The sequence below is a fragment of the Kogia breviceps genome, chromosome 18 (genome assembly GCF_026419965.1).
Source record: "Kogia breviceps isolate mKogBre1 chromosome 18, mKogBre1 haplotype 1, whole genome shotgun sequence".
NCBI classification, from domain to species: domain Eukaryota; kingdom Metazoa; phylum Chordata; class Mammalia; order Artiodactyla; family Physeteridae; genus Kogia; species Kogia breviceps.
The window spans coordinates 42,081,390-42,153,478 of NC_081327.1; the positions used below are offsets into that span (position 1 = coordinate 42,081,390).

The 72,089-nt window shown below is 38.0% G+C and overlaps 1 pseudogene; it reads right to left on the minus strand.

The window, feature by feature from the left end:
• Positions 1-29,523: 29,523 nt before the first annotated feature.
• Positions 29,524-49,254, minus strand: LOC131744387 (large ribosomal subunit protein eL20-like; annotated as a pseudogene).
• Positions 49,255-72,089: the final 22,835 nt, after the last annotated feature.

Consider the following 72,089-nt stretch of genomic DNA (forward strand, 5'->3'; position numbering starts at 1 on the left):
TTAGTTATCCATTTTATACATATTAGTGTATATATGTCAATCCCAATCTCCCAGTTCATCACACTACCACCCCACCCCCCACCACCACTTTCCCCCCTTGGTGTCCATACGTTTGTTCTCTACATCTGTGTCTCAATTTCTGCCCTGCAAAGCGGTTCATCTGTAACACTTTTCTAGGTTCCACATATATGCATTAATATACGATATTTGTTTTTCTCTTTCTGACTTACTTCACTCTGTATGACAGTCTCTAGATCCGTCCACGTCTCTACAAATGACCAAATTTCATTCCTTTTTATGGCTGAGTGATATTCCATTGTATATTTGTACCACATCTTCTTTACCCATTCGTCTGTTGATGGGCATTTAGGTTGATTCCATGACCTGGCTATTGTAAATAGTGCTGCAGTGAACATTGGGGTGCATGTGTCATTTTGAATTATGGTTTTCTCTGGGTATATGCCCAGGAGTGAGATTGCTGGGTCATATGGTAGTTCTATTTTTAGTTTTTAAAGGAAACTCCATACTGTTTTCCATATGGCTGTATCAGTTTACATTCCTACCAACAGTGCAAGAGGATTCCCTTTTCTCCACACCCTCTCCAGCATTTGTTGCTTGTAGACTTTCTGATGATGCCCATTCTAACTGGTGTGAGGTGATACCTCATTGTTGTTTTGATTTGTATTTCTCTAATAATTAGTGATGTTGAGCAGCTTTTCATGTGCTTCTTGGCCATCTGTATGTCTTCTTTGGAGAAATGTGTATTTAGGTGTTCTGCCCATTTTTGGATTGGGTTGTTTGTTTTTTAATATTGAGCTGCATGAGCTGTTTATATATTTGGAGATTAATCCTTTGTCCGTTGATTCATTTGCAAATATTTTCTCCCATTCTGAGGGTTGTCTTTTCGTCTCGTTTATGGTTTCCTTCACTGTGCAAAAGCTTTACGTTTCATTAGGTCTCATTTGTTTATTTTTGTTTTTATTTCCATTACTCTAGGAGGTGGATCAAAAGAGATCTTGCTGCGATTAATGTCAAAGAGTGTTCTTCCTATGTTTTCCTCTAAGAGTTTTATAGTGTCCCGTCTTACATTTAAGTCTCTAATCCATTTTGAGTTTATTTTTGTGTGTGGTGTTAGGGAGTGTTCTAATTTCATTCTTTTACATGTAGCTGTCCAGTTTTCCGAGCACCAGTTACTGAAGAGGCTGTTTTTTCTCCATTGTATATCCTTGCCTCCTTTGTCATAGTTTAGTAGACGATAGGTGCATGGGTTTATCTCTGGGCTTTCTATCTTGTTCCATTGATCTATGTTTCTATTTTTGTGCCAGTACCATATTGTCTTGATTACTGTGGTTTTGTAGTATAGTCTGAAATCAGGGAATCTGATTCCTCCAGCTACGTTTTTTTCCCTGAAGACTGCTTTGACTGTTCGGGGTCTTTTCTGTCTCCATACAAATTTTAAGACTTTTTGTTCTAGTTCTGTAAAAAATGCCATTGGTTATTTGATAGGGATTGCATTGAATCTGTAGGTTGCTTTGGGTAGTATAGTCATTTTCACAGTATTTTTTCTTCCAATTCAAGAACATGGTATATCTCTCCATCTGTTTGTATCCTCTTTAATTTCTTTCATCAGTGTCTTTTAGTTTTCTGCATACAGTTCTTTTGTCTCCCTAGGGAGGTTTATTCCTAGGTATTTTATTCTTTTTGTTGCAGTGGTAAACGGGAGTGTTTCCTTAATTTCTCTTGCAGATTTTTCATCATTAGTGTATATGAATGCAAGAGATTTCTGTGCATTAATTTTGTATCCTGCAGCTGTACCAAATTCACTGATTAGCTGTAGTAGTTTTGTGGTGGCATCTTTAGGATTCTCTGTGTGTAGTATCATGTCATCTGCAAACAGTGACAGTTTTACTTCTTCTTTTCCGATTTGGATTCCTTTTATTTCTTTATCTTCTCTGATTGCTGTGGCTAAAACTTCCAAAACTATGTTGAATAATAGTGGTGAGAGTGGACGTCCTTGTCTTTTCCTCATCTTAGAGAAAATGCTTTCAGTTTTTCACCATTGAGAATGATGTTTGCTGTGCGTTTGTCATATATGGCCTTTATTATGTTGAGGTAGGTTCCCTCTATGCCCACTTTCTGGAGAGTGTTCATTATAAATGGGTGTTGAATTTTGTCAAAAGCTTTTTCTGCATGTATTGAGATGATCATATGGTTTTTATTCTTTAATTTGTTAATATTGTGTATCATATTGATTTGCATATACTGAAGAATCCTTGCATACCTGGGATAAATCCCATTTGATCATTGTGTATGGTCCTTTTCATGTGTTGTCAGATTCTGTTTGCTAGTGTTTTGTTGAAGATTTTTGCATCTGTATTCATCAGTGATATTGGTCTGTAATTTTCTTTTTCTGTAGTATCTTTGTCTGGTTTTGGTATCAGCATGATGGTGGCCTCATAGAATGAGTTTGGGAGTGTTCCTTCTTCTGCAATGTTTTGGAAGAGTTTGAGAAGGATGGGTGTTAGCTCTTCTCTAAATGTTTGATAGAATTCATCTGTGAAGCCATCTGTTTGTTGGAAGATTTTTAATCACACTTTCAATTTCATTACTTGTGATTAGTCTGTTCATATTTTCTATTTCTTCCTGGTTCAGCTTGGAAGCTTATACTTTCTTTCTTTCTTTTTTTTTTTTTATGGTACGTGGGCCTCTCCCACTGTTGTGGCCTCTTCCATTGCGGAGCACAGGGTCCGGACGCACAGGCTCAGTGGCCGTGGCTCACGGGCCCAGCCACTCTGCGGCATGTGGGATCTTCCCGGACTGGGGCACGAACCCATGTCCCCTGCACTGGCAGGCGGACTCTCAACCACTGCACCACCAGGGAAGCCGAAGCTTATGCTTTCTACGAATTTGTCCATTTCTTCCAGGTTGTCCATATTATTGGCATAGAGTTGCTTGTACTAGTCTCTTAGGATGCTTTGTATTTCTGTGGTGTCTGTTGTAACTTCTTTTTCATTTCTAATTTTATTGATTTGAGTTCTCTCCCTCTTTTTCTTGATGAGTTTGGCTAATGGTTTATCAATTTTGTTTACCTTCTCAAAGAACCAGCCTTTAGTTTTATTCATCTCTGCTATTGTTTTCTTTGTTTCTATTTTATTTATTTCTGCTCTGATCTTTGATTTCTTTCCTTCTGCTAACTTTGGGTTTTATTTGTTCTTCTTTCTCTAGTCCTTTAGGTGTAAGGTTAGATTGTTTATTTGAGATTTTGTTTCTTGAGGTAGGCTTGTATAGCTATAAACTTTCCTCTTAGAACTGCTTTTGCTGCATCCCATATGTTTTGGATCATCATGTTTTCATTGTCATTTGTCTCTAGGTATTTTTTGATTTCCTCTTTGGTTTCTTCAGTGATCTCTTGGTTATTTAGTAACATATTGTTTAGCCTCCATGTATTTGTGTTTTTTATGTTTTTTTCCTTGTAATTTATTTCTAATCTCATAGCATTGTGGTCAGAAAAGATGCTTGATATGATTTCAGTTTTTGAAAATTTACTGAGGCTTGATCTGACCCAAGATGTGATGTATCCTAGAGAATGTTCCATGTGCACTTGAGAAGAAAGTGTAATCTGCTGTTTTTGGATGGAATGTCCTATAAATATCAATTAAATCTATCTAGTCTTTTGTGTCATTTAAAGCTTGTGTTTCCTTATTAATTTTCTGTTTGGATGATCTGTCTATTGGTGTAAGTGAGGCGTTAAAGTCCCCCACTATTATTGTGTTACTGTTTATTTCCTCTTTTATAGCTGTTAGCTTAAAAACAGCGTAGTTGCCTTATATATTGAGCTGTTCCTATGTTGGGTGCATATATATTTATAATTATTATATCTTCTTCTTGTATTGATCCCTTGATCATTATGTAGTGTCCTTTGTCTCTTGTAACAGTCTTTATTTTAAATTCTATTTTATCTGATATGAATATTGCTATTCCAGCTTTCTTTTGATTTCTATTTGCATGGAATATCTTTTTCCATCACCTCACTTTCAGCCTGTGTGTCTTCCTAGGTCTGAAGTGGGTCTCTTGTAGACAGCATATATATGGGTTTTGTAATTGTATCCATTCAGCCAGTCTACGTCCTTTGTTTGGAGCATTTAATCCATTCACGTTTAAGGTAATTATCAATATGTAGGTTCCTATTACCATTTTCTGAATTGTTTTGTGTTTGTTTTTATAGGTCCTTTTCTTCTCTTGTGTTTCCTGCCTAGAGAAGTTCCTTTAGCATTTGTTGTAGAGCTGGTTTGGTGGTGCTGAATTCTTTTAGCTTTTGCTTGTCTGTAATGCTTTTGATTTCTCCATTGAATCTGAATGATATTCTTGCTGGATAGAGTAATCTTGGTTATACGTTCTTCCCTTACATTGCTTTAATTATGTCATGCCACTCCCTTCTGGCTTGTAGAGTTTCTGCTGAGAAATCAGCTGTTAACCTTATCGGAGTTCCCTTGTATGTTCTTTTTCCCTTGCTGCTTTGCATAATTTTTCATGGTTTTTAATTTTTGCCAATTTGTTTACTATGTGTCTCAGCCTGTATCTCCTTGGGTTTATCCTGTATGGGACTGTCTGCGCTTCTGGGACTCTCTGCGCTTCCTGGACTTGGGTGGCTATTTCCTTTCCCATGTTAGGGAAGGGTTTTTTTTTTTTTTTTTTTTTTCGGTACGTGTGCCTCTCACTGCTGTGGGCTCTCCTGTTGCGGAGCACAGGCTCCGGACGCGCAGGCTCAGCGGCCATTGCTCACGGGTCCAGCCGCTCCACGGCATGTGGGATCCTCCCGGACCGGGGCACGAACCTGTGTCCCCTGCATCGGCAGGCGGACTCTCAACCACTGCGCCACCAGGGAAGCCCTGTTAGGGAAGTTTTTGACTATAATGTCTTCACATATTTTCTCGGGTCCTTTCTCTCTCTATTCTCCTTCTGTGACCCCTGTAAATCAAATTTTGTTGTGTTCAGTGTTATCCCAGAGGTCTCTTAGGCTGTCTTCATTTCTTTTCATTCTTTTTTTTCTTTATTTGTTCCACAGCAGTGAATTCCACCATTCTGTCTTCCTGGTCATTTATCCATTGTTCTGCCTCAGTTATTCTGCTATTGATTCCTTCTAGTGTATTTTTCATTTCAGTTATTGTATTGTTCATCTGTTTTTTAATTTTTCTAGGTCACTGTTAAACACTTCTTGTATCATCTCGATCTTTGCTTCCATTGTTTTTTCAACATCTTGACTCATCTTCACTATCATTATTCTGAATTCTTTTTCTGGAAGGTTGCCTACCTCCACTTCATTTAGTTGTTTTTCTGGTTTTCTTTTTTTTGTTTTTCCGGTACGCGGGACTCTCACTGTTGTGGCCTCTCCCGTTGCGGAGCACAGGCCCCGGATGCACAGGCTCAGTGGCCATGGCTCATGGGCTCAGCCGCTCTGCAGCATGTGGGACTTTCCTGGACTGGGGCACAAAGCCGTATCCCCTGCATCGGCAGGCAGACTCTCAACCACTGCACCACCAGGGAAGCCCTGGGGTTTTGTCTTGTTCTTTCATCTGGTACATAAGCTCTGCCTGTCATCTTGTCTATCTTTCTGTGAATGTGGTTTTTGTTCCACAGACTGCAGGATTGTAGTTCTTCTTGTTTCTGCTGTCTGCTCTCTGGTGGATTAGGCTATCTAAGAGGCCTTTGCAAGTTTCCTGATGGGAGGGACTGGTGGTGGGTAGAGCTGGGTGTTGCTCTGGTGGGCAGAGCTCAGTAAAACTTTAATCTGCTTGTCTGCTGATAGGTGGGACTGAGTTCCCTCTCTGTCGGTTGTTTGGCCTGAGGCGACCCAACCCTGGAACCTAGCCAGGGTCTTTGGTGGGGCTAATGGAGGACTCTGAGAGGGCTCACTCCAAGGAGTGCTTCCCAGAACTTATGCTGCCAGTGTCCTTGTCCTCACAGTGAGACACAGCCACCCACACCTGTGTAGAAGACCATCCAACACTAGCAGGTAGGTCTGGTTCAGTCTCCTATGAGGTCACTGCTCCTTTCCCTGAGTCCTGATGTGCACACTACTTTGTGTGTGCCCTCCAAGAGTGGAGTCTGTTTCCCCAAATTCTGTCAAAGTCCTGTAATCAAATCCCACTAGGCTTCAAAGTTTGATTCTCTAGCAGTTCCTCCTCCCATTGCCAGACTCCCAGGTTGGGAAGCCTGACGTGGGGCTCAGAACCTTCACTCCTCTGGGTGGATCTCTGTGGTATAACTGTTCTCCAGTTTGTGAGCCACCCACCCAGCAGTTATGGAATTTGATTTTATGGTGATTGCGCTCCTTCTGCTGTCTCAATGTGGCTTCTCCTTTGTCTTTGGATGTGGGGTATCTTATTTGGTGAGTTCCAGTGTTTTCCTGTCGATGATTGTTCAGCACTTAGTTGTGATTCTGGTGCTCTTGCAAGAGGGAGTGAGAGCACATCCTTCTACTCCACCTTCTTGAACCAATCTCTCCCAAAGCAATCTTGAGAAAGAAAAATAGAGCTGGAGGAATCAGTCTCCCTTACTTAAGACTATACTACAAATCTGCAGTAATCAAGACAGTATGGTACTGGCACAAAAACAGAAATATAGATCAATGGAATGGGATAGAAAGTCCAGAGATAAACCCATGCACATATGGTCACCTTATGTTTGATAAAGGAGGCAAGAACATACAATGGGGAAAAGACAGCCTCTTGAATAAGTGGTGCTGGGAAAGCTGGACAGCTACATGTAAAAGTATGAAATTAGAACACTTCCTAACACCATACTCAAAAAAACCCTCAAAATAGATTAAAGACATAAGGCCAGACACTGTAAAACTCTTAGAGGAAAACATAGGCAGAACACTCTATGACATAAGTCACAGCAAGATCCTTTTTGACCCACCTCCTAGAGTAATGGAAATAAAAACAAAGTATACAAATGGGACCTAATGAAACTTAAAAGCTTTTGCACAGCATACGAAACCATAAGCAAGGTGAAAAGTAAGAATGAGCGAAAATATTTGCAATGAAGCTACTGACAAAGGATTTATTTCCAAAGTATAGAAACAGCTCATGCAGCTCAATATCAAAAATACAAACAACCCAATTAAAAAATGAGCAGAACACCTAAATTGACATTTCTCCAAAGAAGATATATAGATTGCCAACAAACCCATGAAAGGATACTCAACATCACTAATCATTAGAGAAATGCAAATCAAAACTACAATATGGTATCACCTCACATCAGTCAGAATGGCCATAATCAAAAAAATCTACAAACAATAAATGCTGGAGAGGGTGTGGAGAAAAGGGAACCGGGAACCCTCTTGCCCTCTTGGTGAGAACGTAAATTGATACAGCCACTATTGAGAACAGTATGGAGGTTCTTTAAAAAACTAAAAATTGAACTACCATATGACCCAGCAATCCCACTACTGAGCATATACCCTGAGAAAACCTTAATTCAAAGAGAGACATGTAGCACAGTGTTCATTACAACACTATTTACAATAGCCTAGGACATGGAATCAACCTAAGTGTCCATCGACAGATGAATGGATAAAGAAGATGTGGCACATATATACAATGGAATATTACTCATCCATAAAAAGAAACAAAATTGAGTTATTTGTAGTGAGGTGGATGGACCTGGAGTCTGTTGTACAGAGTGAAGTAAGTCAGAAAGAGAAAAACAAATACCCTATGCTAACACGTATATATGGAATGTAAAAAAAAAAAAAAAAAAAAGTTCTGATGAACCTAGGGACAGGACAGGAATAAAGATGCACACGTAGAGAATGGATTTGAGGACACAAAGAGGGGGAAGGGTAAACTGGGACGAAGTGAGAGAGTAGCATTTACATGTATACTCTAACAAATGTAAAATAGCTAGTGGGAAGCAGCTGCATAGCACAGGGAGATCAGCTTGGTGCTTTGTGACCACCTAGAGGGTTGGGATAGGGAGGGTGGGAGGGAGACACAAGAGAGAGGGGATATCGGGATATATGTATACATGTAGCTGATTCAGTTTGTTGTACAGCAGAAACTAACACAACATTGTAAAGCAATTATACTTCAATAAAGCTGTTTAAAAAAAAGAATAAATAGAAAACGGAAATAATAGAAAACCATTAAAGAAATTTAATTCATAGAAAAAAAAATGCCCGCCAAGAAAACTCTATTTCCAGGAAAATCTACAAACATTCAAGGAATAGTCCAACATATTCTATTCCAGAGCATAGAAAAAACATTAGCATATCTTTGAGACCAAAACTTGACATAGATAATACAAGAAATAATCATAGACCAATATTATAATGAAAATACATGCAAAAATTCTGTACAAAATATTAGCAAATCAAAACCTGTGATGTACATAAAGGGCAAAGAATCATGACCAAGTGGTGTTTGTCCCAGGAATACTAGGTTGGCTTAACATTAGACTATTAATGTTATTTACTACATTAGTAGGTTAGAAGAGAAAAACGATCACCTCAATAGATGTATACAAACCATTTGAAATTCACTGTACAGTTAGGAAATACACTTTGCAAAGTGAGACTAGAAGGGAAATGCGTTAAATTGGTCAAGGGTTTCTAAAAAATAAAAATAAAAAATAAAGTAACTAGCATACTTACTGGTGAAACTTTGAAGCCTTGTATATGAGATTAGCAAAAGACAAGGATGTCCCTGTAACTACTTTTATTCAGTAGTTTATAGAAAGTTTTGATGAGGGACATGAAGAAGAATAAGTAAAAAGTATTAGAACTGGATGGAAGGAAAGAAAACTGTCACTATTTACAGATGATATGATTGCATAGAAAATACAAAGAAATCTGCAGATAATTTGTTAGAATTAATAAGTGAGTTTAGAAAAGTAGTTGAATATTAAAAATTACAAAAATTAATTGCATTTCTACATGAAAGTAACAAACATTCAGAAAATGAATAAACATGATGCTTATAATAGTACAAAATGTGAAACACTGAGGAATAAATATAACAAAAAAGATGCAAGAGCTTTATGGAAAAATTATAAAATTTTATTGACGGATATTAAAGAGGACCTGATCAAATGGAGAAAGAAGCCAGGCTTATGGATCAGAGGATTCAATATTGTAAACATGTCGATTCTCTGCTAATTGATTTAGATTCAATGCAAGTCTGTTTAGTATCCACACAAGATTTATTTTTCTTTTGTGAAATTTGATAAGGTAATGCATGGGACCAAGAATAGCCACAGTACTCTTAAAGACAAAGAACAAAGTTCAGGAAGTTGGCTTGCAAGATCAAGATGTATAAAGCTGTAGTATTTGAGATGTTTTGGTGGTGTTATAGGGACAGAGCTATAGGAGAGCATAAAGGAGCTCAGATAGAGATCCACACACATAATGATGTTTGATACATGACAGATAAGATAAACTTAGATTAAAGGAGGGAAGGATGGAGTCGATGGTCAGTGGTGAAGGGACATCTGGCTTTGTACATGGGAAAAAAAAAATCTACCCCTATCTCACATTATACACAGAAAGCACTATCAGATTTAGCACCTAATGAGTCTTTAAGTTACAGTTTTTTAAACAAGAAAGCTTTTAGAAACTAACATAGATTATTTTCATGACCTGATGTTGGGAGGGATTTTGTAAACATGATAGAAAAGCTTTAAGCATAAAGGAAAAGAGATGAGTTTGTATATTAAAAATGAGAATTTATCAAAAATTGACATTAAAATTGAGAATTCTTCAAAAGCTAGCATGAAGGGAGCAAAATAACAGTAAACAAAAAATTCTGTAAAGATGTAGAAGATATTTGTAACACAGAATCTAACATAGGACTAGTATGCAGAGAATACAGAGAGCCCTCTGTGGCTGGAGCTGAGACTTCATGAGCTCTGTTTCCTAGACTTCTCACCAGGGGGCTTCTGGCTAGTTTCTGCAAATGAAGGCCTGGTGGGAGGCTCAGGAGGATGAGATGAAGTATTTCCTTCCCGTTTTTTTTGTTCCTGTCACTATGGCTTCAGCCACAGCATACAGTTGACTCCAACTTCCAGCTTTTAGCACATCCAGCCATTTCTGCTCTTCAACTATGTGAGGGTGTCCCTGTACTGAGCCCTGTTCTTTAGAGAGCCCCACCCTGAGCTGCTTCTGACTGCATTCTTGCCTATGGAGCAAGGAGTCTGCAGGGACAAAGGGGTGTCACTACATGGAGTCTGTTGCCTGCCTGCTCCTGACATTCCCTGTGCAAAACAGAGTCTCTTCTTCCAAGGGTGGGCCATGCCTCCAGCGGGTACATTTTGGCTTAGGGGTGGCTATTTGTGCATAATTGTGTGCATATGCAGGTGAGTGGAACTTGTATGTGTGGGCTTGCGAGATCACATGTATGTCCTGAGGCCCCTTATAGAACAGGATGGTGCTGGATGAGAGGGGTTGGCTTATGGGCCAGGGCTCTGAGTCTAGAGTATGGCCAGGTGCTGCCACATTCTAGCCAGAAGTTTTGAAATGTTGAGAACTTTAAAACTATGCTTCTCAAACTGGTGAAAAGCCAGTTTTTCTTTCTTAATTTTAAACTTCAAATTTATCACAAATCAATACTTTTGTTAACTACAATAAATATAAATTGTAAGAAAAATCAAATTTAAAAAGTATAAAACCAGCATAACATTACTGTCAAATTGCTATAAAAATTTCTAAACACTCTCAGTTTCTATATTTACTTGGCATGGACCAATAACAAGTAATTTGCAAACTTGCATTGCGGGCCATACTTGGAGTACCATTCACCTAAATTCACTCCTGGCCTTCTAGGACATTACAAAGCTACATCTGTTAAAATGTGATGATAGCACATAATTTAACTGTTTAAATGTAGACATGTATGTGGGCCTGCATCTGTACTCTCAACCCCAATCCTGTAAGTAGGAGGGGTGAGCCTGCTTCCAGCATTGACCTTCCTTCACCCCATGGAGGTACCAGTGGGTATGCACCACGGCTCTCCGTGACAGATGTAATGCCAAATCCTCACTCACCTTTGGGGTGTTTGTGCACTAACTGGGTCCAGGTATGGACCGATCACCTCAGAGTTCCAGAGTCTCATCTCTTGTCTCCTCTTCCTTAGGGGCATGAGCTGCTTCCTGATGTTATTAATATCTTAGTTACCTCAGGATTTCTCCCTACCACCTTTTTTGTTCCTTCAGCCTTCCAACACCTGTGTGGCCATCCCCTGAATTAAATCCCCTTCATTTAAAATATCTTGTGTGGTTTTGGTTTTCCTGACTGGACCTTGACTTATACAACTTAGCAATCAACAACAAAAAGACAAGCTAATAGAAATCTGGGCAAAAGTCTGAAATAGGCACTTCATAATGAAGCAAAGACCAATAAATGTAGGGAGAAATGCTTAATCTCATTCATAATCAGAGGAATACAAAGCAAGAGCACAATGAGATTACATACATACTCACTGGGTTGGCAAATATGAACAACCTGACAAGTCTTGAGGTGGGGTCTGGGGTAAAGTGAGCTCTACATATTGGTGGGTCCAGACTGGCACAGCCATTTTGGCAGACAGGCACTCCTAGGGGAGTTGAGATTTGCATACTCAATAGTCCTGTAAGTCCTTTCTCAGGTGTCCACCCTTGAGAAGCTCCTGCATTATATGCACCAGGATTCATGTATATAAAGGTGCATCATAGCATTGCTTATAAGAGCCAAGCAAAAGAACAAAACTGGAAATAACCCAAATGTCCACCACCAACAGATGGGAGAATTGAGCTTTATATGTACAGTGGAAATGTGAAAAGAACTCTAGCTCTGTACCATCAATATGAATGGTCTCAGAAGCATAATGTTCATTCATTCATTTAACAAAATTTATTGAGTCCCTACTATGTGCCAGGCACTGTTCTACATATTGGGCAGACCTGATGGAGCTTACGTTCTAGTGGGGAGAACACATAGAACAAACAAAAAACATATTAAATAAATGCAATGTCAAAGTGATGAGTGTTAAGGAAAATAAAATGAAAGCATGCAAAAGGAATGAGGAATTTCTGGGAGTGGGGTAGAGTGCGTGTATGCTTGCAATTTTTTTTTTTTTTTTTTTTCGGTACGCGGGCCTCTCACTGCCGTGGCCTCACCCGCCACGGAGCACAGGCTCCGGACACGCAGGCCCAGCAGCCATGGCCCACAGGCCCAGCCGCTCCGCGGCATGCAAGATCCTGCTGGACTGGGGCATGAAGCTGTATCCCCTGCATCGGCAGGCGGACTCCCAACCACTGCGCCACCAGGGAAGCCCTGTGTTTGCAATTTAAATAGGGAGGTCAGATGGACTTCCCTGAGAATGTGATATTAGCGAAGACTTGAAGGTGGTAAGGTATGGGCCACAGGGGGTGCGGTTGGAGGAACCCCTCTGGCTGAGGGAACAGCCAATGCATAGGCACAGGTAGGGGCATTCCTGGAGAGGAGGTGGAGGGGAGTGAAAGTAGATCAGAGGGTAACTGTGTACTCAGATTGTGGAGAGCCTCTCTGGCATTATTGCTTTTACTGAGTTGAGCGACCACTGTAAGGCTCTGAGCATAGTCAGTGCCCCACCTTGACTTATATTTTAATAAGATTGCTTTGGCCGCCACATTGGAAATAGACTTGGAGAATAGACCATATTGAGCAAAAGAAGCTCATCACTGAAAGAATGCATATGGAGTGTCTTTATTTATTAAAGACCCAAAGTAGCCACGCTGAGCTATATCCTGTTTGGGTATACATGTTCAGGTAGTAAAACTATAAAGTGAAGAGCAAAACAAGAGTTAGGGTACAGGTTACCTCTGGGAGAGAGCTGATGATGTGATGGGGGAGGGGCTCTAAGTGACCATGTTCTCTTTCTTTATCTGGGTGGGATTTTTAGTGGCAGTCACTGTACTAACACTAACTTCTAAGCATTTGTTTTAGACATGTATTCCATACACACAAGTAACAATAAAAAGCAAAAACAGAAAAAGAATCTTTCTCTTAGTTATAAGCTAAACTATTTTACCCTTCAATGATACAATGGGTTGGTGTTTTTGTAGATTAAGACAACAATTTAAGTTGTGCTTGAATACTTTCTGGGAAGCAAAAAGAATGTCAGTGCATTATTTGGGTGTGAGTTGTCCCTGACATGTAGATATCAACTTTTGGCTATTAAAATAACACAATAAAATGGAGAATTGGATGTCAGCCAATATGTTTATAGGCTAGACACCTCCAATTTAGATAAACATGCTCATCAGTCAGGAGTATTTTTTGAGCTGCTACATGTGCAAGGACATTTGGGAGTACAAAGGAATATTTAATCTAGTTAGCAAGATGAGATCAATATAACAATTAATTACCCAAGACATTGTATTATTACTTGCTAAATAATGTGGTACCACATAAAAAGTGCTGACAGTATCATCTGAGAATCCCAAACATAGAGCACATATACAGTCCATGTCTTTATTTTAGAATGAAAAACCTGAGTACAGAATTTTATTGTCAGTTTTTATTAGCACATTAACAAAAGAATATGCAAAATAATTTGCTATTGTGTGTCTATATGAATACCAGTTATCTTTGATGTTTAATCATTTCACACACACTTCAGCCAATACTCACTTTTCTTTTCATGATTTTTCATCTGCCTAGAATATTCCCGTCTTCCTCTTTACTTATTAGATAGGTGCAAATCATCCTAGGAAAATGGACCATTCTTGCTGCATTTGTGTTTCATGTATTCTTTAGTGTGAATGAGGTTATTAAATATTTTAGCTTAAAACACCCTCTGCTGGGCTGTATACAGTATAAGTAATCAAGAGATAATAAATACTATAACTTCAGGAATTTTAAATTTCTTGTTATTTCAGTAAGATCTTGAAAACAAAATAAATTGGTAATTGGGAATTACCTTAACTGAGCAAATTAAAAGAAGTATTTAAAGTCACTTCTGGGGAAGATTTTATGTTTAGTAGTGTTTTTATGTTTGCTATGTTTGAAGATACTGATGAAATATATTAACATAGCTTACTATCTTTATTACGAATTATTATGTTATATATTATGAAGTTAATATATCTGTTGATTCACACACACATATCATCAAGTGTTGATAGTTTTTCTTTCCAGAGCTCCAAAGGAAGATTATTTTGAAGTTTTGTAGCCAAATGGACTCTCACTTTAGGTGTCCACAGCTGATAACCAATTTTGTTCTTGGATCTTACGTTGAGTGCTTGACATAAATACATGTTGAGAAACAAAACAGTTGTCTTTGTGCTGTGCCTTTATGTATGGCTGCAATCTAAAATATATGTTATATTTCAAGTAAACTGTTGAAAAGTCTGACTTTACTATAATGGTGATTCAATTCTTTTTTATATATGAATTTGCCTTAAAGTATTTTATCCTTGGAAACATTTGCATATACTCTCAGGGGTTTAGTAGTCCCATTTGCTTTTCTTTGCTAAATTCTATCCTTTACCCTTTCCTAAATCTGGTCACTCATCCTCCCAAGCTGTGTTAATATTGAGAATTATGCAGGAGGAAAGGTGGAAATGAGCGAAGTATGGCCTCAGAGGTATGTGTTTATCTTTTGCTTTATTTGACATTGTTTTGGCCTTAAGCAAAAAGAGGACATTTGCTTTTGTGATTTACTTGCTTATATAAAGGAAAAAGAACCACCTGCCTTTTTTTTTTTTTAAAAGAAAGACATCTTTAATAATTCTGTTTTAGGATTTCTTCAAGGTATGACATATACCCTAGATTAAAGGCATTCGTATAGTCAGCAGGAATCTAGCCTCAGTTCATATTAATGCCTGTAAGAGTTGATTCTGTGCCAACACTGTTTCTAGGGATGAAGTTAACAGCAAGGTGCAACAGCTCACAGATGTCAGAATAATAACTCACTATCTGAATGTCAAGGGTTGGTTGGAACCATATATGCTTGGGGATTTTAAATGTCCCGAAGGGTTTGTAGAAACTTGGGGCAGTCTAAATTTGACTTTATTCCCCCATCCCCAGGTTGTTTTCATTGGGAAATTTGAGCTACAAGTTCTATTCTGTGTTTAAGTGGATATTCCTTGCAGTATAGCGAATCGGAAGTAGGTATGTGGGAATACAGTTGAAGAAGACTGCAGCCTGCCCTGAGATAAAGATGTTTAGATAGACTGAAATAGAGTGAGAATGGAGGGTTCTTTGGCACACTTCCAAAGGCTCCCCTTCTAGTTTTAAACTCTTTGAGGTATTTGAAAGGAAAGCAGTATTAAAATTTACATATTAAATAAGCACTTCCCATTCTGTAATGATTCCTGAATTTTTGATTTATATTAATTAGGCCTGGTTAATATTTTTTCCCATCCATAGACTGAGAGTTCCTTAATGATCTCCTGGAGGTCAAGGATAGTGTCAGTCTTACTGTGTGTCCTTAGGGTGCTCAGTAATATTTGCAGAATGGAAGACCAAATGAGAGTGCCCATTTGGCTTAAGATAACGCTTGCTTTTCCATTTCAATGTAACTACTACCGAAATAATTATCCCCTTCTTCCTCCATTGTTTCCAAAAAAGCATCCATTTAGTGATTGTGTTAGATTTTCACAAATAATATCCATCCTGTTGGCCACATTGTATTATTAGTCTCAACTGGGAAGAGTTTCACGTTTGAAGAGGTGGGATTCTATGCAAGACATTTGCCTGTTTCTTCTTAAACCCATTCCCTGCCCTTCCCTTGCTCTTCTCTTTATTATTAGGCCAGCACCTGCAGTCTGTTTCTTAGGTTCCCTTGCTAAGTGGTTTCCAGTTAGGTTTGGCCAACAGCAAGAGAAGGATGGGCAGGAAGAAGGCAGAAGCCAGGGCATGTCTTCCGGGCACTTCTTGCCGTCTCCTTCTGCTTCAGGTTGAGTGCCTGACAGTGGCTGCGCCTCTCCTCTGGTTCCAGCTCCCACCTCATAGTCCCTTCTGCAGCGGCCTCACTTTCTTCTGGGGGCTCTGGTAAAGCACCTCAGCCCTTTGTCCCTCTTGCTCAGAGGTTGACAGTGGCTCCTTTCTCTCTTTACTTCCCTTGTTTCCTCTCTTCCTTCTTTCCTTTTTTTTTTTATTCTTCTGATGGAAATATAATTCAGATACCATAGAATTCACCTTTTCAAAGTATACAATTCTTTGGTGTTTATTATTATTTACTTATTTGTTATTTATTATTCACAGACTTGTACAAATATCACCAATATCTAATTGTAGAACATTTCTAAAACATGTTCATTGTCCCAGAAAGAACCCTTGTACCCATTAGCAGTCACTTCAGTTCTCTTCTCCTCACAGCCCCTGGCAAACACGAATTTACTTTTTTTCTCTGTGGGTTTGCCTCTTCTGCCTATTTCATGTACATGAAATCATACAACACATGGCCTTTTGTGACTGGCTTCTTTCAATTAGCATAATGTCTTCAAGGTTCATCCACGTTGCAGTATATATCAGTACTTCAATTCTGTGGCTGAATGATATTCCTATTGTATGGTTATACCACATTTCACTTACCTATCCATTCATCAGCTGATGAACATTTGCTTGTTTGCATTTTTTGGGCTATTATGAATAACGCTGCTATGAAGTTTCATTTGTAAGTTTTTGTGTGAATTTATGTTTTCAATTCTCAGAATGAAATTCTCAGTTCTCTTAAGCAAAAAGAGATAGACCTAGGAGTAGAATGACTGGATCATAAGGTAACTATACATTGAACATCTTGAGGAACTAGATAGTAACTTCTTTCTGTTGCACATCTCTGCATTATTGTCCTCTTTGGCCATTTGGCTTTTCCAGCCCCTTTATGACTAGTTTCCTGTATAAAATATTCTCTATTAAAATAGAGAACTCTGGCATAAACTCTGTTTCCAGGACTGAACCCTGACTGAATGGTTTCATGGAAGTCAAGGCTATTTCCTCTCCCAAGTTTCTTCTCTTTTGCATAACTGAGAAACCACAGTTATGCCAATAAGAAGAAGCCACAAAGTTGTCAGCATTGTCAGGGAACAGGGTGTCTGGTTAGTTAGATTTTGCAACTTTATCTAGTAATTTGCTGCCATCTCTAACCTGGTGACTGTTCTTTTGAACCTACCTTGTTTCCCCAACAGTCACGAACTTTGAGTATAAGTAGTTCATTTGGAGAGAGATTCCAGGGCCCTCCAAGAAAGAGAGTAGGGAAGTGAGAGGGGAGGGAAGAAGCCCATAAAAGATGCCTTGATGACTGTTGAGGGCAGCTGGGGCTCAGTCCTTCTGAGGACCTTGGGGAAACTATACAGTGCATGTCTCAGAATTGTCTCACCTGAGGGGTATGGAAACTGAGGTATCTCTCCACTGTTTTTTATTTGTCATTGCTTGATGGCTGCTCCCCAGGGAATTAATTCCCTGAGCACTTCAGGCGTAGTCCTGTGGCCAGAGAAAGCCTGAAGGTAGGGTCCCGGGTGCTTGCAGGAAGAGCTGGTGTAGTGTGTTTAGACATATGCTCATGAATGTTGGCAGGGGTTGGGGGATCTGTAAACTCCTCTAGGGTAGAGACCTTGCATTTGTATCTTTAAATTTTACTCGTGAATAATAAGAATTAGTTGATATTATGCATGTGTGAAGGCAACTGCCCAGGGAAGGAAACTTCCTGAATTATATATTGGAACTGTCATCTTATGTTTATACATTGGAACTCTTCTTTCAGGTATTGGTTGATCTAGAAAGTATGTTTTTAGAAAGAACCACAGATTCTCGATTTGCAACCAGACCGTCAGTTACACTGTCAACACACCTTGAAAGAAGCCTCATAGAAATACCAAGTTAAAATTTCCTTGATGCTTTTAGCTGTAGAGAATAAAATCCATAAGGGAAAATAAAATCTTCCATCCAAGGTTTTCATAGACAGAAAGCAGAAGTCGGTGAGTCATGGACTTCGTGACTTCAGAAGTCCATGAGAAATGACAGTATTAAAAAAAGATTGATTAAAAATCAGGAAGCTTTGAGGAGTTTTTTAAAACAATGGACCAATAGACAGAACCTGTTTAGATCAAGTTTAAAAAGGCAGTGATAAAAATGTAAATTTGTAATTGCCTCTGGATCTCTTAACCAGCTGAATAAATTTAGATGTAATCAGTTCTCCTCCCTCAGATTAAAGCTGTGTTTTCATTAGGTTGAAAGCAAAGTGATAGGAAAGTGGAGAGTTTTTAACATTATTGAGAAATTACATGTAAATGGGTTAAAGCCACTGGCATTTGGGAAGCTGCTTTCCTATTCTTGAATCTAGCCTAGGGCAGGGCTGTGCCACATCTAAACCATTTTAAAGAGTTTGCAGTCTCCCCTGGTCATCCAAAGGGGTCATAGAGATCACTGTTAAATAAGTTAATTACAGAAACTTCACTATCCATGCCTTGATCCCTGCAGCCTGGAGCAGGAAATGCCGTTTAATCATCTCTGGCATGGTTTGTCTCCCTATTGGGGAAGCCACAGCAATTTATACTTTGCATGTAGCGTCCTCCACTTTCTGTTTCATGCCTTTAACTCCTTTCTCCATAATCCCTCTTGTTTTCTTAAGGGCAATGTAAGCTTCAGCAAACCCTATCACCTGTTGGAATCTAAGATTACCCAGCTGTAGAGTGCAGATAATAATAGTAGCTACTTCAGAGTTGTAAGAGTTAACTGAGAAAACACATATTGATAGCTTCACGCACTGGCTTCACGTAGTAGTACTGAGTAATTGGTAGCAGTTATGATTACACCTAGGCCCCACTCATGTGCCTATTTTCTTCTTGAGTGACCCTCCATTATCTGCTGCTTCAACCTTCCACCCATCCTCTTTTACATCCTTGGGATCTTTTTCCAGAAATATATTTCTCTTTCTCTCTTGCTTTTAGTCCTCCCCCCTTCCCCTACCCTGTTTTTCTGGTTCTTTCCTTTATGCTCTGACCCTAAATTCAAAATAAAACTAACAAACAACCCCGTTCCCACCAAGTCGGCTCCAACTTAAGTTACTGTTCTCTTTTTTCCCATTTTTTCGGCTAAATTTCTTGGAACAGTTGTCTGTACCTGCCACATTCACTTTGCTTCCTAGTTACTCTGCACCCCCTGTGCCCTGGCTTTGACATTTTCTCCCAAACGTGACTCTTCTCAAGGTCATGAATAAGCCCCTGCTGGCGACATCCTGAGGGTTCTTTGAATTCTTTATCCTCCTTCACTTCTTAGCCATATTTCACACTGTGCTCACACCCTCCTTAAAAATGTCTGTGCTTTCAGCCTCTGTGGCCTTGCTCTCCAGGTTCCCTTCCTTTCTGACCACTCCCCTTCATTTGTCCGGGTCCTCCCCAATTTCTTAAAGTCTGGTGTTTGCAAGTTTTCTGTCCCTGGGACTCTTCTTGCTCTTCCTGAGATTGCTGTCTGAGTGCATCCATGTCCAAGGCTTTGGTTGTCATTGTCTCAGGCTAAGGGCTTGTTCTGAGCTCCATCTACTTACTAGTCATTTCTAACAGGCTGGGAACTGCCTCCCAAAGTGAACCAATTACCTTCTGACACACACCTCTTCCTTTCTTCCTTCTTATGCTTAATGGTATTAGCACCCACCCAACTGCTCGAACTGGAAACCTACCTCATTTGGACTCTTCAGCCACTCACACCAGGGTCTATTTCACCATTTTACTTTCTGGCTTTCAGATCCACTGCTGCCTCTTTGCTCTCCCTGCCACTTCTCTCGTTTAAGACTTTGTGGCCTCCCAGATGGATTGTTATGATAGCAATTTAGGTCATCTCTAGACCTGAAGACTCCCATTCCCCTTCACATTTCTTTTTTTTTTTAAATACGTTTCAGTATGATTTTTAAAATTAATTATTTATTTATTTTTGGCTGTGTTGGGTCTTCGTTGCTGCATGCAGGCTTTCTCTAGTTGTGGCGAGCGGGGGCTACTCTTTGTTGCAGTGCGTGGGCTTCTCATTGCAGTGGCTTCTCTTGTTGCAGAGCACAGGCTCTAGGCATGCAGGCTTCAGTAGTTGTGGCACATGGGCTCAGTAGTTGTGGCTCACGGGCTCTAGAGCACAGGCTCAGTAGTTGTGGTGCATGGGCCTAGTTGCTCCACGGCATGTGGGATCCTTCCGGACCAGGGATCGAACCTGTGTCCCCTGCATTGGCAGACAGATTGTTATCCACTGCATCACCAGGGAAGCCCTGCCTTCACATTTCGTAAAGGTGGATTGTATCAGGCCACTTCCCTACTTAAAAACCTTTGGTAGGTCTTCATTGAATACAGCAGTGTTTCCCTCTTTGTGCCTTGCTTGGTAGTTGAAGAGAATTAAGCATTACTGGAATGCACCTGGCTGGGAGGCAGAGTTGCCCAGAGCTGAGTTAGGAGTGGAGGCATGGAGGATAAGAAGAGATCGGGAAGAGAGGAGGAGAGCCTTTTATCAGGTTCATTGGTGATGGTCCCAACTTAGACACATTTTACTTCTTCCATGCTCGGGCCCCCACACTTCTCCTCTGCTCCCCCTACCAACTTCCACTGGCCACTCATTCTGTGATGGGTTTCCCTGAAGCCCAGTTACATGGATTTCCCAGGCAGAAACACCGTGGCCTTGTGCCTCAGGCTGGTGCTGGAATCTAAGGACCAGGTGTCCTAGGAAAGGTGAGAAAGGGCTGTAGCCCCAATTCCAGTTCATGTCCCCATGAGGTCACAGGGTACCGGTGCTGGAAGCTGACCTGCCTGGGTTGGAGCCATGACTCTTCTTCCCCAATGGACAGTGTAAGTTTCAGCAAATCTCATTGCTTCTCTGAACTTCAGTCTCCTCAGCTATAGAGTGCTATAATATACTGTAATATACTATAATAATAGTAGCTACTTTGAAGAAGTTGTGATAGTTAAATGAGGAAAAGCATATTGATAGCTTCATGCAGTGGCTGTACATAGCAGTGGTGAATAAATGGTAGCCGTTATGATTACACCCAGGGCCCTTTTAGGCCCATCCATCTGCTCAACAATACTGAAAGTCTTGTCTGAAAGACCTGGTAAAGAAACCTCCTAAAGAACCCACGTGAAGAACTTGTCAACAATATTTGGGACATGATGAGAAGATACTCGAAAGAGTTGCTAGAAGATCCTTGTAAGAATTTTCTCAAATTGTGAGGCAGGGGTGAATGTTATGGAGAATCTTTTTTCCATTTTCCGTTATTGTCGAATAACATAAAACATTTTGAAGTAGAACAGGTTCTAGTGCTTTGGTCAAATGGCTTCTGGTGACAAGAGATTGTTGAGCAGAAGTGATGATTATCATTTTGGTTAGGAACGGATTCTCAGTTCTCAATTATATCAGTCAAGAGGGTTAAATTTCTTTGGCTCTCTTCAGTTATGTGTACAATAAATCAGGATTTTCGGCCTGTGAGGGGAGAATTGTCCTACTGATGTGGAACCTCATCTTTTTAAACCCAGTGAAGATGAGCCAAATTTCTTTTATTAGAAGTAGTCACCAACAGTTCCTTTCTCACCACTGAGGAACCTATTTACAGGTAGACATTTTTCACATCAATCAGATTTATTATTTGTAAATTTGATTGTTGAGATACTTGCATTAAAATTTAGTAAATATTTTATAGATACCTTATAGTTTATGGCAAGAAAGATTTTCATTTATAATAATGATAGGATGCTTCCTTTTAAAATAAATTATACAAGGAAAAAAAGAGAACTGACCTAATAACATTTTTAAATACAATGAAGTAAAATAGAAGAGTGGGTGGCTTACAGATCGTACAAAAACATAAGCCTTACAGCATCCATGCTCCTCAGCATGGCCTCGGTACTGGGTTCAACAGTGTTTCCCCAAATAACTTTCATGTCCATCTGGAACATCGGGATGTCACCTTATTTGGAAATAGTCTTTGCAGATGTAATTAGTTAGGGTGTGATCATATTGAATTAGGGAGACCCTAAATCCAATGACTGGTATCCTTATAACAAGGCCATTTGTAGACACATGGGAGGAAGGGTCCATGACAATAGAGGCAGAAATTAGAGTGATGCAGCTACAAGCCAAGGAACCCCAAGTATTGCAGCAACCACCAGAAGCTAGGAGAGAGGCATAAAACAGATTTTCCCTCAGAGCCTTCTGAAGAAATCAACCCTGTTGACAACTTGATTTTTGACTTCTGTCCTCTAGAATTGTGAGAATAGAGTTCTGTTATTTTGAGGCACCTGTTTGTGGTAACTTGTTAGAGCAACTTATATGAAACTAATACATCCTCCCTTCCCACATCTGCTTATTATACTCATTCTTCATATTTCCTGAAGATGCATGGTAATTCTCAGGCTTCTGTTCTGGGACTTTCCCTCTGTCTGGAATGTGCCTTATCCTATCCTTTTCCTGCTTCTCTCACATCATCTGTTTGTAGGCCCTGCTCAAATTTACTGCCTCAGAATCCTTTCCTCCTTGCCCTTCCACTTCATCTGTGCACAGTCCACCCTTTGTATTCCGTTGTTGTATTTTCTCTTCCCAAGATGTTGTACATAGTTTGTTCTATGTCTGCATCTCTATTAACTCATATACTTCTTGGGAGCTGGGGCTGTTTTATCTTTATATTTCTGCTACTTGGGATGTGATGGGCACTTAATTGCTATCATTAAATATTCAATTAATGAGAGTTTCTTCTTTTTTTTGATGTTGTTTGTTTCTATCTCTTAAAACCCAAGCCCACTTATTTCATTCTTTTCGGAAGATGTGTATAAAAATGAATGCTACCTTGGATATAAAAACAGGCAATTTTGAGATCAAAAGTTAAGTCTTCTTGGCCTTGCTGTTAGTAACTGCTACTTAAAATTCATTTAATTTAGAACTTAATTTTATTTTATGAAGTTAAATGGTGGAGTAAAAGGAATAAACCAATAAATAACTGTCTTGAAATTCTGGAGATGACTTCATCGAAGGCTCTTTAGAGTAAGGTCACTGACAGCAAATCAGAGAAATACTGAGGTGAGTTCACCGTATTAAAGACCTGAAAAGCTTTTATGCCCAGAATTATTGTTCATGCCTTTTCCTGCCACAAGATGTGGGAAATGGGTTACGTGGAAAATTTGTGGGAAGAGGTAGAAAACTTTTTTTTTCAATCCATAATCAGTTGAGGGTGATAATAAGACAGCTGTATTTAAAGACTGAGAAAGGGTTTTACTCTAAGGAAAGGAATAGAATTACAAAGGGGAAGACCAAGCATTTCAAGGACTCCGTCTATTTTATTATCTTGTGTTTTTAGAACTATCTTCTGGCATCACAGCATTGACCACTAGTTATGGTAATCAATTTATTATTCACGAAAGGGAGGGGGAAAACCCTGACTCCAACAGGTTCTTAAACCATAAATAAAATCCCAGTGAAGCGATGCTTTTTTTTTTTTTTTTTTTTTTTTCAGTATGCGGGCCTGTCACTGTTGTGGCCTCTCCCGTTTTGGAGCACAGGCGCCAGACGCGCAGGCTCAGCGGCCACGGTTCACAGGCCCAGCCGCTGCGCGGCATGTGGGATCCTCCCGGACCGGGGCTCGTGTCGCCTGCATAGGCAGTCGGACTCTCAACCACTGCGCCACCAGGGAAGCCCGAGGTGATGCATTTGAAAAGACTGATTGTGGTTGTGTTCTTAAGTATCAGTTCTATGTAGGGAAAGAAAAAATTACCAAAGTGGCTTTGGTAGTAAATTTAGGTTTCCTGAAAGTGATATATAGTTGCAAGATGGCTTTCTATGGGCCCTGTCAGAAAAAGTTTTTTTTTTTACAAAGCATTCTTTTAGCTGTAGATAAGAAAGGATCCACCCCTCTGCCAGAGGTATTCTGGCTGTTTTCACTGGCTCGGTTCTTATTTGCAGTGCCTACCCACTGAGTCTAGGCTTGTCCAGCAAAGAGAATGTTTTAGGAATTGCAGTTCTCCCTTTTACTTTTGAGGATGATGCTCATTTCCAGTGGTGTCCAAAACTCCTAGTGCACACACCCCAATAAAAATTTGTTAAGGGAAGAACGACAGTTTGACGAGCTGCTTCTGACAGTCTGAGGCCCCAGAGAAACACAGTTGATGGTTAGTGCGTTTAGACTCTTTTATTTATCCATTGCCCAAAACTTAAAAAAAAATTTTTTTTATATGATTCTGTGGGTTGAGTGAGTGGGCTTAGCTGGGTGGTTTTTCTTCCTCAGATGATGTCAACTAGGGTTAGTCTGTTCTTTGCGTTCAGTTGGCATCTTGGCTGGGCTAGAAGTTCCAAGGAAACTTCGCTCGAATGCCTTATGCTTTGCTGCTTCTCCACATGTCCTTTTTCATGTGGCTGGCCAGGGTCTTCTTACAGCATGGTGGTCTCAGGTTAGTCAGACTCCTTATCAGCAGGCCCCCAGAGCTTAGAGTCTAGGACTGGATCTAGCACAGTGTCCCTTCTACCCAAGTTATAAGACCAACCGAAATTCAGAAGGGAAGTAGACTCCACTTCTCAATGGGAAGGGTGACTTGCTTTTATAGGAAGGGAAAGAAGTGATAGCAGCCCTTTTTGAAGACTAACACAGCCTCATTACTTACTTAAATGAGCACTATTTAATTTTGTAATTTAGTTTTTCTCATAAAAATTCAGCTCCCTTTATGTCAGCAATCTTACATTGATTTACCAATTCCAGTCAGCATTTTCTGGTCCTTTAGGAAAAATGGTTCTAATTATTTTGTTTTTAAAATTATTATTATTAATTTTATTAATTAATTAATTTTGACTGCGTTGGGTCTTCGTTTCTGTGCAAAGACTTTCTCTAGTTGTGGCAAGCGGGGGCCACTCTTCATCGCAGTGTGCAGGCTTCTCACTATTGTAGCCTCTCGTTGCGGAGCACAGGCTCCAGATGCGCAGGCTCAGTAGTTGTGGCTCACAGGCTTAGTTGGTCCGCGGCATGTGGGATCTTCCCAGACCAGGGCTTGAACCCATGTCCCCTGCGTTAGCAAGCAGATTCTCAACCACTGCGCCACCAGGGAAGCCCAATTTTTTAATTATTAAAAAAATTTTTTTATTGGAGTATAGTTGATAGTTCTCTTAGTTTCAGGTGTACAGCAAAGTGAATCAGTTATACATATACATATATATCAACTATTTTTTAGATTCTTTTCTCATATAGGTCATTGTGAAGTACTGTGTAGAGTTCCCTGTGCTATACAGTAAGTCCGTATTAGTTATCTATTTTATGTATAGTAGCGTGTATATGTCAATTCCAGTATTCCAATTTATCCCTCTCCCTTCCCCCCAGGTAACCATAGATTGTTGTGTACATCTGTGACTCTATTTCTATTTTGTAGATAAGTTCATTTGTACCATTTTTTTTGATTCCACACATAAGCAATATCATATGGTATTTGTCTTTCTCTGTCTGACTTACTTCACTCAGTATGACTATCTCTAGGTCCATCCATGTTGCTGCAAATGGAATTATTTTGTTCTTTTTTATGGCTGAGTAATATTCCATTGTATATATGTACCACATCTTCTTTATCCATTCCTCTGTTGATGGACATTTACATTGCTTCCATGTCATGGCTATTGTAAATAGTGCTGCTATGAATCTTGGGGTGCATGTATCTTTTTTTTTTTTTTTATGGTACTCGGACCTCTCACTGTTGTGGGTTCTCCTGTTGTGGAGCGCAGGCTCAGTGGCCATGGCTCACGGGCCTAGCCGCTCCGTGGCATGTGGGATCTTCCTGGACTGGGGCACAAACCCATGTCCCCTGCATTGGCAGGTGAACTCCCAACCACTGCGCCACCAGGGAAGCCCGCATGTATCTTTTTGAAATATGATTTTCTCCAGGTATATGCCCAGGAGTGGGGTTGCTGGTAGCTCTATTTTTAGTTTTTTAAGGAAACTCCATACTGTTCTCCATAGTGGCTGTACCATTTTACAAAATGGTACAAAATGATCTTCTCATTTTTTTATTGGGTTTTTTTTTTTTTTTGATATTGACCCACATGAGCTGTTTGTATATTTTGGAGGTTAATCCCTTGCTGGTCTCATTGTTTGCAAATATTTTCTCCCATTCTGTGGGTTGTCTTTTTGTTTTGTTTATGGTTTCCTTTGCTATGCAAAAGGTTTTAAGTTTAATTAGGTCCCATTTGTTTATTTTTGTTCTTATTTTCATTACTTTAGGAGGTGGATCAAAAAAGATTGCTGCGATTCATGTCAGAGTGTTCTGCCTATGGTTTCCTCTAAGAGTTTTATAGTGTCTGGCCTTACATTTAGGTCTTTAATCCATTTTGAGTTTCTTTTTGTGTATGGTGTTAGAGAGTGTTCTAATTTCATCATTTTACATGTAGCTGTCCAGTTTTCCCAGCACCACTTATTAAAGAGGCTGTCTTTTCTCCATTGTATATTCTTGCCTCCTTTGTCATAGATTAGTTGACTATAGGTGCATGGGTTTATCTCTTTCTATTCTGTTCCATTGATCTATATCTCTGTTTTTGTGCTAGTACCATACTGTTTTGATTACTGTAGCTTTGTAGTACAGTCTGAAGTTGGGGTGCCTGATTGCTGCAGCTCCATTTTTCTTAAGATTGCTTTGGCTATTAAGGGTCTTTTGTGTTTCCATACAAATTATAAAATTTTTTGTTCTAATCATGTGAAAAATGTTGTTGGTAATTTGGTAGGGATTGCATTGAATCTGTAGATTGCTTTCGATAGTATAGTCATTTTGATAATATTCTTCCAATCCAAGAACATAGTGTATCTCTCCATCTGTCTGTGTCATCTTTGATTTCTTTCATCACCACCTGATAGTTTTCTGAGGAGACATCTTTTGCCTCCTCAGCTAGGTTTATTCCTAGGTATTTTATTCATTTTGATGTGATGGTGAATGGGATTGTTTTCCTTAATTTCTCTAATCTTTCATCGTTAGTGTATAGGAATGCAAGAGATTTCTGTGTATTTTGTATCCTGCAACTTTACCAAATTCATTGATTAGCTCTAGTAGTTTCCTGGTAGTATCTTTAGAATTTTCTATGTATAGTATCATGTCATCTGCAAACAGTGATAGTTTTACTTCTTTTCCAATTTGGATTCCTTTTATTTCTTTTTCTTCTCTGATTGCCATGGCTGGGACTTCCAAAACTATGTTGAATAAAAGTGGTGAGATTGTTCCTGATTTTTCTTACTAATTGGTATTGTTTAGTTAGGCCTTACTAAGTGCTCAGCCATGACTTCAGTTCTTTATGTATATGAGCAAGTCCTTATTAACAACTCTGTGAGGAAGATATTATTCAATTTTATTGAGTAAAAAAACTGAGATGTTGAGCAAGCAAGAGGCTTGACCAAGTTCTCACAATTTATAAACTTGTAGAGCCAGGTATGAAAACTACAGGTTTCCAACTTCAAAGTTGGTGCTTTTGCAATGAAACATGATAGTTTTTTTATGTCCATTTTGAAACTTCTATTTGAAACTGCTGTCAAAGCCAGCTGCACCAAACTTGATTTCCCTGAATTCTGCTCACAGAATTTCCCTGAAATAGATATTTCTGTTCTCTGCATGCAGAGCAGGGCAAAGGTCTATGAAATGTTTCCGTTAATGGAAACTTCCCACCTTTCTGATTTATGCCTTCTTCAAAAGCAAAAACATTTTCTGGGACTTCTGCAGTTCTTCACACCACCCCTAGAATCCTTCCTATGTTCATGTACTACCAACGTGAGCAGTATGGAAGACATTTCCACATCCCCAGGTCTTAACTATTTTCTTGTCCAATATTAGCATATCTTAATTATATTTTCATTGCTGAAGTCTTAGACTGTGGCTGTCCAGAATACAGAGAATTTTTTCAGTAGGTTAAACAAATATAAGATTGGCTTTTACTGTTTTGAGTGTTAGATTCTTGTCATGTTCTCTTGTGAGCTTTATAGTCTTTTAAATTCTCTACTACATTCCTTTAGGCCATTAGTACTTTCTGAGCCTTTCTGTATTTCACTTTGATGTTAATATTTTATGTTTCTGATCATGTATTTACTGTTCACCATCATTAAAAATAGTGAAATTGCTCAATCGCAGGCTTTGGATTTTTATTATAATTCTTTAATTCCCTGAAACCTGTTTCTGTGATAAAAATGACAAATATATCCAGAAACTGATCAGATTTGGATGTTTAAATATTGTAATTCTCTTACAATATTTTGGTTATTTTTCAGAGAGTACCATGATGTAGAACTAGAAAAGACCATAAAAAGGCCATTAAAAGTTTGACTTCCAACTTTTATAGCATGAGTAAAAGAGTTGGGCAGTAATGATGACAGCATGTTCTTGTTTCACTGCCTGGGTGAAGATTTTAATTCAAGGTTGAAGTTGGTACTGTACCTTAGACCTAAAATACTGGATGATGAAATCTACTTTGTCTGATATTAATATAGCCACTCCTACTTTTTTAAAATTTATGTTAGTACAGAATATCTTTTTCATTCTTTTTACTTTTTACTTGTTTTTCTTAATTTGCAACAGCATAGAGTATGGTGCTATCCCTCTTTTCTGCTAATCTAATTATCTCTGCTTTTTAGTTGTGTTTTTAAAGACCATTTACATTTAATATGGTTATTGGTATAATTGTATCGAAATGACCATCTTGCTTTTGTTTTCTGTATGTCCCTTCTGTTCTATGTTCCCATTATACTCCTTTCTGTCTTTCAGATTAGTATTTTTATGATTCCATATTACCTTCTTTGTCTTATTAATTATAACTTATTTTACTGCCTGCTTTGGTGTTTATATTATACATCTTTAACATATCATAGTCAATCTTTGCTGTTGTACACTTACAGTATAAGAGACTGGCAATAGTATACTTTCATTTCTCTTTCCTCTCCTGGCCTTTAAGCTATTGTCATACATTTCATTTTTATGTATGTTGAAATCCTTACAATACCTTGTTATTATTTTTGCTTTAAACAGTTACTTATCTTTTAAAGAGATAAATTAATTTTTTTTAAAAAAAAGTCTTTATTTTTACATTTCTAAATTCTATTTCCAGTGCTCTTCCTTCTTTTGTGTACCTCCAGGTTTTCATCTGTATCATTTTCATTGTGTTTGAGGCACTTACTTTACTATTTCTTGTAGTGCAGGTCTACTGGTGATTATTTCTTTCAGTTTTTTATGTTTGGATAAGGTCTTCGTTTCACCTTCATTTTTCTATCTATTTTCACTGTCTCCCCCTTGCCTCCCCCTCCCTGCCCCCTACTACCCTAGCCAGTACTTTAAAGATGTTGCACTGTTTTCTAGCTTACATTGCTTCCGATGAGAAACCTGCTGTTTCTCATCCTTTGTATATAATGTGTCTCTTTTTCTGCCCCCGTGACTACTTTTCACATTTTCCTCTTTATCACCGATTTTAAGCAATTTGCTTATGATGTGTTTTAGTTTTCTTCATTTTTCATAATTATGGTTGGGGTTCACTCAGCTTCTTGGGACTTTCCCCACAAGGAGTTTATTTTGGCAGACCTAGGGATGGGGAGGGCCCTGTATCTAACAGAAGGTGTTGGGCCTCTTAATGGTGAAGCATGATTGAAGCTGGTGATGTAGGACTCAGTGGAGCAGCAGAAACTTGATCTTGGAGTTGTGGAACTGCTTGACTATTGGCAGCTGGCACCTGCTGACTGTGATCTCCTCCACCATCATGATCTGGATTGAGTGGGCCCAGGTGCTTTGCTGGGCACCTGTGTCATGATAGCATTGAGTGACAGTGCCTGTGATGGTCAGTTCCCAGTACACCTGGTACACGTGGGTGCCGCTGTCAGAGTTGTGATGCAACCAGATGCTGAAGTTCTTCACCTGCAGGAGGATTTCTTGAACACCTACCTATTTCCCCTGAAGACTTCATCTTCTTCAGCTGAGACACAAAGTATCAGGACAACATGATTATGTACAAAGATTTTTATGTGGTAGAGGGGTGGTGAGTGGCATTTGGGGGTGGGCGGGAGGGCCTCCCCCTGCTCCCACCTTATGCTCCTGTAGTGTGCATGAGGCCTTCGTGACACTCTCCAGGCTGGCCACCACCCGCAAAAGGGCTTATAGTTTTTTCAAATTTGGAAAAATTTTAGCCATTATTTTTTCAAGTATTTTTTGCTCCCCATCCTTTAAGGGATGACAGTTATATTTGATCATTTGAGGTTGTCTTATGGTTCACTGCTGCTTTGTTCATTTTTTCCGTGTGGGTTTTTTTTTTTTTTCTTGGTCCTATCTGTTTCATTTTGGATGGTTTCTGTTGCTATGCCTTGCAGTTTATTAATCTTTGCTTCTACTTTGTCTAATCTCCTGTTAATACCGTACACCGTATTTGCATCTCATGCATTATAGTTTTCATCTCTAGAAGTTCAATATGTGTCTTTTAACACCTTCCAGGTCTCCATTTAACATGTTCAGTCTTTCCCCTTATTATTGTCAGTTTTTGACTTTTATAGTTTGAAGCTATTTTGTGTTAGGAGCATACAAGTTAATACTTTGTGCATGTATATGCACATATGTATGTCCAAGTATGTTTGTGTGTATACATACATATTCATATATATCTATATACACACATATGTGTGTGTGTATATATATATATATATATATATATATAAAATCTTGTTGTGGAATTTTCCTTTTATTCCTTTTAAAGCTTTTTGCTTTAATTTGTACTTTGATACTAAAATTACTAAAAATCACTAAAGTTACTGTTTTCTTCTGGTTAGTATTAGCTTGGCCAATCTTTTCCTGTATTCTTATTTTCAATCTTTCAAGGTCTGTTTTTTAGATATATCTCTTGTAAGCACTATAGAAATGAAATTAATTTTGTTTATTGTTGTAATCAGTCTTTGAATTAGAAGTATTCATCTGTTTATGGAGTTTTACTCTCAGTCATCACAAGGAATCAGACAGAGTTACAAAAATAGCTAAAGTGGGAGAAGCATAGATGTTAAGAACTCTTACAATAGTCTTGGTCATAGGTCCCAATTTTAATGGTTTCTGACTTTCTTTCTTGAATAGAGGCTGGAATTCAAGCGACTCCCATCAAATTATCTTTCTTCTTGGCATATAGACCTGAAGATGCTAGTGGAGAAAAATTATCTTACTTTCCTAAGGTTTTCACGCTTTCCCAGCCTCCTGTCTCATATGAGAATGGATCTTTTAAAGTGTTTATGAACAGTATTATTTTGTGGTTTGAAAGTTAATTTTAAACAATGTCAGTTTGTAAAAAAACTATTTCTTAGTGTATAGATTTTCTAATTGTCTCCATTTTCTTTAGTTTATGAAGTTGGTTCTTTTGGTCATTTCTTTTTAGTTTGTCATACACTAAGTTTACTTCATCATTGTTGGGGTGAAATTTTTTTATTCTAATAGACTATATACTGTTCAGGGTCATTTATAATGAATACAAGGTAACATGCCTATTACATAAAAATAAAATAATTGTTTTTGTGAAATGAATTGGAAGATGTGACATAATTAGACAGTCGGCATTTGTATTCTATTATCGTTTTAGAGCTGCAAAAAAATGGAGGTAGTTTATTTCATCTTGGTAATGCTCCTTTCTGGTCCAGCAATTTATCAGAAATGTTAATCCAGCAAGCTGTAAGTGGGGTGGGGGAGGGGAGGGGGAGAGGGGATTTAAAATTAGCCTGGAAATACTGCACAACTCATTAAAAATGTAATCATGCATAAAATGAGATCAATGAAAATTTATCTAAAAGTGCAAGGAAAAGGCATTTTCTAGTATGATACTGGATTTAATAGACTGGATTTTAATTTAGTCAGTTTGCTACAAAAAAATCCCTCCAGGCTAAATAAAACAGTTTTCCCTCCCAGTTATTGTACAGACAGCTAATTTTCAGACCCTTTCCTTCTGATATTCAGTCTTATCTCTTGCTGGGTACGTGTTTCACTATATTGCAGAATTTGTTTTCTTTACATTTTCCATTACTGCTTTCATTTGCATGATAAATGATTAGAAGTAGAAACAGGAAAAGAAGCTATGCAGAACATTTCTTTATTAATTTTGTTTAAATTAGAGTAACTTTTTTATTCATCCTCCTCCCTCCCTATTTAACAACCAGTGTATCTGAATTATTTTAATATTTTATTGTAGAGCTAGAGAAATGGGTTGCAGTTTTTTCCTTGTACTTTCTTCATGTAACATTTTATTTCGTTCTTATGTTTGTAGTTTACATTTTGTCTTGTCCTGTCTTGTGCAGTTAATGATATTGGTGAATTTTTCTCTTAAAAGATACCCTGTGTTTAAGGCTGAGTCTAAGGTACAGGTGTTTAAAATGCGTTGACACTGATGAAACTGAGTGCTTTGAAGATTTATTTTGCAGACAATATCATCACAATTCTTAAACAATAAATAGGGTTTGTAAAATTGGGCTTCATTTATGTCTTCTGCCCCTTCTATCTTAGCTACTTTTCTAGTCTGATAATTTAGAATATGAAATGATGTAATTAACTAAATCCATTAATGAAAACTTTCTGATGTTTTCCTTTCCCCAAAGTTGTAAATGAAAAGAAGCTAGCTTTATTAATAAGAACTTGTCTGGGCAAAACTTGCCTGAGCAAAAATTAGTATGTAAGCTGAATGAATGGTTCCAGCAAAATTTGTCTGTAACAGAAGAATTTTATGATTATTTTATGATAATTCACATAGATAACTTTTCTTTTTCTATTACACAGATTTTATGTAAATACATTCCTGTTGAAAAAAATTCAAACATTACTGTTTGTTTATTCTTCCTATCCTTCTCTCTTACCTAAAACTAACACACTAGTCCTCAGCTATTCTTCCTGACATTTTTCTCCGTAAAATAGACCTGTACCTGTAGAAATACATTAGTTTTAATTTTTGTTAAATTATTCTAACATGAATTGTTACAATATTTTAATTTTTCTGCATTAAAAAATTTTACTTAACATTATATCTTGGGAACTTTTCCATTTCAATACGTATAACTATTTTCTGTTGAAGTTTTGAATAGTATTCTATAACGTGGAGCTAGGAAGATCTGGTAAGAACCTAAGGTATCCATCTTTAAGGGAGTGTTAAGTGTGACAAACAACAATGCAATAAAAACCTTTGTGCATACCTCTGTGCACAGTGGAAATGCTTTCTGGGGGAAGATGCCAGGAAGTAGGAGAGCAGGGTCATTGAACGCCCCTAAATTTTCCTCTGAGTGCTGTTTACCTAAATCCTATGCGTTTAACAATTGTCTCATTGTCATTCACTTCTAAGTAGTTTTTAGTTCTATATTGATTTTTCTCTTAAACATGAGTTATTGTCTAGGGGAAAGTTTCTATGTCTATGTAGATTTTGGGGGCTATCTTCCTGATGATGAATCTAAGTTTATTTCATTGTGATCAATCAATATAGCTTTGTATGATTTCTGCTTTACAGGAGTCAATGAGATTTTTTCTTCATGACCTAATATGTGGTCAATTTTCTTTTGTGAGTGTCCCTGACTGAGGAGAATGTTCTTTGTTGTGTTCAATCTTCTACTTTATACCTATTAGATCAAACTTATTAATTATATTATTCAAATACTCAGTGTTCTTACTTTTTGTTCATCTATTTTATATGCTGGTTCCTGAAAGCTGTGTTGTTAGATATGCCCAAAAGTTCATGTGTTACATTTTCTTGGCAAATACCTCTTTTTGTCCTTTTAGTGCATTTGTCTAAAATGGTTTCCTTTTTTCTAATATTGAGAATGGCTTAGTGTATCTTATACTTTTATCTTCACTCTTTCTGTGTTGTCTTATTTTAGATACGTCTTTTAAATATAGTCTGTGGGTTTTCTACTGGAATATTTAAGTTTCTTTTCTTAATAGACAGCGATCCTTCACCCAGATTATAATTACCAATGTTTTGGACTTATTTATGTTTTCTGTTTGTTTTTCTATGATACAGTGCCTTATTTGTTTCTCCCTTTTTCTGCCTATCTTTGGTTGATCAGATTATTTTATTCCATTTTTTCCCTCCACTTGTGGTTTGTAAGTTACATGTTCCACGTCTTTTTTTCTAGTCATTACACTTAAAATTTTAACATAGATATTGATTGTATATCTTTCTGCCATTGTATGGGCTATCCCTACCCTGTCTCTAAATAACGTGAAAACCTTGATGTATTTTTGTTTTTGTCACTTTCCACTTTCTCCAACACTTCTCAAGTCTTGAGTTCCAAACTGTTAACTTTTTTTGTTTGTTTGTAATCAACATTTATTTAAATTTAATTAGTTTTGCTGGTTCTTTTGCTCACCCTTGCTTTTTATATCCAGTCTCTCTCTGATATTTTTTTTTTTCTGGAGTACATTTTTGAGAAATTCTTGTTAGAGTGAGTTTGTGTATGGTAAATAGAATCCTTGCATGTTTGAAAGTATCCTTATTTTGAAAAATAATTATACCTTCTGTAGACTTTTAGGTTCAAATCTCGGCCAGCTTCTGGCATATGATAGGCACTCTGCATATTTTTTATGTGGAGAGCCTGCATAGAACTAGATTAGAGGAAGATTAGAAGGAAGGTTCTTAACCCAAATGATCCTGGGTACCCAGCTATATTGATTCTTGATTCGTCTTCTCTGGAAGAGTCTATCTAAGGACAGATGGAGTGGAACCCCTAGAGCTGCTCTCAAATCAAGCGATCTTTTGTGGCACACATATAGGCAGTGCTCATGATGGAAGAACTTTTCTGGAGTCTTTTAGGATTTCTTTCTTACCTTTGACATTCCAAAAATTTCCCACAATTATGTGGGTGTGTATTGATTTTCACCCCCACCCATTCCTCTCTGTTCTTCTTTTACTCCTATTAGCAAATTTAGAATTTTTAAAATTTAAAATTTAATTTTATTTTTTTAAAATGTTTTTGCAGTATAGTTGATTTATAATATCATGTTAGTTTCAGGTGTACAGCACAGTGATTTAGAATTTCTGAATCTATCCTTCAAATCTCTTTTTTTTCCTTCCTGAACTTATATAGCTTTTGTGCTGTGTTTTGAGACAACTCTTCAGTTACATTTTCCAGTTGACTATTTTAGTTTACAGCTTTGTCCACTTTTCTTTTTAGATCATGTATCCACTTTTCTTTTTAGATCATGTATTGAGGTTTTAGATCATGTTTTGAGGTTTTTAAAAAGACTTTATTTTTTAAAAGAGCAGTTTTAGGTTCATAGCAAAATTGAGAGACGGGTATAGAGATTCCTCATATATCCCCTACTGCTCCCCCCCACCCATGCCCTGCCACTGCCCCATCCCTCTGCCCCCCGCCCCATGCATAACCTCTCCATTATCAACATCACTCACCAGAATGGTACCTTTGTTACAAGTGATGAACCTACATTGACATATCATAATCACTCAAAGTTCATAGTTTACCTTAGGGTTCATTCTTGGTGTTGTACATTCTGTGGGACTGGGCAAATGTAAAATGACATGTGTCCATCATTACAGTATCATACTGTATTTTCACTGCCCTAAAAATCCTCTGTATTCCACCTACCCACCTCCTCACTCTTTACCTCTGGCAACCACTAATCTTTTTGTTATCACCATAGTTTTGTCTTTTCTAGAATGTCAGTCATACAGTTGGAATCATAGAGTATATTTCTTTTTCAGATTGGGTTTTTTCATTTAGTACCATGAATTTAAGATTCCCCCCCATCTTTTTGTGGCTTGATAGCTCATTTCTTTTTAGCACTGAATATTTCTTTCTCTGCATATACCACAGTTTCTCTGTTAACCTACTGCAGGTCATCTTGCTTGCTTCCTAGTTTTGGCAGTTATGAAGAAAGCTGCTCTAAACATCTGTGAGCAGGTTTTTCTGTGGACTTGTTTTCAGCTCCTTTGGGTAAATAACAAGGAGTGCGATTGCTGGATTATATGGTGCTAGTATGCTTAGTTTTGTAAGAAACAGCCAAATTATCTTACAAAGTTGCTGTAACATTTTGCATTCCCATCAGCAATGAATGAGAATTCTTGTTACTCCACATCCTTGTTAACATTTGGTTTTGTCAAGTGTTCTGGATTTTGGCCATACTAAGAGGCATGTAGTGGTATCGTGTTGTTTTAATTTGCATTTCCCTGATGATGTACAATGTGGAATATCTTTTCATATGCTTATTTTCCATCTGTATTTTTTCTTTGGTGAGGTGTCTGTTAAGGTCTTCTGTCTATTTTTAAATTGGGTTGTTTTCTTCTTGTTAACTTTTAAGAGTTTTTATATGTTGAATAACAGTTCTTTATCAGTGTCTCTTTTCCAAGTACTTTCTCCCAGTCTGTGGCTTGTTTTTTCATTTTATTGATATTGTCTTTGGCAGAGCAGAAATTTTTAATTTAATGAAGTCCAGCTTATTAATTAGTTTTTTCATGGATCTTATCTTTGTTCTATCTGAAAAGTAATTGCCATACTTAAAGTCATCTAGGTTTTCTCCTACTTTATCTTCTAGTAGTTTTATAATTTTGCATTTTACTTTTAGGTCTATGATCCATTTTGAGTTAGTTTCTGTGGAGGGTATAAGGTCTGTGTCTAATTCATTTTTTTGCATGTGGATGTCCACTTGTTCCAGCACCATTCATTGAAGAGATTATCTTTGCTCCTCCATTGTACTGCCTTTGCTCTTTGGTCAAAGATCAGTTGACTATATTTGTGTGGATTTTGTGTGGCTCTATATTCTGTTCTCTTGATGTATTTGTCTCAGTGACAATTGTTTTTGTTTACTGTATCTCTAATTTGTTTTTTCTCATAGATGCCTACTCTTTTTTTATGGATGCAATGTTTTCTCATTTATATATGTTATATATATTTATTGTTGACATATTTATTTATAACTACATATATATATTTATAATAGCTTTATTGAGATATAATTCACATACCAAAAAATCCACCCTTTTAAAATGTACAATTTAGTAATTTTCAGTATGTTTACCAAGCTGTGCAACCATTATCACTATCTAATTGCAGGACCTTTTACTTAAAAGGTAACCCTGGACCCATTGTCAGTGCTTCCTCATTTTACCCTCCTCACAGCTTCTCACAATCTCTACTCTACTTTCTGTCTCTATAGATTTGACTACTGGGGACCATAAATGGGATCATAGAATATGTGACCTTTGTGGCTGGCTTCTTTCACTTGGCATAATGTTATCAAGGCTCATCCATGTTGTAGCATGTATTAGAACTTCATTCCTTTTTATTGATGAATAGTATTCTATTGTACGCATATACCACATTTTGTTTATCCATTAATCAGTTGATGGACATGGGGTGATTATGAATAATGTTGCTATGAACATTTGTGTATAAGTTTTTGTGTGACCATATGTTTTCAATTCTCTTGGGTATACCTCGGAGTGGAATTGCAGGATCACATGATACCTTTGTTTAACGTTTTGAGAAATTGCCAAACTGTTTTACAGAGTACCCACACAACTTTACTATCCCACCAGCAATTATTTTAAGAGGGTTTCAGTTTCTCCATGTGTTAATTCTTCCTCTATTGGATACTTCTCTTTTGTGGTGTTGGTTTTCCTAAAATGTTTAGTGATTCTTGGTTGTATGTTCTTCTTTATATTGGAGATTCCCTGGTGGTTGTTTTATACAATTAAGTTTTGAGTAGTTTATTATTCAGCAATAGATAAGCACAGCATTTACATGCTCTTAAATCACAATTAACCAGAATGCTCAGAAAATGGAAATGGATCTTCCTAATCAACAAAACAAAAACAACCACTACAGGGCTTCCTTGGTGGCGCAGTGGTGGAGAGTCCGCCTGCCGATGCAGGGGACGCGGGTTCGTGCCCCGGTCCGGGAAGATCCCACATGCCGCGGAGCGGCTGGGCCCGTGAGCCATGGCCTCTGAGCCTGCGCGTCTGGAGCCTGTGCTCCGCAACGGGAGAGGCCACAGCAATGAGAGGCCCGCGTAACACACACAAAACAAAACAAAACAAAACAAAAGAAAAAACAACCACTACAAAACCAACCCCCCCCAAAAAAACCCCGAAATAACCACCACCACCACCACCACCAACCCCCAAGCCACCACCAAACCCACTTTGCTTAAATTCTTGTGGTTAAAATTCTTTAAAAAAACTTTTACAAAAATACATGAACTTATGTTCTTGCTTTAGAAAGTGCGTAACATAATATAATACTGGATTCTTGGGGATTTCGAACATCAAAGATTACTTTTAGATCTATGTGTATAGATGGTGCAGGCTTTTGCAATTTTTTTTTTTAAGTTGCCTTGCTGAATGGGCTGTGTGATTTCCCAGCAGTTCCTTAAACATTTTGAATCCCTCCTATGTCTGAGCATCCTTCATGCTGATCTCTTTGCCTACAATAGTCTTGGCCACTTTTCATGTCTTGATTCCAGGGGCCCTCCTTTGATATAGAACAAGAGTCAGTGCTAAGAGTACAGGGGACAGGTGTAGGCTTCAGCAAAAGGGACTATGGAGAACCATTCATGGAGTCTGGGACTCAAATAAGCATTCTGGAGACAAGGCAGTGCTCAGTGTGGAACATGGCTGTGCAAATGCAGAAGGCCAATTGAATCACCTGGACAAACATGGCTGAAGATTGTAGACTATGGATATACCTGGGACTGAGAATGACACACCAGCCCATGGGGCTCAAGACTAGGAAAACAAAGTGAATTACAAACATGAGGTACTATAGAGCTGGACCTAAGAGATGAATCCTGAATGAGCTATAGGACAAATCCAATGACTCACTGGATTTGTGTTCTATAAGCATAAGAAGGAAGTGATGCCCTACTGGGCCTGCTGGGATGACAATGCCCAATCAAAGCTACCAGAAAATAGAAAGGTATGGTAACTTTGTTTTTCCTCCAACAGTATTCACAGAGTGCTTTTTAGTAATGATATTGAAATTCTCCAATAATTTGAGAATTCACTTTCCAGGATCAGTGGTACTTCAAGTTTTCATTGCCCTTAGAAATGTGTTCTTTAGCTAATTTATAGATAATAGCTTTCACTGTACTTTAAATAATAGATTATGTGCCTAGATTGTGAGAATGTAATAAATGTTTCCTAGGTGTTTCAAAGTTTAATCAAATAGTAACTAAATAATTAGAATAGATGGTAGTCAAAGAGTAATGTGGTTTCTAAATTACATGGGTCCCATTGGTTTTAATAAATGTCGAAGTACTAATTAAATTTTTACTAAGTGATGCATAAGGTTGTATTGTAAAATACTTCGTAAAACTAAGATGATTGGTAAACTGTTAAAAACTAGGCTTTGGTGAACCATCTGGGCCCATTGAATTCGACACACTATTTCAGACTTGAGCTGTTCCTACAAATCACCTTTAATGCCCCTCCTTGGTAATAGCCCTCCCTTCAAAATCTTATTGTGCATCTTAATAACCTAATTTATATCCATTTTGAACCATCTTTTTCTAGTAAGCATTACTTCCAATCTTCCCATATAGCAGAAATCTCAGGATTTCATCATTTCAATCTTGTCACACAGCTTTTCCATTTCGCATTCTGTAAGGTGGTTCCAAGATGGGTCCTGGAAAATTGGTGTGCAAGTAAACAATTTCCTGCTCCGGAGACCTAAGTTTCTATTCTACTCTGAACCACAGGATAGACACAATAGCTCACCTTCGTTTCATGGAAGCTTGATCGTGTATCTTTATGCTAACTACATTTCGCACTATGAGGTTTTCTGCATATTTCCCTATGTTATTTTTTCCCCCTAGAGTGTAAGCACTTCCTTTTAGGTCAGGAAACCCCAATCTTAGGGCAAGTTAATGTCACAAAACTTCTAATATAACGCTACAAAAATGGTATTTCTTCACCTTTGGTATTTCCGTGTGGTCACTGCAGGAATATGTGATAGCAGTACTTTTTTTTCCCCACTTGTAGATCATTTATACACCTTAACAATTGTTGAACACATAGATTCCTCTTTTTTTGTGGATAATTTCTTTTTCTCCCCCTTAACGTTTTATCCTGGTGGTTGTCTTTTAATGTCTCATTAGAAATATTCTACAACACATGCTTCCATATGGCTCAACTCTCAGAATCTGAGTGCCTCAGGTCTCGAATATAGGAAAAATAGGAATCACACCTTTCAGTATTGCTGATGACCATCAGCATTTGACCTAAGAGTTGGCAAAGTGCTTTAGAATTTTTTGAGAACAGGCTTTTCATAATAAATGTGTGGTGTCATTATTGTCATCTCTTGATCTATTTAATGTTACTGTGAATATCAGTGCAGATAATGTCCACTGCTTTCCCCATCTGTTCTTTACATTATCTCCTTGAACATTCCTCTGAATGGGCTACATGGGATTTGCCTTCATGGCACTGTGTACTGACTCATTTCTCTATCAGTCCATCTTTCTCCAGATGGATTGTGATCTCACCGCTTGTTAAGATCTCCAGATACAGGTTGCTTTTACAGTTAGATTTACTACTAATTACTGAAGTGTAACATTCTTGTTCCCTTGGAGAATGGAAAAACAAATTTTGCCAAATCATGCAATTATTTAAAGACAAAGCATACATGGTCTAGTGGGGGAAGGCTTTTTTTGTTCATACATGGGACAGTGTATTTATATGTATACATAATTTGGATACTTATTAGAAAATTGTATTTAATCTCTTAGGTGTTTTTCTACATTATATCTATTTTCCAGTGGAGTCACATATGTGATGTATCACAAAGATGACATGCTGGTGACCTACTAAAAATGAAAATGAAGGATGGGGACAGGGATAGAAGAACCTGTTTTTTAAAAAACATATTGCTGAAGTTTTCTTCTGCTGCAGAGATAGGAATATAGATACTCCTATGTAGTTGCTTCTAGAGTAATTCTATAAGCACATTTCCTTTTAGTTGAAAAGGATTCACACTGGCTCTCTAAGAATTTAATTGTGTGTCTGTTCTACAGACACACTCAGTAGATTTTCATGGAATTTTTGTGATTGAAGAATGTTATATTAACACTGTAGTATAAAATGGGATATTAGACTGTTTTTGCTTGCAAGCAACAGAAAACACAACTTAAACTCCCGTAAGCAAAAAAAAGGAGTATATTGGTTCAACTACCTGAAAAGTACAATAGGCTTCAGACACAACTGGATCCAGGAGTTCAAACTGGGTCATCAAGACTTGAAAAACTCTCTCTGCCTCTTTACTCTGCTTTCCTGTGTTGGTCTATTCTTAGCACCTGTGCTGGCAGGATGGTGCCCAAAGGCTCCAGGCTGACCTGTCTTTCCCATTGAATCTTTTTTTCCTTGTTAGAAGTCTCTAAGGCAGAGAACTTTACTTCCCTGAAATAATTTGTGCTTCTTAGAAACAAATTTTGTGTTTGTTGCTACTTGATATTGAATAGAAGACCGTTAGCCCAGTATGGAGAGAGAAAGTACAGACATTTACAAATTGAGTTGCTGAGAGCTGTACTTAAAGTTCGTCTGTGAATGCAGTTTCCCCATAATGGTGTCTCAACACACAAACTTTGTTGAGGTTGACTCTCTTGTGGATATGAAGGTAGATAATGATTTGGTGATAAGGAAATAAAAGAGAACACCATCAGTTAGTACTGACCCCTGTTATTGTCCTCTCCCCACCAGCAGGGGCATATTGGTTTGCTTTCCTTGGTGTTCAGAGGGTGTAAGCAAGAATCTGACTTCTTGATGGAAGGAAGCATTTCTTCTTTTTTTTTTAATTAAAAAAAAAAAACAAACTATAGTTGATTTACAGTATTGTATTAGTTTCTACTTTTAGTTTTTTAAGGAACCTCCATACTGTTCTCCACAGTGGCTGTACCAATTTACATTCCCACCAACAGTGTAGGAGGGTTCCCTTTTCTCTACACCCTCTCCAGCATTTGTTATCTGTAGACTTTTTGATGATGGCCATTCTGACCCTTGTGAAGTGATACCTCATTGTACTTTTGATTTGCATTTCTCTAATAAATAGAGATGTTGAGCAGTTTTTTCATGTGCCTGTTGGCCATCTATATGTCTTCTTTGGTGAAATGTCTATTTAGGTCTTCTGCCCATTTTTTGATTGGGTTGTTTGTTTTTTTTGATATTGAGCTGTATGAGCTGTTTGTATAGTTTGGAAATTAAGTCCTTGTTGGTTGCATTGTTTGCAGTTCGTGCCAATATAATAGAATCATGGAATCACAGAATGTTAGTGGTGAGAGGGATTTTGAGATCATCTGGTCATATAAGAAAAGAATGAAGAAAATGTTGTTTAGAGGTGATGTGCAGGGGAGTTTTTGGTCAGTGTCAGTGGTAGATGGTAAAATGGGGAAAGTATGATGTTTGGAGGCAGACAGACCAATGTATAGTTTCTATTCCTTCACTGAGTGTGCAGGTTTGAGCCAGTTACTTTAAGTGCTTCTGATATTAAATTGTTTAGTGATAATATAGGTAAAGAACTTACTAGAGGGCTTCCCTGGTGGCGCAGTGGTTGAGAATCCGCCTGCCGATGCAGGGGACACGGGTTCGTGCCCCGGTCCGGGAAGATCCCACATGCCGCGGAGCGTCTGGGCCCGTAAGCCATGGCCGCTGAGCCTGCGCGTCCGGAGCCTGCGCTCCGCAACGGGAGAGGCCACAACAGTGAGAGGCCCGTATACCGGAAAAAAAAAAAAAAAAAAAAAAAAAAAAAAAACAACTTCCTAGAGTGCTTGGCACTTAATGTGTGGTCAGTAACTGCTAATAGGCTTGCTCATGCAGGGAACATATGCCTTCCTTTAGCTTATCCCTATCTTTTTTTTAAAAAAAAATATTTATTTATTTATTTATTTGGCTGTGGTGTGCAGGCTTTTTAGTTGCAGCGTGCGGGCTCTTAGTTGCAGCATGTGGGATCTAGTTTCCTGACCGAGGATCGAACCCAGCCCCCCAGCACTGGGAGTGTGGAGTCTTAACTGCTGGACTACCAGAGAAGTCCCTATTTCATCCCTATCTTACAGTGCCCTTGTGAGCCTTCACTTTATTAAACCTAGCACAGTGTCATCTATGAGTGCCAATAATCCACTCATTTTTTGTTGTTGTTGTTACTGTTGATTTGATTTCTTTGAAACTAATCCTTCTCCATGAAGAAGAAGGGCAGATCTGAGTTCATATTTACTTGGTAAAATTAGGTGTTTTGGGTATTAAACAAACCTGTCTCCATGAACATTTCACATTACAACATGGAAGTCAATGCAAATAAAAATACGGATGAATATTGCCACATGTAACACAAGGAGATTCTAGACCTTGATCAGGCCCTTGCCTACCTTTCTACCACCCATCTACTACTTCTGTCACCCTTATTGCCAGGTTCTTGTTAAGCGGCCTTCAGGACATTCCTCCAAAAGGTCAGATTGCTTCCTGCTCTATAGCCTTGGCAATGGCTCTTACCTCCACCTGGAATGTTCTTTCCCTATTGTGTTTGGCTCCTTCTTGTCATTCAGATTTTTTGCGTCCTTTGCTGATCAGCCAGTCTGAAATGTCCCTTGTCCTCTATCACATCAACTGCTTATGTTTTCATTATAACACGTGTTATTTATTTGTTTGTTCATTTATTGTGTATTGTCTGCTTTGTCCCATTGGACTAGTTAACATAGTTAACTCTGTTATGAAGATGACTACATATTTACTTGGCAGTTACCACATAGTTACTATGTAGCTATTTCTCACTCCCCATTACATAATGTCTAAAGCAGTGCCCAGTACACAGGCAGTCCCTCCTTAAATATTTGTTGGATGAAGGAGGAAGTGAATTTGAACAACCTGTATAGGTAGCACTGTGCCTTGTGGAAAGAGGTCCAGGCCAGTATTCTAAGCTGCTTTTACTCCGGACTATGTGATCTTGGGACAGAATTCCACCTTTTGGATCTTGATTGCTTTTCTGATACATTAAGTTTAACTAGATCACATAAGGTTTCTTTATTCTCTTCCAAACTGTGATTCTGTGTCTGTTTTCTTCCATGCTGGACAATTGATAGGGTTCAGGACATGATATCCCCAAATATGGTACCTTGGCATATTGAATATTTTAAGCTGAAGAAATTTGAGAAACAGCAGGTACAGGAAAATCTTTCTGACCTTCCCCTTCTTTGCTGAAGCAAGTCATAATTCCCTCATGTGAGAGGTACCCGTCCTGTACCCAGAGGGAATGAGCATCCTTATCTCTGAAGATGGAGGAATGCTGAGAGGAGTACAAATGAACACGCCCTGTTAAGTTTTCCCAAGTTATTACCTTTAGCCTGAACGCTATTGACCTATCACATTTCCCCCCGACTTTCCACTTTTCATCACACCTAGTATCAAAACACTCAGCCTTAAGCTCTTCTTCAGGTCTTCATTTCCTCATGAAGGCTCCAGTGTAACTCAAAACTTATATTAAATAAATTTTTATGTCTTTGTCCTAATTTTTTTCATTAGTTTAGTTTTCAGGTCCAGCCAGTGATCTTAAGAGAGTCGAGGAAGAGTTTTTCTTTCCATATACAATCTCATAAGAATTTACCTTATAGGTAGGTAAAGGTGCTCTTTTAGATGGTGTCTGTGTATCAAAGCACAAACTAAATACCGGGCAGTAGCTGATGGTTCTGGAGAATCAAACGATAGGTGAAAAATAGGCATTACCTAAGAAAAAAAGGATAGTTTTATATGGGGTTAAGTATTGCACTACTGGTGGAAGATAGACTCATAAACTCTAAAGAATCTTTCTGATAATTGGAAAAAAGGTTATAGCAATCAAAACATAAATACCCATCCAAATGATTCCTTGCTATGTAATTTTAGGAAGAGTTATAGAAAGTTGATGTTTAGGCCTTTTCTTCTGTGATTTCCTTTATGAACAAAAGCTAACAATTGGCAGAATTCTTTTCCTTTCCCCACACTATTTGCCTTTCAGAATAGAGAGTGGTATTTCAATACTCTGTATTAGTTTCTTATTGATGCTTTACTAAATTACACCAAATTTGGGAGCTTAAAATAACACAAATTTAGTATCATACAGTTCTGGAAGTCAGAAGTCTGAAATGGGTCTCCTTGGTCTGAGATCAAGGTGTCAATGGGCTGCATTTCTTCTGCAGACTCTGGTGGAGAATTTGTTTTCTTGCCTTTTCCATCTTCTAAAGGCAGTCCACATTCCTTGGTTCATGGCCCCTTCCTCCATCTTCAAAGCTAGCAATGGCCAGTTAAGTCTTTTTCATATCATATCACAATGGGACTCACTCTTCTGCCTCCATCTTCTACCTTTAAAAACCCTTGTGATTAAAAATGCTGGATTATAATCCAGGATAATTTCTCTGTTTTAAGGTCAGTTGATTAACAGTCTTAATTCCATCTGCAGCCTTAATTCTTCTTTGCCAGGTAATATATTCACAAGTTCTGAGAAATAGGACATGGACATCTTTGGCGGGGGGGCATTATTCTGCCTACTACATACTACTTAAGAGAAAAAGAACAATCCCCAAGAAAAACAAGTTCCAAGGCATCTGCTAAAATGAAAGCAATGTATGTATTAATATATGAAGATAGCCCCATTCTTTTTTCAGTTGTTTAAGAGAAAAGGTGACAACATCTACCTTTTGGTTTATTGAAGAACAGTTACGATGTAGGGCCAGCAATGTCCCCAATAGTAGGCTCAAAATACCAACACCTAGGGGTTTGTAACCCAGATTTCAGAAAACCATCTGGATCCTGGAACTCTTAATCCACTAGCACCATCTTTTATGCATTGAGTTGGTAGAAAGTGTATGGTTCCATTTACATAGATATGTTGCCCACAGAACATGTTCACTGATGTAGTTTGGTTGAAACCCCTTTGCCCTGCAACTCTGGCTTCAAATGATTTAGGAAAGAATCTACAAATGTGACCAACCACACAATAGAAACATATATTACTCCCCTGTGGAACAGGGAATGTAAATTTCTGCTTTGCTTACCTGGAAGCCAAATATACAGAGGAAAGGAAAGTTAACTTCTGGCCCTGATTCATCACTTTTATTGAAGTTAAATTCTTTTGTTTTAATGCACACTTGATTGAGCAAGTATTTATTGAGGCAGTTATGGTTTGTAGGAGAAAGAGACAGTTGAAGAAAGAACAAATGAATCTAATGTAAATCAAATCCTTAGTCCTTTTATAGGAACTACAAAGACTTAAATGTGTGTTCTTAATGGTAATTTTTACAAAACTCCAATAGGAGAATTTGACAGTGATTGTTTCGGTGGGGAGATGGGTTTTTCCTTTCACATGCTAATCACCTACTCCTGGTGATACTTCTCTCCTTGACTGCAGTTGCAGAATTGAATAATTTATGGAATGAATTTTGTTGTAAATTTATTGTCACAAGCAGGTTGTAATTTCACTAACAGTTCACTTAAGTTATTAAGTTTAAAAAAATGTGTTTGATAGGATAGTGCATTTGGAGGCCTTTTTTTTTCCCCTCTCAGCAAGTTCACATCTTACATATTTTCAAAACAGAGTACTTGCCTAATTTTTATTCAGAATCTGATATGCGAGAAGGAAGCACACATTAACATAAGTGGAATCGCATTTGCACCCTATTGTTGAATTTTGGAAGTCGTAAACAAATTATTGAGGATTTTATAGAGACAGAAATAGCATGAAACCCACAGTGCTGTGGCGCTGCTGCCATTGTTCCCTGCATAACTGTCCCCAGCTTGCTGATGACGAATGAGGAGATGGTGGTGCAAAGGTGAAGATGTTCCTGGGAGGGGGAAAAAGCCACATTAATCCCTTCGTTTTTGCTTCAACTCTGAGGTTAAAATAATGGTGCACTATCACTCCCCCAGATCTTATCCAATCCTAATGGACTACAAAGAGAATAGGAAAAAAAATCTTTAAAAATCTCTCGCAGGGGTATCTGATTGGCCTCCATCTACATTTGCTACATTCTCAGCGCCTCTCTTTTAACGCCCATTCCACTGTGATAAGAGGCAACATTTGGCCATTGCAGAAACCTCTGCTTATTTCTGCCTCCGATGCTTCAGCATTCAGCAAACATATATTTAAGGTCGCCAGTTATTTACATTGAAATTTTTCTATTGACCCTGCCAGTGTGAATGAATTTCAAACAAGTCATTTCTTTCTCTGTATAGATGATTTCCCTAGGTTCCTGGTGGGGGTTACTTTTAATTCTTCTAGGAGTTCCCTCTATTCTTGTTAGCACCCAGAGGATTTGCTTTCTGTTTATCCCTCTGTCTCCCGATGTGTGGCCCCCTCTCCCCGCATCCTACCCTGGGCATTCTAACCCTTGCATGGAGGATGCTGGATAATAGCCACTGTTCTGGAACAGGAATACTTTTTAGGCCTTTAGAATAGACATTTTCAACATCTGTTACATAGAATCTAGAAATGTGATGAGGAAACAGGTTGTAATTAGCTAAAAAATGGGTAAGACTCTCTGTGTCTTAATGCATTTAGAATTGATGAAATAGCCTTTTAAATTTCCATGAAAAGAAATGAAGCTTGTACTTAAAAAAAATTAATAGGGTTTATGTTTTGGAGCAGTTTGGGTTTATAAAAAATTGAGGGAAAAGTACAGAGTTCCCATATGCTCCTGTCTCCTTTCCCCTGTTAACATCTTGCATTAGTATTGTTAAAAAACAAAATTTGACTAAGTAAATTATAAAGTCTTCCTGGCTTTATTCAATGATTAATGAATCAGGCAGCATCCCATCTAGCACACAGAAAGGAACTCCAAGGAACTGTACAAAATTAAAGACTTTTATAGACAGAAGGGAGTGGGACAGGAATTTGTACGAGTTTTGCTCTCAGTCCGAAAGTAGAGCATTCTTATGAAACCTTTCATAAGCCGAAATGGTGTAAGGTGAAGAAGCAATTACCTTAAGACATATCTCGCCAACAGATGCACAAAATAAGTCTAGGTAAAGCACAGACGCTCGCAGACACATTTCAAAGTTATGGCTTCTTGATGCTGAGATGCTGAGTGTAGTTCCTGGGGAAAGAGCTTGGTGGTGCCACTTTTGCTGCTCTGTTTGCCAGCTGCCTCTATAAAGGCTTGCTGCAAAACAAATGCTGAACGCTGTTTTTATTTTTTGCCTTTTTTTGTAAAAGTGAAAATCCTCTTCAGATTTCTTTTGGTTAGCTAAAACAGGTGCTAATGTAGATCTTTCGTAAAAGCAAAGTGGCATAAAGCAAACTTTCAGAAAGTGCGGGATACCAGTACTAGCAAAAAGTGGATTGGTTATGGCAAGGTCACTTTCCTTTAGGGGATGGCAGGTGTCTACTAGGCAGATTACCTACCTAGTGCTGACCAAGTGATTCCTGACTGACTGGTTTAAGATTCCATTTTTGGGAGAGGCCAAAACTGTAATGATGTCTTGGTTTGGTGCGGTGGGGCTTAGCATAAGTGATTTCATTTTGGGTCTGTTGCCTTGTTTTTAACAGTGTGGTCTTTTATTACAGTTGATGAACCAATGTTGATATATCATTATTAACTGAAGTCCATTGTTTACATTAAGGTTCACTGTTGATGTTGTATCTTTTATGGATTTTGACAAACGTATAATACATTATCCACCGTTACAGTATTGTATTGAACAGTTTCACTGTCCTGTGTTCCATCTGTCACTATCCTACCCATCCCTACCTGCTCCCTTCAACCGCTGGTGGCAAACTCTGTTCTTTTCACTGTCTCCATAGTTTTGCCTTTTCCAGAATGTCATATAGTTGGAATCATACAGTAAGTAGCCTTTTCAGATAGGCTTCTTTCACTTAGCAATATGCATTTAAGTGTCATCCATGTCTTTTCATGGCTTGATAGCTCATTAAAAAAAAATTATTTATTTAATTTTATTTATTTTTGGCTGCGTTGGGTCTTCGTTGCTGTGCGTGGGCTTTGTCTAGTTGCGGTGAGTGGGGCCTACTCTTCGTTGCAGTGTGTGGGCCTCTCATCGTGGTGGCTTCTGTTGCGGTGCACGGGCTTCAGCAGTTGTAGCTTGCAGGCTGTAGAGTGCAGGCTCAGTAGTTGTGGCGCACAGGCTTAGTTGCTCTACGGCATGTGGGATCTTCCCAGACCAGGGCTCAAACCCGTGTCCCCTGCCTTGGCAGGCAGATTCTCAACCACTGCACCACCAGGGAAGCCCAGCTCATTTTTTTTTAATCGCTGAATAATCAGCTTGTACTTTTTATTGGGTAACATTGAGTAGGAATTCAGATTTTCTCATATGGAAGAAAAGATAAGGAGACTCACCTTTTGCTCTCCTGAGTCCATCCTGGCGTCTTGTGTTTTCTTTCTACCACTGATAACCTTATAGTTAAGTCATCATTGTAATATATGGCCACAAAATAATGAGACTGATTAAACAGTACGTGTAGGAAAACAGACTCATTCATTTGATCATATTTCATATATTCCTATTAGCATTTTCCCTTGGTTTATTATAAATACAATGTCTAGTCTCTTGCTAAGAAAATGAGACTTGTACTTAATGCTGCAGGTATGTACTTGATCTGAAACCAGCTCAGGTAAATTATAATTCTGTGTGTCTATATCTAATATCGGGCACGTATTCAATCCATTGGTATTAGGAAAATATTCAATCTAATTGGTATTAGGTACCAATCTGTATATCAGGAAAAGATTAGTGAACAAGATGGAGCTTACAACATTCTACTATAAACAACAGAGAGGTAGTAAACAAATCGTTAACATAATTTAGGTCCTAAAAAGTGCTATGATGAAAAACAGGGTAATGTGGTAGAGTGAGAGCATGTGTGTCTGTGTGTCTCTGTGTGTGTGTGTGGTGCATTTGTGCAGTGTGTGCATGTACACATCTCTGCGTGTGGTGCATATGTGTAGTGTGTGCATGTGTATGTGTGTGTTAAGAGGCAGGCTGCAGCTGCTTTTGCTAGGGTGTTTAGGGAACACCTCTGAGGAAGTGGCATTTAATTTGATAAACAGCAGGCATCCATGTGAAGATCTGGGGAAGGGCATTTAGACAAGAGGAACAGCAAGAATAGCCCTGAGCTGGAGCTGGATGTGTCCCAGGAACTACAAGAAGGCTGATATGACTGGAACACAGCACCCGATGGGGAAATGGAGATGTAGGAAAGGCAGGTAGGGGCCAGGTCTTATCTGGCTTTGCAGACTGTGATAAGTTTTTGTTATAAATGTATTGAGAACAATTAAACTTACCTAAAGAGAGGTCTGGCACTTGCCCTTGGCTCCTGGCAGCTCCTTGTGATTTTCTGCTTACTTAGAGTGTCTTTGTTTACCCGAGAATCTTGAGCCACACCACATAGTCTAACAGTGTGATTTATGGTGGTGATTTTGGGCCATGCAAGAGCAGCTCAACCTCCAGATAAACTGGAGACTAAAGATCAGCCATGTAGACAATCAATTGTGTCTAGGTGACTGAACCCCAATAAAATCTCTGGATATCAAGTGTTGGGTGAGCTTCTCTGGCTGGCAATACTCCAGGAGCACTGTCACACATCATTGCTGGGAGAAGTTAGTGCTTTACATGACTCCCCTAGAAAGGACAACTGGATGCTTTATGCATGAAATCTTCCTGGAGTTCCCACACTTCACTTCACCTGGCTGATTTCAATTTATATCCTTTCACTGTAATAAACCATAACCATGAGTATAACTGCTTTCAGTGAGTTCTATGAGTCCTTCTAGAGAATTATCAAACCTGTCATGGTGACTCCCAAACTTGCAGTTGGTGTCATAATGTGGGTGATCTTGGAGACCCCTGAACTTTGTAGTTGGTGTCAGAAGTGAGAGTGATGTGGAGACTCCCTAAGTCCACAGAAGCCATTGGAGTGGGTTGGATTTCTACTTTAGGAAGATGACATTGACTGCTGTGTTAGGAAGCTACTGCAATAGTCTAGATAAGAGATGATGGAGGCTTAACCTGGATGACAGCAGTGGAGATGTTGAGAAGTTAGATAAGGCACACGTTTTGTCAGTAAAAATGACAATACTTATTGATGAATGAACTATCATATTGTTTGTCACAGACAAGTGTCTATGACTAGCAGATAAATGCCACCATTAAATAACAACATTTTAGGTTGCATGATGGAAACACTTTCTGAGAAATCTAGAAAACCCTTCTTGAATTTTTCAAGCCCTTTGAGCTCATTGTCTCCTTAGGACTATACCTTAAAACATGTTTAATACCATACTAATGGTATTCAAAACCTTCCAGTATTAATTCTCTTTGTGTGTAATTCAAAGATGTGTAGTTTAGAAAAAATTGGCAACTCCGTTTGTTTTATATATCTAGTGTGCATCTGGAAGTAGGTACTTTCTTTAAGATTGTTACGCTATTGTGTCATGCCTTGTGTCTCAGGGCATTCAAGAATTTCATGAAACTTTCTTTTATTCTTTTGTATTGAGCAAAAATGAGTGCTAACATTGAAGAAATGTGCTCATTGTCTAGCACTGGGTCTGGCACATGAAAGGTACTAGATAAGTATTGGCAGGATAGAAGAATGAATATAAGTAATTTGAGTCTTGACATCACCCTAATAACAAGCACATGGAGAACTCAGAAGTCTTGCAGTGTTTAGGTTTTGGGGCAAACAGGTGTCCTGACTGCTACAATCTATCCCCTGGGTAAGACTCTAAAATTTGGCTCAATTGAGAAGAATATCATATGAATAACACCCACTCTACTATTAGTCCAAATCCATTGCCTTTTTTGGATGAAAACATTATTTTGCTTACTTACTATACTTTCATTGAATTCCTGCTGGATACCAAACACTAGGCTGGCCCTGGGGATTATAAAAGCAAAGAAGACATGATCCTTACCCTCAATAATATCATGTTCTCAGTGAGCAAACTTCCTTAGGGGATAAGGAGAGGAGGAGAATGGGATTTATTTTCTGTAGGACAAGATGTTTCCTTGGGTGTTGAGGCCCAGGTGGCATGCCTAGAGGACAAAATTGAAAGCAGGAGGCAAATATCCTGGATTATCTTTTCTCTTTTCCATGGCTCACTTCTATCAATACATTGGGTAGATAAGCAGGATCAAACATTCAAGGGAACAGGCTGTCAATTCTTTTGTAGAAGACAAATTTCATACTACTACTTTTGAGCATTTAGTAGTATTACCCACATTCTCCCTGACCATTCTCTATGAATCTTTGTGTTTTTGTTCCATCTTGCTCTGGGCCCTGGGAAGTCGATGCTTCAGAACTCCATTGTCCAGGCCCCCTTGTTCAAATTCTGTAGGGGATTTAACAAGGGAAAAAAACCCAAAAAACAAAAAACCACACACATACAATGAAACAGGCCTCACATAGTTTTTAATCTGTAGGGAGATAAAGCAAGTTCTTGAAGAAACATATGGTGAAGAGAATAATGCAAGTTAAATACGAAGTGCTCTAAGGGGAGAGGAAGTTCCAGGGAGGCTCAAATCATGTCTACTGGGTTCAGGGGTGCTGGGACATGAAGGGGAGGATTAGGAAGGATGACAGTCTGTAATCAGCTTATATTGCGTCTCTGCAGTCTATCTTTATGTTTTCAGGAATTTTGCCTGTGGGTTAATGTCACCTTATTAGGTTGAAATCACCCACTGTGAGAGTATTTACACCACAGAAATTGGCGAACTCTAAAACTCAGGGCTCCCTCCACCCAGAGGTGATTATTAAACACTCATTAGCACTCCACTGTATGTGGAGAAACCGTGGCTCTGAGAGGGACGTGGGATGTGAAAGGGAAAACTCTCTAGGTAGGGAACCTAGCTCAGTCTAGGCAGGGAGGTAAGAAAGGACACATTGTGTGTGCGTGCGTGTGTGTGTGTGTGTGTGTGTGTGTACAGCAATGTAAAGATCAGCATGACTGAGGGGTAGGAGAAACATTAAGGGAGTGTTAAAAATGAGGCTGAGAAGTAGATTAGGGTCTTGAATATCACAATATTCAGCTAAAGGACTTTTTACTTCACTTGGGAGAGTGAAGAGGCTTGGAAGGTTTTGGAGTATGAGAGTAAGACAGAGATGATGCTGTACAGGTTGTTTGATTGTTATCCAAGATTAAGGTTACACAGTCCTCTGAAACTTACCTCAGGTCCTTCATGTGCAATGTTTCCAAATCTTATAGCTGCCACTTTCACAATTTCTATTCCTTCCATCCCCTCATTTCCATTGTCAGTGGGAAGCTGGGAAGCAGACCTTGGGGTACAGAAATGAACTTTCTGTCTTTAGAAGGCCTTTTCCGCATCAGGATTACATTTTTGGCATTTGTAGGGGTGTACAATCTGAGGTAAGAGGTCTAATTTAATTCCCTGCCCATGGTTAGCTAGTGGTTTCAATTTATTGACTAGTTCATCCTTTCCTCACTGATTTTAAAGGTCAGGATACATAGAGATGATAAAGGTTAAGATCAAAACTTATATCATCAGGCTGTCTGATGCTTTTCCCAATGAGTTCTAGTTATACTAGCATCTCTAACGTGATCTAAAACTCTTTTCTTTAACTGCAGAGTTTTCTAACATGTCATTTCAATGGGCTTGCTTTAATTTGGCTTCTCCCGGAAGCTGAATCTGAGGCACAGTAGGGCATTAGGGAAGTGAAAAAAGGAAGGGAAGGTAGCCAATAAACATTTCTTTGTGATGCAAGTTACCATTGTGGGTAATTAGTTTGGGTCTTAGTCTGTATAATAAAAATTGTAGTTACTAACACTTATGTAGTGCTTATTATGTACTAGGCACTGTTCTAAATCCTTTACAAATCTTAACTCATTTATTCTTCATAACAACTTCCTAATTTCTCCATTTTGCGGACGAGGAAGCTGAGGCAGGGAGAGATGAAGTCTGTGATCAGGGCCACACAGCTGATAAGCGGCAGGACTGGAATTTGCAGGACTTTAATAGACTACAGGACTGATTATCCAGGGAAAAATATTCTTTATAGTGAAGTGGGTAAAAAGCTAGGGCTTCTGAAATGACATCAGTGGTGAAAATTGGTGCAAAGTATTGCTTTTGTCCCTAAGTAGTTAAATATTTGTGAAAACCCAGGCCTGACCCTTAGATATGCCATTCTAATTTGAAACAGAGTAGGCAATAATTTCCCAAAGAAAGGTGTTTAAAAAAATACTGATTAGAGAGTCCATTTGAATGATACTGAAATGCATTTGTTAAACTGCTGTGAGTAAAATAAGGAATGAAGGAAAACACAAATACAAAAATATTTTGTTTTTGCTGGCATTGGTTTATATATCAAACCACTTCCCCCATCACTGTATCAAAAATCAAAATGGAGAAAACATTTTTATCTTTCATTCTGTATTAAAAATACTGTTAGTACTCTAATGTTGTCAGAATGTTTAATTTTTGCTTTGCATTTCATTTATCGATCCCATTGGTGTAATTGGTGCTCACTCACCCCAGGGTACAGGTTAATAACCTCCTAACCTAAGAAAAAAAGAATGATAAAAAGAACACCCCATGGTTTAGGTTACTATTTAAGTCACTGTCTCTTTTTCAGAAATAACCTATTCTATTTCTTGCCCTTTCTGTCCATACCATTTTGCACTTTCCAAAGCTCTATTGGCCATTAAAAAAATTAATTACTTCAAGGCATTATTTTCAAAAGAATTATAAATAAATTACTTTAAAACCTTGGTTTACACCATAATGGTAAGAAGATATATATATTTCATGTATCTGTATTAAGCTTAGTGCATTGTTGTTTGTGATTTGCAATATACACTAAGGTATTTTTCTTATTCATATCTTAAGAGCAGTGTTAGTTAATGTGCTTCTGAAGCACATAAGCCAATTAATCTTGTAGAAAGTTATATAAAGACAATAACAGAGTTTTAAGAAATGTGCAAAAGTTGTAGGTCAAAAAGTATGCCAAACCAATGTAGCTCCCCTCATTATGTGTTATAAATAAAAATTTTAGCGTAAAAGCTAACATTTCTGTGTCAGCAGCACTTAGCACAGTGCTTTGCACATTGTAGTATCAAATAAAAGCTTTTTGAATGAATGGATGGATATGTGATAGTTAATTTTATGTGTCAACTTCGCTAGGCTGTGGTACACAGATATTTGGTCAAACATTATTCTAGATGTTTCTGTGAAGGTATTTTTTTAGATGAGATTAACATTTAAATCAGTAGACTTTGAATAAAGCAGATTACCCTCCATAATATGGGTGGGCCTCATCCAATCAGTTGAAAGCTTTAATAGAAAAAGACTGACTTCCCTTGAGAAGAATAAATTCTGTCTCTAGACTTGAGATGAAATAGGAACTTCTTGGGTCTCTTATCTGTTACCCTGCCTTGCAGATTGGGGATTTGTCAGCCTGTATAATCAAATGAGCCAATTCCTTAAAATCCATCTGTGTATCTGTCTACAAACACACACACACACACACACATACACATGTCCTGTTGGTTCCTTTTCTCTGGAGAACCCTGAGTAATACTGGATGAAAGCCATTAGATAAATACATTACGATGTGCAATCATATTAGAGTTGTGAAGGTAAAAAATATATGCTCCCCAAATCTTGTGTTGAGATGAACATCAACTTGGTTATTACCACTGACATTTTTTGAAATGAATTTGCCTTGTGGTGAAATTTTTTTTCATTTCTTTATCAAAGCCTTCTCATACTCTTCTTCCTTTTCCTCTCCAGAGACCCTTTGGGTTTACACTGACTTGTCTTTATAAAGGTGTTGGTGTTCACCCTCCTATCAGAATTTGATTTGAGTCTAAGGACATAGGAATTTCTCTCAGCATTGGGTACATTCTTTCCCTGGGTTTTTCATTGAGTAGGATTGGATACTTTGGAGAAATCATTTAGCCTCAGTCCTGTTAAATGATGATCTCTAAAATGTGTTAAAGCTCTAAAAGTTGACAATACCGCTAATTTATTCAGTTATCTTTAAAGAGGAATTACTAGGTCTTTGTGGAATGCAGCTTAACACTTAATTTTATTTGTGAAAACTATCACGGCAACAGTAATTCTTTTGGCATTTGTTACTTTGTGTTCTAGCTGTCTATGTGGGATTATAAATTAGACAAATAGAGACAGTGAAATGAATCTTGTGTCCATTTTACAGGCATCCATCATTGTAGAATAAGGGAATATAGATGGCACAATAACAGAATTGTGCCCACTAGAGGACAGAAACACAGGAAGCAGCCTTGTGGGAATTGTAGAACAACATTCAGGAGAGATACTTCACTGGTATCACTGCCCATGTGCCACTTGCCCAAACCCACTGTAAGGCAAGGATGTAGATACAAGTAAGGGTGAAGATTTAGGGCCAGTCATTGTGTATACTCTACATGGTATGTTATGTAACTTTATTTTTAAATTTTAAAAAACTTTACAATATATTGGGCAAATCCAAAGGAATCTTTGTTCAGGGGATTTCCTTTTAGTCCAGCAAAGCTTGATCTGTATAGATTAGTGTTCCATTGGATGGATAATTAATAAGGATGTTAATTAAAGCGTTGATGAAAAGGTCCTTTTCCATATAAGCTACTGTGGTTTCCCGTGCCTAATTTGATTAAATGTTTCATGGAGGTGAAACCTTCCCATTGGGAGTTATACATGCTAACTTAATTTTTGAGCTAGTTGTTTCTCCTGATGTGACATCTTTACAGTGTTCTCTCAGTTGAGAGATTATTGATCAGTTTGCCAGCATTATAGATTTTCATTCAGCAACAGTGTGTCCGAAACAAATGCAGAGTGGTCTTTTACAGAAACGCCTGTCCCATAAAAATTTTAAGAACTGGAGCAATGACTATCTGTTTTGATTATTTTAAGTGCTGTCGTTTTTGGCAGTCTGGTACAGGAGATGACCTCTTTGAGCCCTTTTCAGTAGTGTGATTTTAAGATTTGTTGCTGGAAAAACTTACCAAATCTTTTGCAGAAATAGATCAACAAGGGACTCATAAGTGTTCGTTGTTTTATGTTTGAGTCTTTCGCTGCTCTGAGGATAAAGACTGGCTCATTGCTGGGGATTAAAGGGTTTCAAGGCAGGCCAAACGATAACCAGCTGGCTTAAAGTAAAGTTTATAGTCTAAGCCTTTGTTTTATACCCCCCAAAGATTTTGTGTTTACAAAAGCATTCAGAATGAATTTGCTATTTGTGCATGTTGGTATCCTCTTAAGTCTTATCACATAGGAAACTAGAGAGGAAGTTTAGGAAGACAAAAGGAAGGAGGTATAACATAGGAAATGTGAATGAGAATCGAAGAAATTTTACAGGATTGAAAACAATTGTGGACCTAATAATGTGTTTGGAAACACTGGAGGCTAGTGAAAATTCCACTTTTTCAGTAACATAAACAAAAATCAGAGGTAGTTTGACTCTCCTATACTCTCTCTTTTTTTTTTTTTTTTTTTTTTTTTAACGTTAGTAACTTTTTAATAAAGAAAAATGTTGTGCTTCAGAGGGGGAAACATAACCTGAACAAGATGGTTTGTGCACAGTTCTTCAGACATGGTGATCTGGGATATTTAGCTGAGGATCAACATTGCAACAGTTGAGAGAGCAGCTATAACTCTTGATTTCTAGGCAAAGACAAGGATTGTTGTTTCTTTTAGGGAGGGATGTGTCAACTGAGATATAAGGTCAGTCCCATTTTCATGAGGAAGTTTCACTTTGATATTTACTTTTTGCCCCTTCAGGATTCTGAACGGAGTGCCAGGGCAAACCTTGCTTCATTGTAAATGTTCTGTGCAACCTCTTGAGCGTACGTGAAATAGACACTGTGGCTTTGAGGCAGGGGCAGAATCAGGATTAGTGGGGCTTATATGATTTTAGAGCCCCTCTTTTAAGAAAACATAACATGGTGGATACAAAACTAAGTATGAAAATAAATATTTAGATTGAAAGAAGACAAAGTTACGAAGCTTAAAAAGTGGACAAATAGAACAAAACTCACATGATCCAGGAAAATAATTTATCATTTGTATTAATTAACTGCCCAACACAGCTCTGTGATACTTTTTTCCTTATAGGTTTTTTTTTTTTTTTTTTTTTTTGTGGTATGCGGGCCTCTCACTGTTGTGGCCTCTCCCGTTGCGGAGCACAGGCTCCGGACGCGCAGGCCTAGCGGCCATGGCTCACGGGCTTAGTTGCTCCGCGGCATGTGGGATCCTCCCGGACCAGGGCACGAACCCGTGTCTCCTGCATCGGCAGGCGGATTCTCAACCACTGCGCCACCAGGGAAGCCCTCCTTATAGTTTTTGACTGCATAGTCTTGACAGTGATTATTTTAATTTTCCCCCCAACTTTACTAAGATATAATTGATACATAATATTGTAAAGTTTAGGGTGTTCAACATGATTTAATACATGTATTTGATAGTGATTTTTTTTTTTTTTTTTTTTTTTTTTGTGGTACGCGGGCCTCTCACTGTTGTGGCCTCTCCCATTGCGGAGTGCAGGCTCCGGACGTGCAGGCTCAGCGGCCATGGCTCACGGGCCCAGCCGCTCTGCGGCATGTGGGATCTTCCCGGACCCGGGCACGAACCCGTGTCCCCTGCATCGGCAGGCGGATTCTCAACCACTGCGCCACCAGGGAAGCCCTGATAGTGATTTTTAAATTTTGTTTTCTATTGAGAGGACAGAAAGATAACTCAGTCATTTTTTTTAGCATGGTTGATTGACAATTTTTAAAAAAAATTGTTGATCTTAGAAAAGTTTATTTTAGTGTCCTTACTCTTTATTGGTAATGCCTTGTAATATTTTAAGAATGTTTATAATTCAAATTTAGGGAAATTGTCCCCAGTTTTCTTTTCCGTATGGGTTATGAGATTTGAAGGCATTTCTTGGACAGCGAACAGTCTTGGTCTTTGAATTGACAACACTCGTTGTGGATGTCCTTGTGCATTGTAAGGTTTGTTATTTCATCAATATCAGAGCTTCCTATGGAATCAGGAAGACATTTAATCTTTCCCCAAAGTGTTCATTTGAATTCCTCCTCTTTATTAATTTAGTGATCAAACAATCCAAGAATGTATTCATTATGACTAGGCAACATTTATTTCTTCCTGTAATGAATTACTGCTTTTGGTATGATTTAAACATTTTTGATACAGTTCTTTTCTTGATGTCAGAGTAATTTCTATTGATTTCAACTCTCATCTTTACCTCTTTTTTAAATATTTCATTATATTATCTGAATTTTCAGCTCTTTAATAAATAAATTTAAAGAAGCCCAAAGAAGATATCCTTAACATACGTCTAAATCAGGGGTCTGTAATTTCTTCCTATTTATTAAAATCTTATAAGACATCTTTCTAAATTATGGTTAAAATGGTATTTTCAAGCTTTCCTATTAAAGAGAAGAAAGATATGTATGATGTGTTTCAAATGGTACACACTGTATCATTTCTGACAGGGGAGAGCTTCTATTTTGACTGTGCATTGATGAGAATTGAATCCTCTGTTTGCAATTTTATACATCTAATGATTGGAAGAATTTTTTACAGACTAGCTTCTGGCTTCATACCTTTCAAACCTTGTCATGTCATGATACAGCTCCTGACCCTGCTCCTTCGTGTAGCTGGGTGAGTGGGCACAGTGGGAAGTAAGGAGTATTCCTGGAAGCCATTCCTCTGGGAAGATGAACAAGCATACATGGAAGGGACAGCAAAACACATCACTATAGCCCATAAACCCCAAATCAGTGTGTTCCGAACTCCTTTACGAAACATCAAAAATGCCTACAGTCACTCTAATGCCATCTGACGCAAGGGGAGTGTGACAGCGAATTCGGAGTGGAAAGAGACAGTGTCTTAACTAACTATGGTTAAAAAATATCTTGGCTTTGAAAATTTTATAAAAACATATTTCTAAGTCCTGTCCAGAGCTTTGAAAGGGGCCTGTACAAGTGAGAGGCTCTAAAGCTGAAACTTTATTGGCTTCACAGTAAAGATGCCTTAGATGTAAAGATAAAACAATTTTATAAGTTCTATTGAGGTATTCTCTTGGTCATTGATATGTCTTTCTGGGTCATACATTTTTCATATGTTACCTATGTTAATTTTTGCATTTAAATATTTTCTAGAATACTTATCTCTCTCTCTCTTTTTTTTTTCTTTTTCGGTTCCCTTTATCCATGTGTTTATCTTGAAGGAGACATCTCTCTGAGCCTCATGTATTTAATGTGATTTTAACTTGAGTGTGAAGCCAAATATTTTCTATGTCCTTCATAGTTAACCTTGAAAATGGTTCATTTGGTTGAGTTTCAGAGGCTCCCTTGAAGCTACCTTAAGCATCATAGACATTGTTTTCTGCTGATTTCCATGTGAAGTTTAAAGATACTTCTTCAAGTTTAATTCTGTGTTGAATTTTTGATTACAGCTTTTAACAAGTTAGATGTACAAATGGCTAGCCCCCTTGTGTATGAGGATATGACAACTGGGAGGATGGCCCTTCATCAAAGATGTGCCACATAATTATAAACAAATGGCCTGCCTCTGTGAACTATGTGATTGTGACTATAAAGGCGTGTTGTAAAGAATCTTCTAAGGGTGATATGAGGGTATCAGGAGAGGTTATAAAAGTACCAGTGATGGAGATTTATGACACTACTAGCGAGCGAAAGCCACAAACTTCAGAGAGCCTTTGCTGCCTATTCCTTGGCCTTTTGGTCTATACTTTTGTGATATGACTCCACAAGTTTTCACACTAAGCTAGATGGTGGCTGGGTGTTACTTTCTTCACTAAAGAAAATGATATTTTTCTCAATGTAGTGAAGTTTCTCTTTATAGAGAAGTTTTTCATGTCTACTTGTCCAGGGAAATAATAGCCAAAGAGTTTTAAACAGATAATCCATGGGACTTCCCTGGTGGTCCAGTGGCTAGTGCTCCACGCTCCCTGTGCAGGGGGCCTGGGTTCGATCCCTGTTCAGGGAGCTAGATCCCACATGCTGCAACTAAAAAATTCTGCATGCTGCAACTAAAGATCTCGCATACTCACCTAAGACCTGGTGCAGCCAAATAAATAAATAAATATTTTTTAAAACCCCAGATAATCCATAACTAAGGAAAGCAATATCTGATTATTACACATATTTTTTGTGGTTACCTTCTTTAAAAAACAAATTCTCCTACTTTCTAGGAAATTCATTGTAGTTCAGACTTGAGAAGCCAAGTGAACAGTGTCTATTTTCTCACTGTATTACTCTAATCTCTTTCTTTAGGTCAAGGTTAAGCAGGTCTAGAAAAACAGACATCTGTGTTTGTAATGCAATAAAGTGTAATGAGTGTGGCGACTTTTTCTAATTTACCTCAGCTGGAAATGCAAATGAAATGATTAAACTTATAACCCATAACTCCATGGGGGAACTGATGGGTAACGAAAGTGCAGAGTATTTACTGTAGCTAATGGGAGAGTTGTTAGGTGATAGGAATGTAATATGTTCTATTTGCAAATGTACTAAAGAGTTAGTTAGCAGTACAAATGAGGATTTGCTTATTTAGGAATAAATATTATCACGCTAAATCGTGGTTATTTAGCACGATTTAAATTTTTTAAAATCAATCATTTTATGGTGTTTCAGTTTACTAACTACAGCTTGTTATGTGTATTTAGAGATCTACTTTTATAAATGGGAAATTAGTAGTCTCAACATGACATAACACGTCTATGCAGTGTATCGTTCTTTATTTTTATGTAATAGTTTTCTGCAAGAAACTCAAATTCTTCACAATGATCAACTGGTTAGCACCATAACATATTTGTTAGGAAGGCAAGGTTTGGGGTTATAATAATAACTTTATAGATATAAAAATTACAGATGCAGTCATTTGTTCAAATTTTATCATTGAAGACGGTGGGTGAAATTAGGTATTTGGTCTGAGTCAATATGTAGACAAAACAGTGATTTTCTTCCTACAGCCAGTTATAAAGTTTTCTATTTTGTAACCTTATATAATTTTTATAACAAATTTTTATAACAAATCTCCAGCCTTCAGGGGTTACCATCCCCCTTTATACCCAAATAACCTGCTCTCCAGTATTCTATAGTTAGAGGTATAAATGAGTAAACAATTGCAAAACAGTGTGAAAAAGGTAACTCTATCATGTTGAGGAAGCAGAGAGAAGTCCCTCTTTGAACTCAGCCTGAAAGAGGATTGCATAAGCCATTCGCAAAAACGTGGTTAGAAGAGGCATTAGGGTTGATTTTTGTCCACCTTCCTCATAATGATGCATAGATTGCTTTACTCTGTAACATCCTCCTTGGCCAGGGATCATCTGACTTAAGCACTTGGAATGTCAGGAAGCTAGCAGGTGTATGAAACTGCTGATATGCAAGCATTTTTGACAAATACAATGGCAGCATCATATGGTTTATCGTTACATAGGAATATTATAAAAACGGTTCAGGAGAAGAGTTTTAAACTCTGGTACACTATTCTGTTTCACATTTCCTCTTTTTTTTTTTTTCCTCTCGGTGAGTATTAAATAAAAAAGCAATTGAACACATTACTTCAAAATTATACCTTTAAAAAATCATCTCTATTTCCAAAATAGGATTGTTTTTGGCCCAATTTGCTTCAGTTTTGTTTATACTCTATTGATTTATATACTCTAGTGAAGATAAAATGAGGTAGGGGGCTAGAATTCCACCACCAAAGTCTTCTCTGAATTTCCCTGAATAAGAACCATGTTCTCTCAATAAAGCTGGGGTGGGGGGAAAGAGTTGTGTTCCTCCCTATGTCTCTTTATTTCTCAAAGCAACTTTCCAAACACAGTAAGACAGCACCATAGTATAAAGAAAGCTTCATGGATATGATATGGAAAATAAGTCATCATTAAAATAAAGTTGGATTTGCTTAAATCTTTTTTGAAAATGTTTTACACTCATCTGAGTAATAATTCAGTCAAGAAGTATGCTAAAACTATTGGGACAAAGTTTGATGAGGAACAGCATATTTACATGGTCTCAAACTCTCTTCCTACAAATTATAAAGGGAGAAAGAATAGCTTTAGATTGAAGAAACCTGACAGACACTACTTTAACCAAGTCATCAAAGTTAATATTACCAACAATGGGACAAAGTGATAGTGTGTGCTTCCTGATATGTGATACACTTAGGACACCATATCAGTTCAATGGTATTCCTGCCAAAAATGTATTCCATATAACCTAAATCTAATCTTGAGGAGGAAGCATCATCAAACTCAAACTGAGGGACATGTTGCAAACTAATTTCTCTATTATCTTAAAAATGTCTGTATCAAGACAAAGATGAATCTCCAGATTAAAAGAGACTAGAGACGCATGGCAACCAAATATAATGTGTGAGGCCAGATTGCGTCTCATATTGAATGCTATACAGGACAGAGGTGAGACAATCTGAGAAATATGAATATGGACTACTTAGTTGATAATGATATTAATATTAAATTTCTGACTTTGTATTTCCTAAGAACAAAGATGTTATCACTCTAAAGTATTTAAGTGCTGAAGGGGCATGATATCTACAACTTATTCTTAAATGGTTAAGAAAAAAATTTTATGGAAGTTCTTTATACTATTCTTGCAAACAAAAATTTTTTAAAATTAAAATTAATTAAATTTAATCAACTAATTAATTTAATTAAAATTATTAAATTAATTTTAATTAAAAAATTTAAATTTTAAACTAAGAAATTTTCAGAATAAAAAGTTTTAAGGTGTTCGCCATAAAAAAAATCTACAGATTTGCTGGAGTTTCCCACTTTGATTTCATATATGCTCAAAGAAGCATATTAATTGTTTTAAACAATTAGTATATTAGCTGCTCTAAGAAAGCATGGTAACACATAAAGAAATGGTCCCATATATTACCAAGGCCAGGGCACTTTTTTATACTGTTTTATTGATTCTAAGATCATATTTTAACCTTTCAGAAATCAAGATCAATCTTAAAATTGATGGTGTGTACCATAGTTTGTAGCTTTCATTTTTTCTTTCCTGGTGTTACGTAAAATAATGACTTGAGGAATGTCAGATCTGATAAAATATGGTAGTTGGTGGTCCAGTAGATCCTGGGTTAATTTAAAAGAAGACAGTAAGTTGGCAGGTTTTATTTTGTTTGTGAAATCCTTGAGAGATCCTATCCCCTGTGTAGTACCTCAGGCTTCTCAAAGAATTATATATGTATTATACATATCATTCTAGGACCAAGAGTGATACATATATAACAAAGTCCTTAACTAAGCACAACATCTCAGTTTTCTGATTTCAGCCCCTCCAACACATCATCCTACTTATCCTCCATAACATGAGGGGGACATGGAGGTGAGAGTGGAGAAAGAACATTCATTATCAGAAGAGACAAGAAAAATCACTTTGCCGTGCAAACTTCGTTTTGAAATTGCAAAGGTTTGGACATTTTCCCAGTGAACTCCTGGCTTCTTGTGACTTACTAAACATAACTCCTAAAGAGTCTAGCTTTACTAAAAATTTCGGTGCTTGGGTCCTTCCTGCAAGTCCAGGTTCAGTAGATCAGAGACTGTACACATTATCTAGGGGCAGTGGTTCTCAACATGTGGTCCCCACACCGGCAACATCACCATCATTTGGGAACTTGTTAGATAAGCAAGTTCTTAGGACCTCCCTGTCCCCTCCTCCCAGACCTACCGAATCAGGAACTCTGGGGCTGGAACCCAGTCATCTGTGTTTTCACAGGTCCTCCTGGGGATTCTGATGCAGGCTAGACAAAGTTTGAGAACCAGTGATCTGGGAAAATGAGAAACACAAAGGGAAATAGGTTGTCAGGGGTGATTTTTTTTTTTTTTCTTTTTTTTTTTGGTACGCGGACCTCTCACTGCTGTGGCCTCTCCTGTTGCGGAGCACAGGTTCCGGACGCACATGCTCAGCGGCCATGGCTCACGGGCCCAGCCGCTCCGCGGCATGTGGGATCTTCTCGGACCGGGGCACGAACCCGTGTCCCCTGCATCGGCAGGCAGATTCTCAACCACTGCGCCACCAGGGAAGCCCAATTGTTTTTAATAGAGAAGGAAATATGAATATGAAAAAGATCATAAGACTGCTTATTTCTAAGCAGCGATGACCCTAGACCCCCTCTATGCTTACTTTGTGGCCCAGGACATACACTTACTCTGGGAGGAGGAATAATCTGCACTTGTTTACTTGAGTTCATAGCACATCACAGGTGCTTCACTGAGGTGAGAACAGTGGCAGGTGTCTCAGGAAACACTCGCCATTGTGTGTGATCCCAGCGTGTGCTGGTCATCAGTATTTTGAAGTAGCTCTTAAGTTTTTTACCATTTTCATTGTAACTATCAAAATTTTTTTTGGTGGTTTGTTCTTTTAAACAATCTTTTATTAGCATATAGCTGATTTACAATGTTGTGTTAGTTTCTGCAGTACAGCAAAGTGTATCAATTATATATATACATATATCCACTCTTTTATAGATTCTTTTCCCATGTAGGTCATTACAGAGTATTGAGAAGAGTTCCCTGTGCTATACAGCAGGTCCTTCTTAGTTATCTATTTTATATATAGTAGTGTGTATTTGTCGATCCCAGTCTCCCAATTTATCCCCCCCGCCACGGTTTATTTATTTTCTATGGTGTAGAGATGTTGTGCATTATATAAGCTTAGTAGGTTTGATCCATTAGTGGTTTTTGGTTTTTTTTTTTTCAAAAAGGAGAAAATTTTATGCTATGCAAATGAATTGGTTACAAGAACTCTCATGAGAGTTTAGTCCCTCAGTTGTTTCTGTTGCTACGGATTTTAGTTCTGGGTTTCAATGGATTGGTTTTCTCTTCATTATGGATCCCGTTTCCCTGCTTCTTTGCATGCCTGTTTTTTTTTTTTTTTTTTTTTTGTGGTACGCGGGCGTCTCACTGTTGTGGCCTCTCCCGTTGCGGAGCACAGGCTCCGGACGCGCAGGCTCAGCGACCATGGCTCACGGGCCCAGCCGCTCCGTGGCATGTGGGATCCTCCCGAACTGGGGCACGAACCCGTGTTCCCTGAATCGGCAGGCGGACTCTCAACCACTGCGCCACCAGGGAAGCCCCCTGGTAATTTTTTATATGTAGACATTGGGAATTTTACTTTGTTGAGTACTGGATATTTTTGTATTTATATATTATTGAAGTTTTGGGCAGTTTGTTAATTGTGTTTTGGGACACAGTTTCTTGGAAATTGTTCAGTCCTTTTGGCTCTTTTAAGATTTGTTACAAAGGACCAGTGTTGTATATAATCAAGGCCTAACTATCCTCCACTACCAAGTCAAGACCCTCTGAGTTCTCTGTCCAAAGCCCTTTGAATTATGAGGTTTCCCAGTTTGGCTGATGGCAACAGGCATTTTTCTTGACCCTGTGTGAGCTCCAAGTTTTGTTCCCTCTAATCCTTCAGGTGGTTTTCTCCCCAGCCATGGTTTTTTGGGTAGCTTCTTAACACTGTGTGCCACTCAGTTCTCCTGAAAACCTTGATGAGGAGCCTGGAGTCTCTGAAATTCTCTCACTAGGCAGCTTTCTCCTCTCTAGCACCGTGTTCTGAGAACTCTAGCTGCCTGGCCTCTGCAGATTCTCAGTTGCATCTCTTGAACTTAGCAGATCACTGGGCTGTTCCTGGGTTCTGTGCTTCATGCTGTGTGACCTGGAATCTCTCTCCAGGCCCCGTAGGGCTCACCGTGTTTGTTTCCCATTTCTCAGGGATCATTGACTTTTGTCCTCTCATGTCCAGTGTGTTGAACACCGCCGTTGTTTCACACATTGCATCTAATTTATAATTATTTCAGGTGGGGGGGTAAATCCCATCCCTGTTACTCTATCTTGGTTAAATTCTTAATGATTTTATATATGGTCATAACAGTTAAAACAGTTCATAATTTAAAAAAGATGTTGGCTCCATTTAAAAAATATCCAAAAATGCTTGTTCAAGCTTAGGGGATATAAGACAGTTAAAACACTATAAATTACTGAGCAGTCAAACAAGCTTGAGTGTGTGTGTGTGTGTGTGTGTGTGTGTGTGTGTGTGTACACATATGTAAAATGCACTGCTTTGGTTAAGTGTTACAAGTGCTAGTACTCTGAATTGTATATTGATTGTAGCAGAATCTTCTGTGGAGACACATCTCCCCTCATGTTTCCCTCTTTAGCTTCTCATTTGCTGATGCTTTCTTTAAGTTATATTTGGACGTACAGTTGTGTCATGTTCCTAAAACCGAAGTCAGAGCAGAATGAGAACCACAAACCTTTCATAATTCTCTTTACTTCTGGTTGTCGTGTCATTTTTTAAATCAATCTCAGATAGCAGAATTTTCCAAGTTTGTATAAAGAGACCACACGTCAAACTATTAGTAAGACAATCTGTGAATCCAAGTGGAGGTCATGAAATGGGCTGGAAAAGTCAGATTAGGGCTTTGGGAAACACCTGAGACAAGTAAAAAGTGAGAAAAAGAAGAGGGTACAAACACATTTTAAGTTTAGATGGGCTGAACTCTTAAATAGGAAGAATATACAGGTAATTCTACTTACAAGTGGGTTTTGCTCTTCATCTTTGTTTTAATCAGGAATTACGTTACTTATAAGTAAAAACAGACATGTCTCAAACCATACTATTAAGTTAGTAAAATGGTTTGTTTTTTAGTGAAAACTGCCTGGTGAATTGATGGGGTGTTTCATGTATTTCTGCTATTTAGTTATTCACATCTGAAGTACAACCAAACACTGAACTTATATTGTGGTAAATAGTCACTAAAATTTGCCTGGAGGCAGTTTCTTAAATACATAGTGGTTGGAGAGAGTTAATTTACTTCCTTTAAAGACTTGATTTGAATACTAATTCAGGATGTAAATGTCACAGTTTGCCAGCTTCAAGAGTTACAGTGATTATTCTGCAAGAACAATATTTGAATAATCATAACTTTTTTTTTTTCATTTTGGAACAGATGATCATTGAGCCAGCCATAAGTACCAGCAGCTATACTCCTAGTCTCAAATATAATCTGAATTCATTGTTTTGATTATAATAAATAGGCATTTTATAATTGTTAATTACTAAATAATATGGTTTTCCAGTTTTGATCTCTTTTTGACTACATGAATTTGTAGTTATATGCTAACTAAATGATGACTCAGTTTCTTAAAATAATTCACAAAAATGGCACTTGAAAATAGGAATTTTAAACTATATCCAACTTAAGACAAATATTGGCTATTTTGTAGGTGTTCTCTATGCTAATGAAAGTTTGATTTTCTGAATTGTCTTATAAAAGATATTAAAGTAAATCACTCCTATGACTGACTTTGAAAGCTCATTTTACTAGATTAAAATTGTTTACCCAAGATAGATGTATATCTAAAATGTTTCTCAGTGTTGTTCTTCAGATCAGCTATATCAGTGTCACCTGGGATACCTGTTAGAAATGCAAATTCTCCAGCCCCACCTTAGACCTACCAAATCAGAAACTCTGGGGGTGGGGCCTAATCACATGGATCTTAACAAGCCCAAGGTGATTCTGATACTTGCTAAAGTTGGAGCACCTGTGATCTGAAAGAACACTTCTGGACTGCAAACACATGCCGGAAAATCTGCTTTTCACAAGAATTTCCCCCAACGTTCATTCGCATCTCTGAAACTCCTGTCATAAATCTGGTTTTGAACTGTTAGTTGAGGCTAATTAGGAGTTTAGAGTGAATAAGTGCAGCCTCCTCAAACCATTTTTTCAATTTAATGCCCAAATGATTATTTCATTGCCTAAGATGAAAGTAACTAATTTGTCTTATGATTTCCAAACTGTAACTAACTCAAGCTAACCAGGAGAGTTTCATCTAATTGGATCAATTCTTGATGGATAAACTCACCAGAACTAATCTGAATGTGGAGATGTTTTTTTTCATTTGTCTTTCTCCACCCACAAAAGGGGGAAAAGGACTAACTGCTGATTGTTATTGCTTTCATCTGTACTGTTTCCAGCTAGCATTTACTTTCAGCAAACGCATTTAGATTTGCTTCGAAGTAGATTTGCTTCGCCATCTTTGAATAATTGTTGCAACCTAGAAGACTGGGGGTGAGCTCTTACCTCTAGGAGAACCCAAGTTGATAGGCTATTTTACAGCCAGGAGGAGGAAAAAAACTGTTACCCTCTGCCAGGGGAAAAGAAAGAGCTTTGAAAGGTGAGTTTGAGACAGAACATTGTCTGCTAGCGGAAAAGAAAGAGCTTTGAAAGGTGAGTTTGAGAATTTTTCCACCTTGTAGGACAGAAGTTTCTTAAATTAAATGGCATATAATCTTAAAGGGCTGATAATATTATGAAAATACACGGATGTGTGCATTACAACATTGCTTGTGATGAGAAATTTCTCTTGTAAGTTGCAATGAAGGATATTTACGCTCTTTCAAACTTGCAGTGAATATTGGGTTATTAATACTATGAAATTTAATCTGAGATTTAGGCAGTTGTCAATTTCTATAATTTATTCTTACTCGGATGGCCTCATGAGATTCGTGCTCTGATAAGCACTGGAAGTTAGTGGTGGCTAAATCTTAGCCTGAATTTCAGACATTTCTACGATTTTTTTCTTGTACTCAGAGGTAGCTGGTATGTGCAGGTAGCTTCTGAAAAATGGCTTAATTTTGGTAGTCCTCTGCCTTCTAGATGAAACATTTCAAAGTAGCCATTAAAGGGCAACGAGGTTGAAAAAACAAATCTCTGGGAGATACAAAGGGATAATGTGTAGGTAATTTTTTTCCTGATACTTCATGTGTGATTATCACTGGATATATTGCTATTCGGTTTTTATTTTTGCGATAAAATGCTAATATAGTCATCAGTTAAGGCTTCCAGTAGGTTTCCCAACATATAGTGAATGCAATTTTTAAGGGTCTGGATAGATTTAGGATTATAAATTTGTAAGTGTGTTCCTGTTCATTCCCCAGTTCCACCTCTGAAAAGCAGCTGCTTCCAACTCCCTTAGGTATTTTGTTCGGGATTTTTCTTCTAAACTATATACATTGGTACTATTTTCCCTTCTCCCCTTTAGACATTATCCTTGACTTTCCATAGGAAGATAAGGAATTTTTAGCCTTTTTACACTGCTCACCTCCCCATCCCATACATATACACTACCAAATATAGTTATGCTATCATTTTTGGTTAAATTTTAATGTTTCTATTATTTTGTCTGTATAAATAATATTCCTAACTGAGACATATAGTTTTTTTTTTTTTTTTTTTTTTTTGCGGTATGCGGGCCTCTCACTGTTGTGGCCTCTCCCGTTGCGGAGCACAGGCTCCGGACGCACAGGCCCAGCGGCCATGGCTCACGGGCTTAGTTGCTCCGCGGCATGTGGGATCTTCCCGGACCAGGGCACGAACCCGTGTCTCCTGCATCGGCAGGCGGATTCTCAACCACTGCGCCACCAGGGAAGCCCCGAGACATATAGTTTTATACAATTTGATTTCCTTTCTGGGGTCACATTTTTGTTTTCCTTGAAATAGTCATTGTCCTTTTTTGTTTATTTGCTTAGTTTCCTGAGTATGTGTAACTAAAACTTTCTTCAAAGTTTCTATTTCAGTCACCTGTTTTGTTCACCCTGTTTTCTTTCTTTGTTTTAAAAAATAGCTTTGTTGAGATATAGTTCACACACCATATACCTCACCCATTTAAAGTGTATAATTCAATGATTTTTAATATTGATATATTTACAGATATATGACCATAGTCAATTTGAGAACATTTTTATCACCTCAAAAAGAAAGACTGTACTCTTTAGCTATCAACCCTCATCTTCCCACTCCCTGTTTCCTGCCACCCCCAGCCATAAGCGTCTGCAATAAATGTTTAATTTGCCTATTCTGGACATTGCATATGGAATCATACAATATGTGGGCTTTTATGACTGTCTTCTTTCACTTACAATGTTTTCAAGGCTTATCCATGTTGTAGCTTGTATCTATATTTCATTCTTTTTTATGGCTGAGTAATATTCCATTGTAGAAATATCTTATATTTCATTTATCCATTAATCAGTTGATGGACATTTGGGTTGTTTCCACATTTTGGCTATTATGAGTAATGTTGCTGTGAATATTTTTGTACATGTTTTTGTGTGGACATATGTTTTCAATTCTCTTGGATGTATTTCAGTTCTCTTTTTTTTTTAAACTTTTGAGGAATTGCCAGACTCTTTTCTACAGTGGATGGATCATTTTATATTCCCATCAGCAGTGTAAGAAAATTCTGATTTCTCCACATCTTCATCAACACTTATTATTATCTGCTTTTTGATCTTAGCATCCTGTTGAACATGAAGTGGTACCTCATTGGGTCACCCTGTTTTTCAGATCCTGAATCTCCCTTTATCTTGGTTTACTTTCTTGTTTTGTTGGAACATAACCTCCAGTAGCTTTCTGAGCAACAGTGAACAGGAGGTGAATTATTTTAGGTCTTGCATATCTTAAAATGTTTTATTCAAGTGGTATGGAGTGGCCTGGGGCATTTTTATTCTTAATTTTGTATTCTTTTTCTAAAAGAGAGCCTTATAAATTCTGTAAGGTTCAAGTTACAGAAAACCTGGACCTACACTTGGGAAAAAGATACCATATAAATCCTTCATCTGTCCTATGATCACCTGTGTACCTCTAAGTCTAAGGAGAATGGAAGACTTCCCAAGCTAGGTTCCAAGTCCCCTCCACTTCTGATCATAGGTACCCAAATATAATTGGGGTGAATGTAGTTGGAAAGCCACACAATCCATCATCTAAGCAAAACTGAATTCAGATGAACATTATGCAGCCTTGTAATCAAATAAATAATTATGTAAAAATAAGTTAAAATATTTACAGCTATCTTTTGAAACCAACATTCCTAGAAAGACTTTCTCTTTGCACAGCTTCCCTTATCAGGTTCCACGTTTGCAGTAGCTTTATTTATGGTACGTAGGTTTCCTGGGAAGGTAAGAACAGAGGACTTTGCATTAGAAGTCCCCTGAGCAAAGCTTTCTAAGACTTATCTTTTGCTATCTCTCTCCTTTCCCACAGTCCCATACTCCAAGCAGATGTTAAAAGATGTCTTCTTTCTATGAGTCTCTTTGTCATCCTGCCTCCAATGCCTGCATCCCTCTAGGATGTCAAGGAGTGAATCCTCTCA